General features: G+C 44.4%; 1 protein-coding gene across 1 annotated transcript; it reads left to right on the top strand.

Moving 5' to 3' along the window:
* Positions 1-32,266: 32,266 nt before the first annotated feature.
* Positions 32,267-41,614, top strand: LOC120908987 (keratin-associated protein 5-5-like). Its single transcript, XM_040320559.1, has 3 exons — positions 32,267-32,453; positions 35,468-35,527; positions 41,396-41,614. Exons 1-3 carry the CDS (start codon positions 32,348-32,350, stop codon positions 41,455-41,457), a joined length of 228 nt encoding a protein of 75 aa, XP_040176493.1. The 5' UTR covers positions 32,267-32,347; the 3' UTR covers positions 41,458-41,614.
* The last annotated feature ends 30,475 nt before the right edge of the window (positions 41,615-72,089 follow it).

Consider the following 72,089-nt stretch of genomic DNA (forward strand, 5'->3'; position numbering starts at 1 on the left):
CCCATATCATTGGGGTTGGGGGCATCCTTTCTATGGGCTGCAACACTTAGCGCAGTTGCCGAGACTTTTTCGATGTCCCGCACATGCGCATTGGCTTTCTTTCTATCTTCCGGTGGTTGCCTCCCCTTCTGTGTGCTAGCGGTCTCTGTCGGCATCTGACGTCATTGCGTCCTGTAACGGGGTGATGCCAGACACCGTGACGGCCAAGGAGCCACTAGTATTGGGCGGGACTCACAGGCTAAGTTTATGTTTTGTTTTTTTAGGCATGCCTCCTGACGTCAGGCTATTTATTTGCCTCACATGTCAGGCTAAACACACCCCACACCCCATACACACAACGGGATTGGCTGCCAATCTTTATTCCTTCCACCTCTCCAGGTACTTAATACTGACACGTGCAACTCATTATTGCTGCACAGCCCTAATGATCATTGCCATTGCATGAACCTGAGAGGAAAAAAAACAGCAAGAAACACCAGCGCAAAAAATTGGTGGAAATAATGAATTCTTAAAATTATCAGGAGGTGTAAAAATCCCAAAGAGAATTTGAGTCCAGAGCAGCAGGATATAATCGTACCCGGAAGTACCAAATATACACCAAACAAACACTAGAACCAGCACTCATGAGACACAATAACACATGTAGGCTCTTTAGCAACAGTAAAGAAATTAGTCAATTTAATTGGTCACAATATTGATATAATAAATCCAATCCATGGATGGATGAAGATAATAAAATAAAATAAATGAATATTATACTGATAATTGTCACAACTTGCAGTTCACAATTTGCAATATTGATATCCACGCATCCATGGAGCAAGGAGGGGTTAAAGTTTCTAGCGTGGCTCAAAAAATCCTGTAAGTTGGTTGTAGTGTAAAACAAAGTACCTTGAGGTGACCTCAGTACGCAGGCCAACATGTGGAGGACCCTCCAACATGAGGACGCAAAAACCGGGACTGTAGCTCAGCTTGGACAGGGAGGACACACAACCTCTGTCCCTCCGGATGGATGATGTCACACCCCTGCGACACTGGCTGGCTCTGAGGATTCGAGCAGTGCTGTGGACTGAATGTGCTGTTAGACACGTTCCTCCACTACGGATGTAAAATACGCTGCTGCTCTCTGGTGGAGATATATGGAAATGTCAACGCGTTTCGCGCTCTGTGTGCTTTTTCAAAGTCCTTTGAAAAAGTGCACAGATCGCGAAACACGTTGTCAAGAAGCCCCCTTTGAATACAAATTTTTCATCTTTTACCACGATCAGTTTGACGAGGATTTTTACAGCAGCCAAATTGTCCTGTTCATAAGCTGGTTAGTGTATTAAGGATTCATCTCATAGAGAGGACATTTCCATATATCTCCTCCAGAGAGCAGCAGTGCATTTTACATCCATAGTGAAGGAACGTGTCTAACAGCACATTCAGTCCACAGCACTGCTCGAATCCTCAGAGCCAGCCAGCGTCGCAGGGATGTGACCTCATCCATCTGGAGGGATGGAGGTTGTGTTTCCTCCCTGTCCCAGCTGAGCCACAGTTTTTGCGTCCTCATGTTGGAGGGCCCTCCACACATCGATCTGCATACGGAAGTCATCTCAAGGTACCGTGTTTTACACTACAACCAACTTACAGGCCACGCTAGAAACTTTAACCCCTCCTTGCTCCATGGATCGTGGATATCAATATTGCAAATTGTAAACTGCAAGTTGTGACAATTATCAGTATTATATTCATTTATTTTATTTTCTTATCTTCATCCATCCATGGATTGGATTTATTATATCAATATTGTGACCAATTAAATGGACTAATTTCTTCACTTTTGCTAAAGAGCCTAAATGTGTCATTGTGTCTCATGAGCGCTGGTTCTAATGAACCTGAGAGGAACAACCTGATAGGGTGAGAGATGAATATGCTTTATGCTTTTTACCTATATACTAACCAGTCACTTTATCATCTTCTGTTTTTTTACTATGTGGCCCTGCAATTATCTGGCCTAACTTTATGAGCTCCTCCTGAATCTCTCCACTTTTCTCTCCCCCTCCCCCCTCCCCTCTCCTGACTTCAATGTTGGGAGACTATTCCCAAATACATATTACATTAGATATATATTCATACATACCAAAGTGTACAACAAATGCCTTTTCTTTTGCCTGTTAGATTTGCGCCCTCTCTTTTCTGGTTCCTGTGAGCCCTGACTTGCCGCTCCACTTTAGGAGCAAAGTTTGAATCAGTCTTCAATAAAAATCCGCACCAGATCTGATCTACCCTTTTACAAAAGAGTTTGACAAGCAGTGGCGGTTGGTGAAGTTTTAGTATGGGGGGTGCCAGACCCGCCCCTCCTTTTTGACCCCTGCCACTTATAAGCCACACCCCTTATAGCCTCCACCCGCTCTGTCCCCTGTATTCCACTTGCTTCCACCCATAGTGTCAGGACTCACAGCAGAGTATACAGCCCAGACTCACAGCAGAGTATACAGCCCAGACTCACAGCAGAGTATACAGCCCAGACTTACAGCATAGTATACAGCCCAGAATCACAGCAGAGTATACAGCCCAGACTCACAGCAGAGTATACAGCCCAGACTTACAGCAGAGTATACAGCCCAGACTCACAGCAGAGTATACAGCCCAGACTTACAGCAGAGTATACAGCCCAGAATCACAGCAGAGTATACAGCCCAGACTCACAGCAGAGTATACAGCCCAGACTTACAGCAGAGTATACAGCCCAGAATCACAGCAGAGTATACAGCCCAGAATCACAGCAGAGTATACAGCCCAGAATCGAAGCAGAGTATACAGCCCAGAATCGTAGCAGAGTATACAGCCCAGAATCAAAGCAGAGTATAGCATATAGCATTTCTCACAAATCCTGGTATATAGCATTTCTCACAAAGCCTGGTATATAGCATTTCTCACAAAGCCTGGTATATAGTATTTCTCACAAGCCTGGTATATAGCATTTCTCACAAAGCCTGGTATATAGCATTTCTCACAATCCTGGTATATAGCATTTCTCACAAAGCTGGTATATAGCATTTCTCACAAAGCCTGGTATATAGCATTTCTCACAATCCTGGTATATAGCATTTCTCACAATCCTGGTATATAGCATTTCTCACAAAGCCTGGTATTTAGCATTTCTTACAAAGCCTGATATGTAGCATTTCTCACAAAGCCTGGTATATAGTATTTCTCACAAAGCCTGGTATATGGGATTTCTCACAAGCCTGGTATATAGCTTTTCTCACAAAGCCTGGTATATAGCTTTTCTCACAAAGCCTGCTATATAGCTTTTCTCACAAAGCCTGCTATATAGCTGTTCTCACAAAGCCTGGTATATAGCATTTCCCACAAAGCCTGGTATATAGCATCTCTCAAAAAAATGGTATATAGCATTTCTCACAAAGCCTGGTATATAGCATTTCTCACAAGCCTGGTATTTAATGCCGTGTACACACGATCATTTTTCAGCATGAAGAAAACGTTGTTTTTAGAAAACGTCATTTAAAATGATCGTGTGTGGGCTGCACATCGTTTTTCAGGTTCTGAAAAACGTAACAAAAAATAAATCGAACATGCTGCATTTTTTAACATCGTTTTAAATGATGAAGTTTTTCGGGTTGTAAAAAAGGATCGTGTGTGGGCTAAAACGACGTTTTAAACCCGCGCATGCTCAGAAGCAAGTTATGAGACAGAAGCGCGCGTTCTGGTAAAACTACCGTTCATAATGGAGTAAGCACATTCATCACGCTGTAACAGACAAAAAAGCGTGAATCATCTTTTACTAACACGGAATCAGCCAAAGCAGCCCAAAGGCGAATAATTTGCTAGATCATTTTTTTAAAACAATGGTGTGTGGGCAACGTCGTTTTAATGATAAAGTTGGGAAAACTTCATTTTTTAGACATGCTGAAAAACAACGTTTTCTTTCATGCTGAAAAATGATCGTGTGTACGCGGCATTACATTTCTCACAAGCCTGGTATATAGCATTTCTCACAAAGCCTGGTATATAGCATTTCTCACAAATCCTGGTATATACCATTTGTCACAAAGCCTAGTATATAACATTTCTCACAAGCCTGGTATATATCATTTCTCTCAAGCCTGGTATATAGCATTTCTTCTCACAAGCCTTGTATATAGCATTTCTCACAAACCCTGGTATATAACATTTCTCACAAGCCTGGTATATAGCATTTCTTCTCACAAGCCTGGTATATATAATTTCTCTTAAGCCTGGTATATAGCATTTCTTCTCACAAGCCTGGTATATAGCATTTCTCACAAACCCTGGTATATAACATTTCTCACAAGCAGGGCCGGTAATAGGGGTGGGCGGAGGGGGCGGATGCCCTGGGCGGGACCATTTACTGGAGGAAGGGGGGCGCAGTAGAAGTGCTGGTGTACTGGCCGCGCTTCATAGATAACAACAGCATGTGCCGAGTGCGCTCCTGCACCCGACACAAACCTGATTTCAGTCCCGCCCTGCCCCTCACTTCTCTATCGGGCAGAGTAATCACAAGAGAGAACCCATGTCATTTCCTGCAGTGAATTCTTCCCCCCTCCCTCTCCACGCTGACTCCAAAGTCAATGCGAGTAGCGCTTGCACAGTCAGTTCACCCATATGCTTCCAAACAAATTCAAAAGCAGACCGGGTCTCCTGCTTGCCATAATAACTGCAGCAGACCCGGCTCCTAGCAGTGCTCCCGTCCCTGTCTGTATGCTCAGAAAGCTATGCTGGTAAAACTCACAGCACAGCAAGGAGATGCAGGATGTCGTCATACCAGTGCTTGTTCCGCATAGACAGGGATCTGTGCAGTCACATGCCAGTTCTTATCCAATCATGCTACTCCAGCCCCTCCCCTTTCTCCTGCCGCCAGATTTGGACAACTTTAAGAAGTTTCAGAGGAGGAGGAAGTGGCTAAAATGACCCCTCTGCTCTTCTGTGTCACAGTGAGTTTTTTTCCTTTGCTTCAGGAATAGAAAGCAGCAGCATGGATAGTCAGTGATAGGGAAAGGGGCAGCAGCATGGTAGGTTGGTTGTTTAGTGCAGGCAGCAGAGATAGAGGGGAACAGGATCCGAGGAAGACATGCTCTTACAGTCTGTTCATGTTCATCCTGACACTGGGCTGTGAAAGATCTTTATCATCAGAGGGACACTTGCATTCCTTTAAACCAGCAGAAAGCATGTTTCTTACATCTTAGATCTCTACCTGGGAGAAAAGAATGCAAGGTCTGTGTGTTCTGTCTCTCTGCTACACCTTAGGGCTCATTCACACTTGTTGGGGCTGTTGCAGAGCATCCTCATTCAGTTGAAGGGGTTGTACACAGTGGGTGGAAGCACCTGCCAAAAGCAACACAGGGTGTAATTGCTGCCATGACACTAAACATGGCTGAAATATGTATACACCCCCAGCCACTGCCTCTATGCAGCTAACGGGAGAAGCGGGGGGGGGGGGTAAAAACTTGGCTCAACTGCAGGGTTTAACAGTCCCCCTCACCACTTGTGTTAAAATGCGTTCTAACATAACATTGCTGGTGTGGTTCCACAATAAGACATTCAAAATACCACATTACTCTCGACTTTTGTGTGTGTGTGTGTGTGTGTGTGTATGTGTATATATATATATCACACACACTTATTTAGTTTAATTTCCATGGTATGATTTACTGGTAAAAATGATTAGTGCCCCCCAAGTTTTGACTGTGGCATCTTATGTACCCCCCTTATATATTGTTCCTAGAGTCGCCACTGCGCCCAACAGGCGATTCCTTATCCCAGCCGGTGGGACTTCACCGAGAGGCGGGATCGGAAACCGACACTGACTCGTTCTTTACACCGGGGGGGGCGCAGTTTGCCATCTTCGCCCTGGGCACCGAATGACCTTGTCCCAGCACTGCTCACAAGCCTGGTATATAGCATTTCTCATTGGTCTTCCCTTCTGCTTGAGTCTGTTCACCTTTACAGAAAACTCAAACCTAAGTGGACCTTGGAGTTAGGGAGAAAAACAGTTGTTCTGGAGCAGACATTTAAAAAATTACTAAATAACAGGTTACTAAACTTGCTGAACAGGTAATACAGTGTATTTGGTTGACTGCCAATTAGCAATATGTTTCATATATGAAAGAAATGGGTCAACTAGCACTTCTATTTGGAAAAAAAAATTCTTTGTTAATGGGTTTCAATTCGGCCATATAGTTGATTCTGAAATAGCAGGAGAACGCCTTCCCCACTCTTTATCTCAATAACATAGAAATAATTTTTTTCTGTGGTTCACAGAGCTCATTGTTAAAGGTTTTTAGAGCAGCATTGTCAGCTTCCTATAAAAACTAAAGAGCTAACTAAACTTCTGTTGAGATAAACAGGTATCTTTTGCACTTTTGAAACCGATACAACAAAATTTGTTCAATGGTATATTTACGAAGACCAAAAGATTCTCTCTACAGTGGTCTTCTAAAATTGGCACATTAACATAAAGAAAAGGTGAAAAGAAGATATTTTCTGATTTAAAGATGAAAAAAAATCAACATACAGTAATAAAAAAAAAGATACATGTATATGGAACCTATGTAAGCTGCTGAAAAGCAGGGATGAGCCTGATGTTCGAATCAAACATCGCCCCGTTTTAAAACTTTTTTTTTTGCATTGATACATATCCCCTGGGACAGGACCCAGGTCCCCATGCAGTTTTTTTTAATTACTTTTATCTATATTGCCGGGATCCGACAATATATTACAAGCAGTTTTAAATTCGATTTTTTCCTTTAGACCCCTTTCACACTGAGGAGTTTTTCAGGCGATACAGTGCTAAAATAGCGCTGCTATACCGCCTGAAAAACTCCTGCAGCATTTTTGGAGCGGTGTGTATAACGCTCCTTCCCATTTAAAACAATAGGAAACAGTGGCAATACCACCCGCAATGCGCCTCTGCAGAGGCGCATTGCGGGCGGTATTAACCCTTTATCAGCCGCTAGCGGGGGTTAATACTGCACCGCTAGCGGCCGAATCCCCCCTGGCAAATCCAACGGTATAGCGCTGCAATTTTTAGCGGCACTATACCGCCACCGCGCCTCCCGCCCCAGTGTGAAAGGGGCCTTAGAAATGTCTAAGCACTAGTTTCAGTGCGAAACGCGTCAGAAGTCAGGTTTTATTTTATTTTGCTGTGACTTGCAGTGCTGTCCTTCTTTTAATAAAAGGCTACAATTTGTTCAGTGTGCGGCTGTCCAAAGACAATCTTTGTTCGTGCTTTGCTAAGTGCATTGCCTGCACCTGAGTTGTCTGCAACGGAGGATATTCATCTGGGTTCCCACCTGGAACGGCTATTCCCTTTTCCAGTGTTCGCTTGTTCATACAATTTTTTGTTTGCATGTTCTGGTGCAAGCAGGCACCAGGGGTGTTCGGCTCTCCACTACTGGAAAGCAATAAAATTTGTCAGATGCTCATAGGACCCAACTTGATAATGTCATCTCCCTGGAGGAGGTTCCAGCTGCAATTGGGGGTCTACAGGGTGGTAAGACCCCGGGTGCAGATGGTCTGCCTACAGAGTTCTACTCCCAACATGTGGATCTTCTTGCCCCTAGACTCACGGCCCTTTTCTCTGGACTCGCGGAGGTGAACAAATATAAAGAATGCAGTGCAGCGCAAAACCAATAAGAATGTGTAATCATTAAAATAAAAATAAATGTGATAAAGTCCAAAAGGTTGGAAATCCAATTTGCCAAATCTTAGGATTCTTCACCAGGTGATGATAAACAAACCAAACTTAAAGTGATCCCTCCACCAGTAAGGATGGGTACTCTCACCTCCACACATGGACCACTGTATTACCAGATGGTCAGATAAGCAGGTATGTCAACAAAGAAGACCAGGGAGCAGGGTGGTATTTCAAATCCTCATATGTCAGCCATGCACATGGACTGCCAGTGTTCTCCAGACCTGCTCTGGGTCTCAGCTGTGATAATTAGTGATGATCAGTTCTCAGCTCCCAGGAAGTCACACTCACTACAATCACAGACATAAGATGATAATTGCCAGATCAGAGCGTCTTGGTTTTAGCACCATCAGATAAATCTTTCCTCTTTCATAAACCAGCAGGAGGTGAATGTCTTGCCCGAATCTATGGAGGAGGCAATTATTGTCCTAATCCCCAAACCCGGCAAGGACCCCAGGAAATGTATGCCATACAGGCCCATTTTGTTACTTAACGTGGACTTAACGTGGTTATATCCACACTGATCCATGTTGATCAAACTGGATTTATGCCGGGCAAGGGCATGGATATAAATATCAGACGCCTTTTCCTCAACCTGTCCTTAACCCATGACAAGGTTGGTTCCCAGGTGATCGCCTCCCTGGATGCGGAGAAGGCGTTTGATTTGGTGGAATGGGAATATCTTTGGGGGGTTTTGCAACACTTTGGCTTCGGCCCTAACTTTCTGCGCTGGTTACAATTGCTTTACCGGGTGCCGAGTAGTAGGGTGCGCACCAATGATTGGGTTTCTGACTCTTTCCCATTACATAGGGGTACTCGCCAGGGTGTCCCTTATCCCCCAGTCTGTTTGCCCTGGCACTGGAACCCCTGGCAATTCTAGTTAGGGAGTCTCTGGAGGTTCGGGGGTTGCAGATTGGCTGCTTGGAGGAGAAAATATCCCTCTATGCAGAAGATGCCCTCCTTTACCTGAACGATGGCCCTTCGTTGACCGCTGCCCTTGAGCTTATTGACAAATTTGGTTCCTTGTCGGGTATCTGCATAAATTGGTCCAAATTGGTCCTTTTCTCTCTAGATAGTCAGCCCTCTGTTGTGGCCAGCTCCACGCCCTTACAATGGGTCATGAAGTTTAAATATCTTGGTGTTCAGGTGGCTAGGGACACTGCCCAGTATTATACCCTCAATATACTTCCCTTACTCCATCTTTTTAGAGAGAGATGCCAATCCTGGTCCGGGGCAATCCTGGTTCGGACTTCCTAATACGATTGCTGGGTCGTATCAGTTATTTAATTACCTTTTCCGGAACAGCCCGGTTTGGATACCGGCATCTTTCTTTCAGGAAGTGGACCGGTGTATCATCTCCTTCATCTGGAACGGGTCTGTTCCTTGACTTGCGAAATCCACACTTTATTCACCAATCCATTAGGGGGGCCTTTCTCTCTCAAATTTCTGGGTTTACTGCTGGGCAGCGATGCTGGTTATGGCCTATTGGTGGTTTGAGGGGAAGCATACTAATGCTGCAGTCTGTGTGGAAGTGGCCTGGCTGGGCTCTCTGCAGGCCTTGCAAAATTTAGCATATAGGGGGTGAGGGTATATGCTGATTTACCTGCACCAACAAAGGCAACACTACGTGTGTGGGTAGCGACCCAACAATGTTTTTTCCAGGAAGGGCGCTGGTCCCCGGTCCAGCCTCTCTGGGGAAACCCTAGTCTGCCCCACTTTAGGTCGATTCCGGATCCTCAGGTATGGGTGAGATTTGGTATTAGGACCCTGAGAGATATTATACCTGCAGGCAGGATGTATTTCCAATATGTCCAGCTTCATCATGCAGCTAGGGCTCAATTTTCTACACCTCCGCTTCTTCAATTGGACATCCTATCCTGTAGTAAACTGGTGAAGCCTCTCTCTGCTCTATATGGTACCCGGCTTGGCACAGACTCCCCTAAAATAGATAGGCTGTGGGATAGGTGGAAAATGGACATCCCTGCTCTGGATGAGGAGGATTGCGTGGACTGCCTAGAACAGGGTTCCAAATTGGTAATCTCTTCAGGGGATAAATTAATACAAATCAAATTTCTTCACAGGGTCTACTTTACCCCGGTCCGGATGTCTGAAAGTATCCTGATAGGGATCCACACTGTCCCCTGTGTCAGGCGCAGTTGGGTACCTATCTGCATATGTTTTGGGACTGTGCTGTCGACCTTCTGGGCTGGGATATTTGACTACTTGAATATCGGCCTTGAGTTGTCTGTTCCTATGACACCTGAATTAGCTTTACCAGGCATTCATGAGGATGAACATAGATCTCACCATAGTAAACTGTTGATTTCAAGCAATATAAACAGGCTACAGTTTTTACCACCGTGGGTTTTTGCCTTATTTGTAAAAGACCTGGGGTACCTTTGGACATCTCAAGGAGAGCAGTAATAAGTTGTGCATAGTGTTTCCTGGTGAACAGGGGGTGTAGCTGAAATGCATTAATAATAGGAGGAGCTTAAAGGGGCATGGTAAAATAAAACAAAAGCCTTCTTGTACCCATAAAATATGCTTTGATTGCTGTGCCACAAGTCAGAGTCTCACAGACATCTCAGTACACTTGTTTTTTTTTAAAAATGTAACTCTTAACTTACATATGCTTTTGTACACACTAAAAATAAACACTTTGTCTAAGCCTACCCCAACCGCTTCAGCCCTGGAAGATTTTACCCCCTTCCTGACCAAAGCATTTTTTACAATTTGGTACTGCAACACTTTAACTGACAATTGCGCAGTCCTGCAATGCTGTACCCAAACAACATTTTTCCCCCACAAATAGAGCTTACTTTTGGTGGTTTTTGATCACCTCTGCTGTTACAATTTTGAAAAAAAAAAACGCAATATCATTTACTTTTTGCTATAATAAATATCTCACATTTTTCCCCCAAAAACAACATTTCCTCATTTTATGCCGATATGTATTCTTCTACATATTTTTGGTAAAAAAATTGCAATAAACATATATTGATTGGTTTGCGCAAAGGTTATAGCGTCTACAAAATAGGGGATAGAATTATGTCATTTTTATAAAAAAAAATATTTTACTAGTGATTTTTATTAGGATTGCGACATTATGACAGGCTTAGTAATACTTACAGACAAACTTCAAAGAATGCTTCATGAATGTAAAAAAATCTCACAGTTTTTAAACCTTTTAAAAGTATATTGCTCATAGTTAATGTTGACATAAATGCACGCAGTTTGGGTGCATCACACAGAAATTGTCCAATTAGCACACATCGCATTGTCATAAAGTCCAGTGTTTTTGTATAAAAAGCACATTCTTGGACTGCAAAGAGACAGATCGTTTTCTACAGCCTCTTGCATCCACTACCCTCAACAACTCAAATAATAATCATGACTGGAGTAAAAGGAGGTCACGGACAAGGTCAGCAGACCCAGCAGTGTCAGACTCAGCAGTGCCAAACCCAAACTCAGCAATGTCAGACTCAAGCTCAGCAGTGTCAGCAAGGACAACAAGGAGGCCATGGTGATCACGGTCAATCAGGGCAGCACGGCAACCAGGGTAATCATGGTAGTCATGGAGATCATGGAGGTCAAGAAGGTCATGGAGGTCATGGTGGGCAAGGTCAAGGACACCAGGGACACCATGGTGGGCAAGGTCAAGGAAACCAGGGACACCATGGTGGGCAAGGTCAAGGAAACCAGGGACACCATGGTGGGCAAGGTCAAGGAGGACACTGAAATTGTAAGTACCATTTTTTGTAGCTTTAAATAAGAAACAGTGATTTCAGTGTATTTTTGAAGGAGCACATGGCTGTAAAAAAATATAATGGTATGGCTTTCATATTCGTATATAAAGCAACACGAAAACAAGTGGGTATTGTGGCATGTGAAGGTAGGTATAAGAGAGCATAGCTTTTTTTCCCCACTTGCAATATTCACAGAACTATTACAAATATAGCAGAGTAAGAATTTACTATCTAAACAAATGTACCGTGTTGTCTTTATGGTTCATGTAGGAAACAGAAGTCGACACAGGTAGATTTTTTTAAAAACTGATAAAGAAAATTAATTTAAGCCATAGGTATCTAAAAAAAAACAGTGGCCTTTAACACACAGATTAAGTTGTCTAAATCGACGAATATTTGGCAAGCTATAGAATTTTATCGCATTTGTTTTGGAGCACTATGTGAAATTATTACTTATACTCTTGGAGTATAGGGCAATTACAAGCTGCAGCCAGGAAGGGAGAGAAGGACCATTTCATTCACAGTAATGTGTCTGTGACCTTCAATAAGAATGCTAAATGGTTTAACTCTTTCATGACCAAAGGTCATTGATGTCTAGATGTCCAGTCCAAAATAATTAGTGACATCATGTGTCGGTTAACTTGACAATAATTTACTATTTGCATACCTAATGTATTTTGTTAAAGTTGAACTCTGGGCTGCTTATAAAGTTTACTGTGGAAGCAATGATAAAGATAAATATATTCCCCTGGATTAAATGAGCAATAAACTCTTAAACTGGCTATGCGCTGATTGAAATTCATCTGATTCAGCAGCGATCAGCCAAATTTTGATCAATATGTGGCCAAAACTGCTTACCATAAGTCGTTTGTTTCAATGATTTCTGTTGAAGGGACAACATGTTCCTTAATCAGTGTCTGCAGACAATCAGTGTATTCTAACATAGGCAGTTGTCATTGTCAAAATACAATGTCCCAGCAGGAATTCCTGTTTATCTGTCCATAGTACCGACTATTCCTGATTCTATGCTAAAGCTGGTCAAAAATGATACAATACGATTGTACAATTCCCACATCATACAATATAATTGTAGACTTGCCCGCACCTACTGTATGTAGTACTTATGCCAACTTAAAAAATGTATACTTACTGTGTATTCAACATATTAGAATAGTGCACTACATAGTCGCTGTCACATTGTAATAGGTGTTGCCAGCTTCATAGCATGGATCATGGTTACTCATCTTTCTCCTCTTGTAAATTCAGTAGTTAACTAGGAGTCTAAACATCAAATGGACTTTTAATAACAGTGTTTTTTGTTTTTTTAGAGAGAACGACTTTACAAATAGGCGTTCCAGTCAATAATTATATTTATACTACATTTGGTTACAGGCCAACGCATGTTTTTTAACTTGTGTGACATGTAACATATTGTTGTACATGTTTAGAAATTTGGTATCAATAAAGAATTACTGTATACACATATATTCAAATGTATACAGTTGGGGAGATTTACTAAAACTTGTGCACCCAGAATCTGGTGCAGCTGTGCATAGTAACCAATCAGCTTCTAACTAACAATAAAACCTGGAAGCTGATTGGTTACTATGCACAGAGGTACCAGATTTTGTGTGCACCATTTTTAGTAGATTAAACCCTGAGTTATTCTGTGAACAATTAAGAAGATGTGAAATTATATGTGCTAATTTGAGCTTATGACATAGAAAATATGAACTGACTGATTCCTCGACAAAGCATTTTAATCTACTCTATATGACTGAGTTTTCTGAATTGTTTGTTTTCTTGTTCTAGATTATGAACACATGGAAAAAAAATTTGTTGGACAACTTTAAAAAATGGAACGAAACAGAGCCTATGATCATCAGACAAATCACCTTACTTATCTAAGACACAAATAAATCTTAATTCATTACAGATTTGTTGGCGTTTTTCTTTACCTTAAATCTGAACTCTGAACAGATATAATAACTATTTGATCAATTCTACTGGTCAGTAAAAATGGTTACATAATTTTTTTCATACAATTAGAATGTAACTTGGTATCAGCCTCTTCTAAGTCTCTACACAATAGCACACAGATAGACAGACAGATAGGCCAGCTCTATGAACCAATTAGGGCTCTGTTTCTTAGAGCCAATACAGTATGTTTACAGAATAAGGACAGCTTCAGAAAGGATGTGACCTCATTAGCTGCTGCTGCTGCCACTTTTCAGAAAGCTCAGGCTAGGATCCTACAGTGACTGGTATGACTATACCTGTAAACAATAGGGATGAGCCTCGAGTTCGAGTCGAACTCATGTTCGACTCGAACATTGCCTGTTCGCCGAACAGCGAACAATTTGGGGTGTTCGCAGCAAGTTCGAAAAGCCGCAGAACACCCTGGAAAAGTCTATGGGATAAATCTAGAGTGCTAATTTTAAAGGCTTATATGCAAGTTATTGTCATAAAAAGTGTTTGGGGACCTGGGTCCTGCCCCAGGGGACATGTATCAATGCAAAAAAAGTTTAAAAAAAAAACAGCCATTTTTTCATATGATATATATATATATATATACCGTATTTATCGGCGTATATCGCGCACTATTTTCCCCTTAAACTAAGGGGAAAATCGAGGGTGCGCGATATACGCCGATAGCCGCTTCCCGCGCTCAGTTTAAAATCCAGCGCCGACATATACCGAGTGCAGTACACTCGGGTACATTCGGCTAGTCTCGGCTTCGCTCGTGCTCACGCATAAACGTCACAGAGCGTGAGCGAAGCCGAGCCTTGCCGAATGTACCCGAGTGTACTGCACTCGGTATATGTCGGCGGAGGCGTTCGAACTGAGCGCGGGAAGCGGGGACTCGACTTGAGGCACGCGCTGGAGAAGCCGGGAGGACACCATCGAGGCCGTATGTAATAAAATCATATAACATTTTTTTTTACTGGAATTTCGGGGGCAACTTTAGGGGTGCGCGGTATACGCGGGAGCGCGTTATACCGCGATAAATACGGTATATATATATATATATATATAAAATTGCATTTTAGTGTAAATATGAGATCTGATGTCTTTTTGACCCCAGATCTCATACTTAAGAGGTCCTGTTATGCTTTTTTTTATATTACAAGGGATATTTACATTCCTTGTAATAAGAATAAAAGTGATACATTTTTTTTTTAAAGAACAGTGTAAAAATAAAAAAATAAAAAGTAAAATAAATAATAAAAAAAACATTTTTAACGCGCCCCATCCCGACAAACTCGCGCACAGAAGTAAACACATACATATGTAGACGGTGTTCAAACCAAACATGTGAGGTATCACGCAGTTGTTAGAGCGAGAGCAATAATTCTAGCCCTATACCTCTTCTGTAACTCAAAACATGCAAAAAATGTTAAACATCACCTATGGAGATTTTCAAGGGTAAAAGTTTGTCGTCATTCCACGATCGGGCACAATTTTGAAGCTTGACATGTTTGGGTGTCAATTTACTCAGTGTAAAATCACCTTTCACAATCTAAAAAAAATTGGGCTAACTTTACTGTTGTGTTATTCTTTAATTAAAAAAAAAATGTTTCCCAAAAAAAAGTGCACTTGTAAGACCGCTGCACAAATACAGTATGACAGAAAGTATTGCAGCAGCCACCATTTTATTCTCTAGGGGTTTAAAGTATTTTTTTATCAAAAAAATGTTTTAAACCAGTAAACACCAAATCTCAAAACGAGGCTCTGTCCTTTAGTGACAGTGTCCCTTTTTGGTCTGGGGGATTCCTAGCTAGTATTAGCCTAGGGAACGCTAAACAGCTAATTGTGGCGACAGGATGGGCTTCCTACGACCTTTTAGATAGGTAGCGGTCCGGTAGCATTAATAGCCTTTAATCAGGTTAGGGAGCAAGAGATAGGCTAGATAGGCCTGATTTGTCTTGCAGGTGGCATGTTCCAGACTTCTTCGCCATCGCTGTGTTCAGATGCATCAGCGCCTGTCCTCTCAAGCCGGATTGTGTTACACCTTGCAAGCCAGATCATCAGGGGCCCCTGCAACTGAACTGTGCCACAAGGCCTAATTGGAGGTGTTGGTGTTAAAGGCCTTTAGTTATATATATGGATATAAATATATATAGACACCTATATACTCTGTTCTTCTCAGACATATGTACATTTTTCGTGTTATTGCTTTGGTTGTATGTAAAGCTATCACTTTGTCATAAAGTTACACTAATCACCTGCTGGTATGTCTGGATATATTTACTCTTAGAAATCTAATCTGAGTGTATTAGTACTACTGTTCTAGGTGGAGGCACTGCTAATTGTATACTTATAGTCCACTCTTCCTTTAGTGAAGGCTCTGGATCATTTGGTTACCTTCAGGTTAGGGCCATAGTGTGGAGAAGGCAACTTCATATGACCCCCCCCCCCTCCCCCCATATAACAGGGCTACAGAGGTAAAGCTGGAAATTTGAAAAAAAAAAGGTGAACTTATCCTTTAAAGTAAAACATACCTGGGTGATTCCCCGACGCTGACTGTGAAATGACACTTCGTTTTGATGTATACAACTGTAGCGCCTGGTTACTTTTCAGAACCGGTGCTAGTGTAAATTTAGAGGGGGGTCAGAGAGTTAAGTAACTCTGACCATGTTAATCTGTTCAAATTTGAAGCCTCCGTCTCAGCTTTGGCTGTGCTGTGGGTTCATGCTGTAATTTCTGGGGTGCTGATCACACCCCAGGCCGACGGGTGGCAGCAGACGAGTGAAGGATTTGGATGCTTTTTTCCAGCAGCCTATCAGGAGGAGGGTTTCCTCACTGTGCATGCTGGGGAAGGGTATTTATGAGGCAGACGCCATTGTAGTGGGTCTTCTTCACGTGTGGGGCCCACCTTTAGGGTAGCCATATCACGGCACCCCGGCAAAAATGGCCTTCCGGCCTGGGGTGTGCATGCTATGTGGTGTTCCTGGTTCCAGGACCACGTTGGTCTGGAACATTTGAGCTGTGGCTGGGGTCCAGTGATCGACTGGGTCCCCAATCTGAGGAGATCCTAAGCATTAGTCCCGTTAGAGGAAGCTGTTTGGTGGAGAGTCTGCCTGAGGAGTGCCAAGAGAGGCTGGTCTTGATCATCCCCCGGGGACCAAGGAAACTGGGTACTGAGAGGCTGGACATCGGTCGCCTATCAGTCGTTAACCTAACTAAAACTACCTGAAGGAGATCCAGGTGTTGAATCTGCTAAGGAGGATTCCGGACCACTATTGTCTCCATTGTTTCAACCATACGGAGTGTCTGTGGCAGTAAGTTCCAGGTGACATTCTGGCTGCCAGGCTTGTGAGAGAGGCCTGTCCAGGTGTGCTATACCCATCCCGGCTGGGGTGGTGAAACAGAAATTGTCATTGGAAGCAGGACTGTTTCCCTATTATATACACCTGAATCTGCCATTTCCATTTCTACTATTTCTCTACTCTTCACCAAGTTCTACTGTTTTTAGCTGGCTGGGTAATAAAAAGCACAGAAAAGAAACCTGTTGTGTGGACATTCCATTTACTGCAACTCTTCTCAAGTACCCTAGACGGTGGAGATACATGAGGTAACATGTCACCCAAAACAAATCAGCAGCTCCTTCGGGGGTCAGTGCACAAAACGGTTAGATATATAAAATTCTATGCTTTATTAAAAGGGGATATACAATACAAAATAAAATTAATGACATTGACTATATAAAAATAACAGAGAAATCTTAGAACAACAGTAACACACGACCTAGAAAAACCCTAAAGGTAAAAATTATTATAGTATGCTGAAACCGAGAACACAAAGTTACTTCCTATAACAGAGTATATGGGTGGTGTGTTACTGTTGTTCTAAGATTTCTCTGTTATTTTTGAATAGGCAATGTCATTAGTTTTGATTTGTATTGTATATCCCCTTTTAATAAAGCATAGAATTTTACATATCTAACCGTGTTGTGCCTACAAAATCCATCTGCCAAACGTACCCATTTAAAATCTACTATTTCAAGACGCGGCACTGTGTACTTTTTACCATATCCACAGTACCGCTCTGTGATGATGTGACCCCCAATCATTCTTTTAAAGACATTTACAAAGAAAAAGGAGTGTTTACATTTCCAGCAACATAAAACCTAGTATACGCAGTGAGATTATCGGATGATCGTCCCTTTTTTTTTGCTCGTTAGTCTCCATATCGAATGCAAATAGGTTGCAAAAGTTCGAAAATTCTCATACGACAGAAAAAAAAAATCAGAAGTGCTGTAATGTATATGTGTTGTATTTTCAGCCATAAACTGTACTAATTAACCACTTGCCGATCAGCCGCCATCGTTATACGGTGGCAGGTGGGCACAATCCCACGAACCGCTGTAGCTGTACGTCGGTCCCTGTACGTAGGCACGCGCGTCAATGTACCCGATACCCATTCACATGGAAGGACCAGAATCTAGGGGTCCCACTGTTAAAGGGGGCTTTCAGATTATGATAAGCCCCCCGCCCCCAGACCCCCACAACCACCCAGCAAGGGTTGTGGGGATGAGGCCCTTGTTCCCATCAACATGCCAGGTTGCCTGCTGCCTGCCAGGTTATGTGCTTTGATAAGGGTCTGGTATGGATTTTGGGGGGACCCCTATGCCATTTTTCTTGAATTTTAGCACAGGGTTCCCCTTAATATCCATACCAAACCTGAAGGGCCTGGTATGGATTTTGGGGGGACCTCCACACATTGTTTTTTACATTTTGGAGGGGGTTCCCCTTAATATTCAAACCAGACCCAAAGGGCTTGGTAATGGACTGGGGGAACCCATGCTGTTTGTTTCAATGATTTGTATCTATATTACTGAGACCCGGCAATTCATTACAGCCGTGAGCAGTTTTAAAAAAAAATCCTTTAAAAATGTAATTTTGCTGTGGTATTGTTCTAAACATGGGAAATATACACTATTTTACAAGCATACTAAGGACACCCCCCAGGCACGATATTTAAAGGAATATTTAATTTTTAATGTTTAACGTTAATCATTATTAAAATCACTGCTCCTGAAAAAAGGCAGTTTTTAAACTTGTTTTACATTAATACATGTCCCCTGGGGCAGGACCCAGGTCCCCATACCCTTTTTCTCAATGATTTTTATCTCTATTGTCAGGATCCAACAATTCATTACAGCCACGAGCAGTATTAAATGAGATTTTTTCCTTTAGAAATGTAATTTTGCTGTGGTATTGTTTAAACACAGGAAAGATGCGCTACTTTACATGCATACTAAGGACACTCCCAGGCACGATATTCAAAGGAATATTTATTTTATTGCTTCACTTTAAGCATTAAAAAAAAGGTGTAGAAAAAGCATGTGTGTGACATCAATTGTGCCATACATGTGAGGTATTGTTGTGAATGTCAGAGTGATAGCAATAATTTTAGGGCCATGGTTCACAGTTAATTCTAAACTGATGTCTTGTAAAGGCTTTTAAAGCATCACCTATAGAACATTTTGGGTACCATCGTTTTTTTTTGCGATTCCATAGGCATGAACAATTTTAAGACTTGATATATTTAGTATATTTTTACTCAACACTACCCCATCTTTTATATTTTCCTAAAAATTGGGTATAATATTGTATTTGTTTTAATTTTAGTGTATTCATTTCATGATTTCCTGAATGGACTTGGTTTGGAGCTAATTGCAGAACCACACTATAAGGGTTCTGGTCCAGACAGGTGCCATCTCACTCACTGGACCATGTCCAGAGGAAGATGGCAGGAGGAATCTGTTGTGGGGACCTTTGGTTACTGAACTTAAACTGATCCCTGTTGCTGTGTAGTGTAGTGGAAGCTGCACTGGGTACCAGAAGTAGTGCATGGGCCAAAGGTAACATGATGCCAGCACAAAGACTTGCCCCATGGTCTTCAGCTGTGTGTGGAGCCTTAGACTGTTCAACACTAGCTACTGCTTCTAGAGACAACTGTCCTGTAATTACTACCTATTAAGTGTTTTGAAGTATCCTGTGCCCAAGTTCCCTTCTCTTGTTAATATTCTTCAAATTATAAAATACCAAAACACATATCCCAGACTGTTTATTTGAGCCAGTGTGAATGGATTGTTGCTTGTGGGAATGGCAGTGTCAGGGCCAAAGCGCTGTACTTCCTCCTTTAACACACCAGCGTAGTAGATTGGCTTCCCGGCGGCTAACTGGGCACTTTAGGCGTGTGCGCATACGCATGTGACCTCTCGGGCCAATCACCAGCGTGACCGCCCTATTTAAACCAGCTCCTGTCAGTAGACAGGTTGCTGGTTTATCGTCAGCTACTTCCTGAACCTGTGTCTCTGGAAACCATTTCCTTTTGGAATTCCGTTCGACTCACCTCTCACCTGGAACCTGACCTTGGATTGCTTCACCACTCTATTGAACTCTTCTTACCCCGACCTCGGCTTGTGACCTGGACTCTGTTGTTGTTTCTCCTGCCCTTGAACCTCTTGGCTTGTGACCCAGATCTGCTGTCTTCTCTGCTCCCCGAACCTTGGCTTGCACCCCGGACTTTCCAGTTTGTTTCTTGGACTCTTTCAGTACCGGTTATCCGGCTTCAGTATCGTTTGTTCCTGTTTCTGTCTGCAGTCACCCAGAAGCACCTGTCATCTACAACCGTCACCGGTCAACGCTTCTCCACTGGCACCGGTACCGCCTCGTGCTTCCGCCACCTGTTCCAAAACTCAGTGGGCGGGCGCGCTTGGTCGTAAAGGTGAACCACCCTCGGCAGTTCGGTCTCGGTGAGTACTTGATTCCTGATAGTATAAACCAGCCGAAAACAAAAAATGTCCGAGACCGACAGGGTGCGTTCACCTTTCGAGACACTTAACCAGCAGGTGTCCGCGCTTACCGAGGCGGTGCAGAAACTTCAGGAGGGATATGTCCAAGTCGATGGCCGTCTACAACAGTTAACTGGGTCTCCTGGGGTAACACCCCCACCTGCTGCATCTGCTGTCGGGACTTCCTCATCACAGTCCATTCCCAGTTCAGCTGTCGGATTGATCCACCCGGAACCTCGGGTCCCTCCTCCGGAGCGTTTTTCTGGCGAACGCCGAAAATACCGGGCGTTCAAAAACGCGTGTACTTTATACTTAGACCTCCAGCCTAGAACTTTTTTCTCAGAGGCCGTGAAAGTTGGATTTGTTATTTCCCTCTTGTCTGAAGAACCCCAGGCTTGGGCGCACAGCCTAATGGAAAAATGAAGTCCGATCCTAGATTCACTGGACTCTTTCTTTGATCATATGGCTCAGTTATATGATGACCCGCAGCGTATGGCTTCTGCTGAGACCGTCCTCCATAATCTAACCCAGGGGAGGCGTCCGGTAGAGGATTATACCGCGGAATTCCACAAATGGTCAGCTGACACCGGCTGGAATGACGCAGCACTAAAATACCAATTCCGCCAGGGACTCTCAGAAACTCTCAAGGATGAGTTGGCAAGAACCGAGGCTCCCGCTTCGTTAGAGGCCTTGATCCAGTCCGCCACCCAGCTGGACCGACGTTTACGAGAACGACGCACTGAGCGCTTCCAGACTTCACGCCCTGCTTGGGTTCCACCCAGGGTAGTTCCAGCTGCATCCCCTCCTGTGGCTCCTCAACACGGCAGTCTTCCAGACCCGGAACCCATGCAACTCGGACTGGTTCGAACCCCTCTCACCAGTGAGGAAAGACTGCGTAGACGCCAGAATAACTTGTGTCTGTATTGCGGTGCCACCGGTCATTTTCTTCGCACCTGCCCCATAAGACCGAGTAAGTTCCCGATTCAACCCGTTTTCAACCTTCATGTCTCAAATAGTTCTCAAACTCATCTTGTACTCTTCGTCTCTTTACAGCTACTGGAAAAGACCATCCGCCTCCCGGCCATCCTTGATTCAGGTGCATGCAGTAATTTTCTGGACTCCAATTTAGCCCTTAAACTCCACATACCCCTTCGCAATAAGGATCAACGCCTGCAAATACATTTGGCCGATGGCTCTCTTCCTAAATCGGGACTAGTCTCACAGGAAACTGTGCCTCTTCTAGCCATTACCGATTCAGGTCATCAGGAATTTCTACGACTAGATCTCATTCCTTCACCGCTTTTTCCTATTATTTTAGGACTCCCCTGGTTGCAAACACATCAACCTTGCATCGATTGGCTGAAGAAAGAGGTCAACTTTACATCTTCCTTTTGTGCCCAAAACTGCTGCGCACCCACGGTAGCCACCTGTTCAACTGTGGTAACCTCACCTGAACTTCCACCTCACGTCCCCTCTGTTTACCATGAATTTAAAGACGTTTTTGATAAACAGCAGGCTGACTCTCTCCCTCCCCATCGGCCTTATGATTGCCCGATTGATCTCTTACCTGGCTCTGAAATACCTTTCGGCTATCTGAAACCGAGCTTGCGGCTCTTAAGGAATACATCGACGAAAACTTACAAAATAACTTTATCCGACCTTCTTCTTCTCCAGCGGGGGCAGGTATCTTTTTCGTTCAAAAGAAAGACGGCTCGTTACGACCCTGTATCGACTACAGAGAACTTAACCGGATCACCATCAAAAATAGGTACCCGTTGCCTCTCATACCAGAGCTTTTTCAGAGATTTCGAGATGCCCAGGTGTTTTCCAAATTGGATCTGAGGGGTGCCTACAATCTTGTTAGAATCCGAGTTGGGGATGAATGGAAGACCGCCTTCAGGTCACGGTTCGGTCATTTTGAATATCTCGTCATGCCATTCGGGCTCTGCAATGCCCCGGCCACCTTTCAACATCTGGTCAATGATATCTTTCGTGAGTATTTGGACGATTTTTTAGTTGTATACCTGGACGACATCCTCATTTTTTCCCCTTCTCTTGAGCTTCATAGGCACCACGTCAAGAAAGTTCTTACTATCCTCAGGAAACACAAATTATTTTTGAAAGCCGAAAAATGCGAATTTGAAAGAACGACGATACAGTTTCTAGGTTTTGTCATCTCCACCGGCGGGGTCGCCATGGATCCCCAGAAGATCAAAGCCATCTTAGACTGGCCGACACCAGTGGATAAGAAGGCAGTGCAGCGGTTTATTGGCTTCGCCAATTTCTACCGGCGATTTATTGTCGGGTTTTCTGCCATCGTGATTCCTATCACCAAACTTACCCACCAAGGCAGCCATTTTCACTGGTCGCAGGAGGCTCAGGAAGCTTTTGAGAAACTAAAAAAGATTTTTTCTTCAGCACCTGTCTTACGGCACCCTGATCCAAAGTTGCCCTTTACTTTGGAAGTGGATGCCTCTGAGACAGCCCTAGGAGCCATTCTTTCACAAAGGCAAGGGTTAAAGTCCCTACTCCATCCCGTGGCCTTTGCCTCCAGGAAACTAACAACTCCAGAGAAGAATTATGACGTAGGGGACAGAGAACTCCTCGCTATCAAATTTGCCCTCGAGGAGTGGAGGTACTTGTTAGAAGGAGCAATTCACCCGATTATAATTTTTACGGACCATAAAAATCTCGAGTACTTGCGCTCCGCAAAACGTTTGAGACCTAGACAAGCTCGATGGGCTCTTTTTTTTTTACGATTTAATTTCCATATTACTTATAGGCCTGGTTCGAAAAATGGAAAGGCGGACGCACTTTCCAGGATGTTCCCAGAGACTCCTTGCACAGCGGAACCAAGTACCATCCTGCCTTCCCGGAATTTTCTCTTGGTTTCTGAAACTGATCTGTTAAATTCCATCAAAATTGCATCCAGACAAATCTCGGACCCAGTATCATCGTCACTAAAGGAGCGCGATGGCTTATTTTGGCTTCAAGACAGGATCTACGTTCCCACCGAGATCAGGCAATCAGTTCTGAGCACCTTCCACGACCGTAAGTTAGCCGGTCATTTTGGGGCAAGGAAGACCTCTGAACTACTTTCCCGTTATTTTTGGTGGCCAAAATGGAAACAAGACTGTAAAACTTACATTTCTTCATGTGCAATCTGTCAACGCAACAAGGGTCCTAAAACCAAGACCTGGGGGTTACTTAAGCCTCTGCCAGTTCCAGAACGTCCGTGGGCTGATATTGCTCTAGATTTCATCGTAGATTTACCTCCATCGGAGGGCTTCACGACAATCCTGGTAGTCGTGGATCGCCTGTCTAAAATGGCACATTTACTACCCATGGTTGGAACCCCTTCTGCTGCCGAAACGGCGAAAATTTTCTTCAAAGAAATCGTTAGGCTTCACGGGGTCCCCAAAACCATTGTCTCAGACAGAGGGGTCCAATTTACCTCTAAATTTTGGAGAGAGCTTTTCAGATCCCTGGAAGTCAAAACATGTTTGTCATCAGCCTACCACCCGCAAAGCAACGGGCAAACGGAAAGGACGAACCAAACTCTTGAACAATACCTCAGATGTTTTTGTTCTGCCTCCCAAGATGATTGGTCATCTCTATTGCCCACCGCGGAGTTTGCCTACAATAATTCTGTTCACACTACCACCAACCAAACACCCTTTTGGGCTAATTGCGGTTTTCACCCGGCCTTCCTGCCAGACCCTCTCCCGGAGATACCTGTCCCAGCTGCCCAGGAACGTATAACCACCTTACAGTCTAACTTTCGGAAACTCAGGGATGTAATGCAGCAAGCCCAAGAGGATTATAAGAAATTCTATGATAAGGGAAGGAAGGACTGTCCCTCTTTTGAAATTGGGGAAGAGGTCTGGCTCTCCGCGGCTAATTTGAAGTTGCCAGTTCCTGCCCGGAAGCTAGGTCCGAGATTCATTGGCCCGTTTAGAATCAAACGCAAGATCAACGAAGTAGCTTTTGAACTTTCATTACCCAACTCCTATAGAATCCACCCGGTTTTTCATGCCTCCCTCCTAAAACCTACCATCCCCGACCCTTTTCAGGGAAGGGCAGCTCTTCCTGCACCACCAGTGGAGATTGATGGAGAAGAGGAGTTTGAGGTCGAGGCCATTTTGAGCTGTAGAAAAAAGGGGAGACAACTCCAATACCTGATCAAATGGAGGGGCTACCCTCCAGAAGACAACTCATGGGAACCTTCAAGAAATGTGCATGCCCCTCGGCTAATTCGTGTTTTTCACCAGGAGCATCCGGAGTTAATGGCCAGTTTAGGCGTCCGGAGTCCGCCCCTTGGGGGGGGGCACTGTCAGGGCCAAAGCGCTGTACTTCCTCCTTTAACACACCAGCGTAGTAGATTGGCTTCCCGGCGGCTAACTGGGCACTTTAGGCGTGTGCGCATACGCATGTGACCTCTCGGGCCAATCACCAGCGTGACCGCCCTATTTAAACCAGCTCCTGTCAGTAGACAGGTTGCTGGTTTATCGTCAGCTACTTCCTGAACCTGTGTCTCTGGAAACCATTTCCTTTTGGAATTCCGTTCGACTCACCTCTCACCTGGAACCTGACCTTGGATTGCTTCACCACTCTATTGAACTCTTCTTACCCCGACCTCGGCTTGTGACCTGGACTCTGTTGTTGTTTCTCCTGCCCTTGAACCTCTTGGCTTGTGACCCAGATCTGCTGTCTTCTCTGCTCCCCGAACCTTGGCTTGCACCCCGGACTTTCCAGTTTGTTTCTTGGACTCTTTCAGTAGCGGTTATCCGGCTTCAGTATCGTTTGTTCCTGTTTCCGTCTGCAGTCACCCAGAAGCACCTGTCATCTACAACCGTCACCGGTCAACGCTTCTCCACTGGCACCGGTACCGCCTCGTGCTTCCGCCACCTGTTCCAAAACTCAGTGGGCGGGCGCGCTTGGTCGTAAAGGTGAACCACCCTCGGCAGTTCGGTCTCGGTGAGTACTTGATTCCTGATAGGCAGCCACTGTACTTGCTGGAGAAGAACCAGTAAAACCCAGTAGACTCTACTGGGGTAGCTACACATAAAATCCACACTTTTAAATTCAGTAATGCCAGCAGCAGATACGGAGAAGGCACAAAGCATGACTAGGTTTTTCAATCCCTCTGGCCACCCATCAATTATTCCAAGCATTTTTCAAATCTTAGCATCTCTCATACTCCTAGCATCTACATACATTGTTTTCCTCTTCTTTAGAGCATACCTCACAAATTTGAGGTGGGAATGAGGGAAAACCATTGGCAAAAGTTTGTAAGCATAGGATGCACCCCCTGTCATGCCCTTTTAAAGAAGAATTATAAAAAAAGAAAAAAAAAGTGTTTTTTTTACCACTACTATTCCTTTATACTGGCTTTTGAAATTTACAAATACAGCAATTTAGAAATAGGATGAAAGGTTTAGCACTTTTTGAAAGATAAAAAGGACATTTTATATACAACTATATAGAACAGACCAAAATGGGAGATAAATGAGGAGAAAAGAGGGACATTTTTCAAAATCAGCGACAGTCTCTTGAAATCAGGAACAGTTGGGAACTATGGTAGAGGCCTGTGGAAAAAAAGGTTAGAGCCATTTCAAGACAGCACTGAAGCAGCCAACAGAAGCTGGTAACTGTAGTGAAGTCATACGTAGTGTAGTGATATCACCAATGTACACCATTGGACACCAATGTAGTGATATCATATCCAACACAGAACCATAAGATCCAAAGTGTAGTGATATAATATATAGTGTCCAGTAGATAATTGATATGTAGGTATTAGTATGATGATTGTAATTTATGTTCCGCAGCAATACCTCAGGTTCTCCAGAGAGTGCATTTATTTGACTTCCAATACAGAACAAAGTCCAAATTCCACAGATGATACAAATCCAACAGAGCAATTCAAAGTCCCATTTTTTTCATAGACCTGTGCCTTCATATTCAGAGAATATACAGAGAATATTCTGAGTGACAAGACTGACCTCCAGAATTATATTGCCTATCCACTGAATGGCTGAGCAATTTGATTGGCCGTCTTTGATCTACATCCTGTCTTTCAGAGTGACAGATAGTGACCCCAACCAAATGTTTCCCATTAATAAATACACCCTCAAGCCTAATTACCATCAATAAATACTTCCTTATGTATGTAAACAATGTACCCTTTGAGGTTAACGGGCCAGCTCACACACCTAGGTAGTCTTGCATAAGATTAACACATCAAAGGGTCTTCAGCTGCCCCTTTGATATGTTAGAATTCAGATGGCTTTGACAGTTCAACTGAATTCCTGGTCAATATGATAATGTAATACAATATCCTACATAAATTGGCCAACATATTACAACATATACCCCCACTTGAGTTGGTTCTAACTACTCATAAATCAAGCAACAAACATCATTATGGTTTGAGGTACTGGATGCTTTACAATGGCTCATATGAAATATGAAGTTGAGACTGGTTACATCTCTCTTCACCAGCCTCTAAAATATCCCCATGAAACAGTTATTAGATAATATAACTTTAGACCATGACTGTAAAAGGGTTCGGTAAACATCCATGGCCTGTATAGCTGTTAGGCCTCATTTCAAAGCTTGCTCTTTTTTTGAGTAAATCACATCACGATCTTGAATATTGTGCAAAAACGAGCTGAAGTCACAGTCTCCAGGCTCAAAGTTTTCATTTTTAAAGATGCTTTTACACAACCATCAGCAAATCCTGAAATTTTTCTTCCATCTTTATAGTAAGAATATCCATAAATGTACCAGCAGTCCCTTCCAAGGTAAATTGTTTTCCTCTTCTTTAGAGCATACCTCACAAATTTGAGGTGGGAATGAGGGAAAACCATTGGCAAAAGTTTGTAAGCATAGGATGCACCCCCTGTCATGCCCTTTTAAAGAAGAATTATAAAAAAAGAAAAAAAAAGTGTTTTTTTTACCACTACTATTCCTTTATACTGGCTTTTGAAATTTACAAATACAGCAATTTAGAAATATGATGAAAGGTTTAGCACTTTTTGAAAGATAAAAAGGGCATTTTATATACAACTATATAGAACAGACCAAAATGGGAGATAAATGAGGAGAAAAGAGAGACATTTTTCAAAATCAGCGACAGTCTCTTGAAATCAGGAACAGTTGGGAACTACGGTAGAGGCCTGTGGAAAAAAAACAGCAATTATCCTGCTATTCACCAGCAATTTCTCCTGCTAACCAGCAATTTCTCCTGCTATTCACATGCAAAACGAGTATCTCCAGCAATATACCTGAAAGACAAAAAACTCTTCAACAAAAACTCATTAAAAGGGCCTTAAACAAAGTACTATTTACAGTTTACAGTTTAAAGCTAAATCACCCCCACTGCTAGAGAAGTGTCATTTGCATTCAAAAACAGACCTGGAGAATGTACATTTGCATTTATGACACCCTGTACAACTGTTCCAACAATGTGTCATGTTCTATTCTGATCTTATCATACTCAATCTTCAGGTGGTCATATTTCTGTTTTAACTGAGAAAATGGTATCAAGGTCCTTTTCTTATTATGATTTTGGTCAGCTCTGTTTTTCATATTAATATCACCTATGTTTGACCCAGAGTTCCCTCTCTTGTTGTGATCATTAGATATTATCTTCTGATCTTTCTGTTCAGTGTTTGTCCTAAACAATGTGGCTACATCAATTCTGACAGCTTGCTCATTTGATTTTCTCCATAAATGATCTGCTCTCAATAATACGTCTTTTAAATCATGAGGATTCGGGGGAACTAATAAAATATTTTGTTTGATATCTTTATGCAAAGCATCTAGAAACATACTGATATGTATCGAGCCTCCCCGCTCAAATGCCAGATTATTACCAACCAATAATTCCATAATAGTAGATATCATGTGTGACAATTCATAGGGAGATCCACTTTGCATTTGTCGTATCTTCCCATGAATAGTAAAATCAGAACGTACTCCATACAAAACACATAATAATTCCAGTAATATGTCCCTTGTTATCAGAGGCTGAATACAGATCTTTTTAATTCTTAGCCAAAGACCATTTTCTATAGAATGTTGCAAAACTCTTTCTAAGTCTGATGGGTTGAGACTGTACATAACTCTGACCTGCTGCACGTCACAAAACCATTTTAAAAATCTGCTAAAATCATGGCAGGGAACCATTCCTATTTCTTTAAGAATTGCATCTAGTTCTTTTGGTTTTAAAGGCTTCATTACAAGCTGAACTTCACCTGTATTATTATTATTGTTATTGTAAACTGTGGTGGTCACAGTGGGTGCAACTGGCAATGAATTATCAGATTTAATATGAGGTTCTGTTTCATTTGATAAAAAGTTTGTGTTTGTATTTTGCTGCAGATTGCTGAATCCAAGATTTGATGCACATCTGCATTCCTGAAATCTGTTCTCCAATTCCATAATTCTTAATTTGAATCTCTCATTTTCATCTGATAATTCATCACAACGTTTAGATTTCTCAAGCAAAGCTCCACCAATAGTAACTGCATGCAATTTTAAATTTACTGTCTCAGTTTCTGATTGGTTTTGTAACCTCTGACAAACCTTATGGAAATTATCAACTGCATTCTGTAACTGCGCAATTTCCTCAACTTTATCATTCAAAGAACTTTCCATTGTTAAACAGCAATATAACAAGCCCTGCACAATACAACCTTTTCTTTTACTTTCTGAAATTTTGCTTTCAAAAACACTTTTCTCTAAAAATTCCTTCATCATGCTTACATTTTTCTGGAATTTCATAAGGACCGCCATGACGCTTAATACATTTTAATACCCATCTGTTAACTTTATCAGAACTGACACTAGCTTCACACTGAGTAAGCATTTTGACTATATTATTAATAATTTAAAAAAAAGGAAATATTTTACTCACCGCATTTGAGGCTCCACCTTGTTCCGGTCTTCTGGTACACAACAGTCTTTTCTTTCTTCAGTTTCCAGTCTCCAGAGAATAATTCTGGGGTTTCAAACTTGTTTAATCTTGTATATCAGACTCTCTTATGTCACAACCAGACATTAGAGTCACAGCACAGCTCTTGGGTCTCCATCAGACTTCTGTCCACCTCACAGGATTGTTTTCATCACTTCTGTTACTATGTCCTGAAAATGCTCTCCTGGTCTCTTGAACGGCACCAATGTAGTAAAGTCAAATCCACAGAGTATATAATTCAGGGTCCCATCTCTTCCTAGACCTGTGCCTTCATATTCAGAGAATATACAGAGAATATTGAGTGACAAGACTGACCTCAAGAATTATATTGCCTATCCACTGAATGGCTGAGCAATTTGATTGTCCGTCTTTGATCTACCTCCTGTCTTTCAGAGTGACAGATAATGACCCCAACCAAATGTTTCCCATGAATGAATACCCCCTCAAGTCAATAAATACTTCCTTATGTATGTAAACAATGTACCCTTTGGGGTTAACGGGCCAGCTCACACACCTAGGTAGTCTTGCATAAGATTAACACATCAAAGGGTCTTCAACTGTCCCTTTGATATGTTAGAATTCAGCTGGCTTCGACAGTTCAACTGAATTCCTGGTCAATATGATAATGTAATACAATATCCTTCATAAATCGGCCAACATATTACAACAGTAACATCACTGACTGATGAAAAAATCCTACAAATTCTATTAGAACTTCATGATTGGCAGGGAGCTTACTACAATCATAACAAAAATTAGCGGGCAGCGTTCTGACACAGCCTAATGGCGATGCTGCATTGCTTCTTTTTTTTTTTTTTTTTTTAAGAAAGGGAAATGTACTGGAATAGAAGGAAGTGAAAGGGTTATAAAACAATCTTACAATCTCAACCCCTCACCATAAATCTGCTGCTGTTTGTTATTTGGAAATCATAAATGATTCACTCATACATGGTCATTAGACCCCAAAGAAGTGCTTAAGTTAGAACTACATAGGCAACACTTTTAATTTTGGATAGAGTAAGGGAGGGTTATAACCCCTGGATGGTTTATTTTTGCCATCTTTGTCCCATTGGGGAGATTTAAGCGGGATACACACTATAAGAAATTCAGACACATATTCGTGCGATTTTTCTCATTGTTTCACAGCAAATCAAAACCGATGAAGGACAAATTGTACAAAAATTCTCATACGACAAAGGCTTTTTTTTTGTTGTTTATTGTTTCTAAACATCCGCAGTCTTTCTTTTCTGATTTTTCTTGTACAAAAATTGTATGAATACTGTACACATTTAAGCAAAAATTGTTCATTCTGTTCCTGTACGAGAAAAATGTTTTTTTTTTTTAGGAAGATGATTTCACAAGGTAGCTACTTACTTTGAATAAACATGAAAAAACTTTACAGTACTGTAAAGAGTACTATACAGGATGTCCACAGACTGAGGTCACTAATTGCCTTGTGACAGCAACCTATAAAAATGTTTTTATGTCATTTTAAAATGTAGTAATAAAGTGATTTTTTTTTATTTTGTCTGAGAATCTGGCTGGTATTTGACACTAATATATAAATTATACATAAAATATTCACTTTAAGGTAGCAACTGTCAAAAATCGTTATATCAGACTATATTTGCCTAGTTTTTACATTTGGGCTGTGATGGAATTTTGGTGCAATTTTCAAAGCGAATCAAATTTGACTTTGATGACACTTTGTTTTTACATATTCTATGCGGCATGGTAAATTGCACCAAAGTAGTACAGGAACCTCTTTCAAAATCGCACCATACTGAGTTGCACTGATGTGAACGGGCACCATTGATACAAATGTGATTTCCTTTGTCATACGATTCTGCTCTACTGAAGTTGCATCAGAAATTGCATTAGTCTGAGCCTTAGTAGCCTGCCTTTCCTAGCGTTTGTTGAATATAAAACACGTGACTCCTTTGAAATGGTGGCGAGATACAAAGGGGCAGATCCACGTACATCGGCGCATATATCCGCCGGGCGTAGCGTATCTAAGATACACTACCCCGCCGTAACTTTTTCTTTTTTTCGAATCCTCGAAGAATTTGCGCCGTAAGTTACGGCGGCGTAGTGTATCTTTGGTGGCGTAAGGGCGCGGAATTCAAATGGATGTGATGGGGGCGTGTTTTATGTAAATATGTTGTGACCAACGTAAACAACGTTTTTTTTGAACGGTGCATTAAACCGAAACAAGCCAATGCTTACGACGGTGACATCATTCTACGCAAATCCCTATTTGCAAACGACTTACGCAAAAAACATAAAAAATTCAAAATCCGACGCGGGAACGACGGCCATACTTAACATTAAGTACGCCTCATAATAGCAGGGGTAACTATACGCCGGAAAAAGCCGAACGTAAACGGCGTAAAAAAAATGCGCCGGCCGGATGTACGTTCGTGGATCGCCGTAACTAGCTAATTTGCATACTCAACGTGGAATTCAACGGAAATGCCACCTAGCGGCCGGCGTAAAGATGCATCTATGATCCGACGGCGTACTAAGACGTACGCCTGTTTGATCGATTCGAGATGCAGTCGTATCTTGTTTTGTAGATACAAAACAAAGATACGACGCAGGAAATTTAAAATTACGCGGCGTATCAATAGATACGCCGGCGTAATTCTTTTGTGTATCTGCCCCACAGTGTTTTGCTAATTGTTTACATTACAAATGTAACCAGTATTACAACCTATTTACTTTTTACTAGAAGCAATTACATTTTAATCAGACATAAAATACTGTCAGCATTACCCCTGTGCATGTGACATTATCAAAATATACACGTTATTTATCAGGATACCTATGTCACATAATCTATAAAACTTTCCACCCTTATTACAGCTTAGTACAAAAATACAACAAATGCTAATAATAAAGTGTATATTTTATTGCAGGAAGGTATATATTTATTTTTCTTGTAAAACTAACAATGATCATTTGGAATAAGAATTTGCCCCAATTCTAACTCCGCTATATAAAAAGACCAAACCCATGGAAACTCAACAGCTTCAAAAAGCAATCTAGGATTCTTTTTTTGGTCCTGAGGAATAGACGCAGCCAAACTTGCATCAGCAATGTCTGGAGTTAAAGGTGGATCCTGCAGCCAGAAGATCCAGTGTCAGGATCCCTGCAAAGACCCTTGCCAAAAGCCACCTGTTTGTTGCAATCCTTGCCAAGACCGTAAGTGACTGGCTAAATTATTTATTTATAGATGTGAATGTACAATGTATATGTAAAGCACTGTGTAAATTGGTGGCGCTATATAAGTACCTTAAATAATAATAATAATAATAATAATAATAATAATAATTAGAGTCTAGAGCAGTGTTTTTCAACCTTTTTCAGTCAATTACCCTTTTTAAAAATGATGGACTGTCTTGAGGCATCCTATTCTAAAATGTAAAAACGATTCTAATAGTTTTGCATAATGCAGCAACATTCACACATGTAGGACACCCAACATTAGAGGTGATTTATTCTTCCAAAGCAAATATACTTTTGCAAACTGGTACTGACTAGTATTTCAATGTTTCTCTTCTTCCTGATTTTTTCCCCATCACTTAGCTAATGTGACCCCATCGCTGATGAAGAGGGGCAGGGGACTGACAAACAAGGATGCTATGCAGGCGAATGACATCTTCCTTATTGAATGATGATGCCTTTGGTTGTTAGGATAATGGCAGATAGAATGTTGTAATGGAGCACAATGAAAACTTGTGGCTTTGTGTACCTAAAAGGCAGGCTTCACAAGCTGGCTTGGATATATTTCAGCATTAGCCAACCAATAACCCTTATAGTATTTAATATTAGTTATATTTCCCATCTGTATTTCTCACCTAACTAGGTACAGAACTAACATTTCAGTTTGCTGTGATAATACATAAATGGCAACATTAAATTATAATTTTGACTGTGTTAGATGTCAATTTCTAGCTTAGTCAGGTAATAGATTTTTACATTAATCTCCACTTGTTTCAAAGTCAGCTTTAGCTGTTGCCATACAGTCCTGATCAAAAGTTTAAAACCACTTGAAAAATGGCAAAAAATCATATTTTACATTGTTGGATCTTAACAAGGTTCCAAGTAGAGCTTCAACATGCAACAAGAAGAAATGAGAGTGAGACAAAACGTTTTTTGAGCATTCAATTTAATGAAAACAACAAAAAAAACTGAAACAGGCTGTTTTTCAGCTGATCAAAAGTTTAGGACCACACCTCCAAAAAAAAAACTAAACCCCCCCCCCCCCAAAACTGAAATCCAACTTCCAAACATGAACTCGGTAGAGTAGCTCCGCCGTTATTGTTGATCACTTTAAAAATTTGTTTCGGCATGCTTGATGCAAGCGTTTCCATGAGGTGAGTGGGAACATTTCTCCAAGTGGTGAAGACAGCCACACGAAAGGCCATCTACTGTCTGGAACTGTTGTCCATTTTTGTAAACTTTCCTTGCCACCAATCCTCAAAGGTTCTCAATTGGATTTAGATCAGGGGAACACGCAGGATGTGTCAAAAGTGTGATGTTATTCTCCTGGAAGAAGTCCTCAGTCCTGCGGGCATTGTGTACTGTAGCATTGTCCTGTTGAAAAACCCAGTCATTACCACACAGACAAGGGCCCTCAGTCATGAGGAATGCTCTTTGCAACATCTGGACATAGCCAGCGGCCGTTTGATGCCCCTGCACTTCCTGAAGCTCCATTGTTCCACTGAAGGAAAAAGCACCCCAGACCATAATGGCGCCCCCTCCACTGTGGCGCGTAGAAAACATCTCAGGTGGGATCTGTGTGTCATGCCAGTAACGTTGGAAACCATCAGGACCATCAAGGTTAAATTTTTTCTCATCAGAGAATAAAACTTTCTTACACCTTTGATGTTTGGTGCTCTCTTGCAAAGTCCAAACGAGCAGTTCTGTGGTGTTCAAGGAGATGAGGTTTTAGAAGATGTTTTTTGTTTTTGAAGCCCTTCAGTCTCAGATGCCATCTGATGGTTATGGGGCTGCAGTCAGCACCAGTAAGGGCCTTAATTTGGGTCGAGGATCGTCCAGTGTCTTGATGAGAGACCCTGCTTATGCAGTTTAGCAACCCGACCACGTTCAAAAAGGGAGAGTTTTTTTGCCTTTGCCATCACAACGTGTGACTACCTGACAGAAAATGACAATGAATCCACATCTTTGCACAGATTTGGCCTTTTAAAGGCAGCATGTGGTCCTAAACTTTTGATCAGCTGAAAAACAGCCTGTTTCAGTTTATTCGTTGTTTTCATTAAAATGAATGCTCAAAAAATGTTTTGTCTCACTCTCATTTCTTCGTTTTTCAAGTGGTCTTAAACTTTTGATCAGGACTGTATTAGGACTGAATGATTTAAAATAAAGTAAGATTTTGAAAAAGTTTATTCAATGGAAGAAGAAAACAAGGGGCCAGATTCACGTAGATCAGCGGATCTTTAGATCCGCTCGATCTACCTGATTTAAGATCCGCTCCCGCAAGTTTGCGAGGCAAGTGGGTTATTCACAAACCACTTACCTCCAAACTTGCGGCGGCGGATCGTAAAACCCCCGACGGAATTCAAATTCCGCGGCTAGGGGGAGTGTACTATTTAAATCAGGCGCGTTCCCGCGCCAATTTAAATGCACATGCGCCGTCCGCGAAATTTCCCGGCGTGCATTGCTTCCACTGACGTCGCTAGGACGTCAGTGGTTTCGACGCTTACGTAAACGACGTCCATCCGTATTCGAGAACGACTTACGCAAACGACGTTAAAAAATTCAAATTTGACACAGGAACGCCGGCTATACTTAACATTGGCTGCGCGTCATAGAAGCAGGGGTAAGTATACGCCGGGAAAGCCGCTACGGAAACGACGTAAGAACACTGCGTCGGGTCCGCGTACGTTCGTGAATTTGCGTATCTCGCTGATTTACATATTATTCAACGTAAATCAGCGGGAACGCCCCCAGCGCCATTTTCAAATTGAAAATAAGATCCGACAGTGTAACACTGTCGGATCTTAGCCATGTCAATGCGTAACTGATTCTATGAATCAGATGCATAGATAGGACCAGTGTAAATCAGAGATACGATGGTGTATCAGGAGATACACCATCGTATCTCTTTGTGAATCTGGCCCAAGAACTCCACTTTTTACTCTAATTTCCTTTTTTTCAACCTGACTTAATGATCTAATCTGTTGTTTCTTTAGCATGTAAACCTAGTCAACAACATCATCACCATGGCCAACATCACCACCATGTCCAAAAAGGTAAAGCGCATGATCAAATCCTAACAAAAGTCCTGTTTCATCTGTTACAACTACTAGAGTTTCTTTAGTGTATCAAGGTAAATTTGTTTAATGTTATGTTACTTTTTTAACAGCTTAACCACTTCTCTGAGGCCCCGTACACACGGTTGGTTTGGTCTGATGAGAATGAACCGAAGTTAATTTTCATCGGACCAAACCGACCGTGTGTATAGGCTATCGGTCTGGTTTCCTTCGGTCCAAAATCTCTAAACATGCTTCAAAACCGAACCGATGGACCGCTGCCCCATCGGACCAAACCGATGGTTAGTACAGAAAAGCATCGGTTCAAAACCCGCGCATGCTCAGAATCAAGTCGACGCATGCTTGGAAGCATTGAACTTCGTTTTATTCAGCACGTCGTGTGTTTGACGTCACTGCGTTCTGACCCGATCGGATTTTGGACTGATGGTGTGTACACATATCAGGCCGTACAGCCACTTCAGAGGTGAACCGATGAAAACGGTCCGACAGGCCAGTCTCATCGGTTTGGTCCGACCGTGTGTACGGGGCCTAAGGCTGTAGTATATACAAAATAAAGGAAAATGGATGTCTGTTCTGCCCTTTATTAACTTCACTGCAGAAATAAGGCATGAAAAGCCAAAATGCCTATGTAATGTCTCTGATCACACCATTATTAGACTGATCTGAGCTCAGACAAAAGGCACAGAGATCTGAGTAGCTTTGTCTTGTGATCACTGTGATGGCCAATCACAGTGATCACAATTGTAAACAAAGATTGTGTTTACATATGGGAGCCTGCACCTTCCTCCACTTCCATCGATCCTCCTAAGGCCCCTTTCACACAAGGCGGTCTCCGTCTCAGCGGAGTCCGCCAGCTCCCGCCAGCTCAGCGGGAGATCTCTCTGCAGATCTCCGCTGAGCCGGCAGATAACAAGTCCCTCTCTGCTCACTGAGCGGGTAGAGGGGCTTGTGCAGCGCTGCTGTCTCCTATGGAGAGATCTGATGAAAACAGACAGCATGTCCATTTTCATCAGATCTTCCCTGATACGATCCGCCATGGATGGATGGCGACATATCGCCATCCGTCTGATTTTAGCAGATCAGGTCGGATGTCCGCTGACATCTGATGCTCCATAGAGAAGTATGGAGCGGCCATTCAGATCCGCCGACAAATATGGCTGACGCACCTGAACAGCCTTAATCTCTTCTTTACTTTTTTCTAAATGATCCTGTGAGCAACTAACCACCAAAGAAATTGGGTACACGGGGCATATGGACTAAGAGGTATATACTGACCTACAAAGTTAGGGGGGAAAACCACCACTGACCACCAATGTTATGGGGGAAAACACCAACCAACAAATATGGGACACTTACTATTAATCACCAACATTTTAGGCAAAACCCATTGACCACCAACATTAAAAGGGTCACTTATCACTGAGCACCAACATAAGGGGCACTAACTTTTGAAACCTGCCAGCTGCTCTGTGCAATACATATTCCGGGTAAAAAAAAAAAAAAGGACAGAGGGGATGGGGATTATTCTGGTGCCAAACAACTCAAACAGAGATGATTAAAAGTTAGCAAAGTTTTATTACATCTTTATTATAAACATACAATACATACAAAGATTTGTATTAAAATCTAAATAAGAAAGGGAGAGCACATAATATTTACAAAATGTTTTTTTTTTAAGTTAACAAAGTTTTATTACATCTATATTATAAACATACAATACATACAAAGATGTGTATTAAAATCAAAATAAGAAAGGGAGAGCACATAATATTTACTACTGGCCAGAATAGTCTTGGCCCATTAAGATTGCGGGTCAGGTCTTCCCTACATGTTTCGCCAAAACATTGGCTTCTTCAGGGAAATGGAACGTGAACAATACAGTAAATATAGCGTTAAAAAAGAGTAAAGAAATACAACATATTAAGCACGAATAACAATAACAGTACAAAATGACATAGTATAGATAAGGTGTGAAGTGTTGGAGAAGCGATATTGCACAAGGGGTCTCCCCCCCCCAAAAAATAAATAGACACCCCATAGCCCCAAATGACAATTCTTCCCTACCTACCATGATGTCCCCAATCGGCCAGGTCAGTGCAAAGACTACTCCGAGACAGCAACCCAATACAACCGCAGTGTGGCTGCAGGGGGCAGAGAGGGGACCAGATTCATACTAAAGTGAAAGATCTGGTCTCTACACACTGACTGCCGCACTGTATACACTAAAGTCTTAAGCCAGCCATAGATGGGTCGAATATTGGCTGGTTCAGAGATTCAATCTGTTTATGGGCAGGCTGGTTGTACCCAAGTGAATCTATAGGTCGACTTGGGTACAATCAGCCAGTTATATTTTTTTCATGTGATTACTGCAGGTGGCTATAGCACAATGGCACTTCAGGAGGGAATCCCCCATCAACTGTCTAACTATGTTGACAGGGAATCAGGCATTTTGCTTTCCTGCAACTCACGGAAGGAGAAAAATTGAGTCATCTATGGCTTGCCTTAGATACAATTTATATCTTTGTGCTGTTGAAAAGTACACATTAGCAGAAAGTGCAACCTTAAAATATCACCTTAAAAAATGTGCTGCCCACCAAAACACATAATAATACACTACCAATGGTTACCTGCATTACAAATCACACTTTTTTTGGTGTGATTTTGTACTGTAGGCAGCCTATTCAAATGAATGAGCTCCCTTAACACAATGCACACTCATGCACTGAAAATTTTATTAGATTATTAAAGCACAACATATTCTAAAGCTAAACAATTTTGGGGCATTTAAAGGCCTCAAAAACCATGAAAAATCGTTATTTATTTTTTGAATTTTGGTCTCTTTTCCGTTATTTCATGAAAATTGGTTGTTAATACCACTTAAGAACCTTTAAAAATTTCACTTAAGAACCTTGCCTGTTTTTCAGACTCGATGTTTACAAGATTAAAACAGTTTTTTTTTGCTAGACATTACTTAGAACCCCCAAACATTATATATATTTTTTCTAACACCCTAGAGAATATCATTGCAATACTTTTTGTCACACCGTATTTGCGCAGCGGTCTTACAAGCTCACATTTTTTTGGAAAAAAAAACACTTTTTTAAATAAAAAAATAAGACAACAGTAAAGTTTTTTTTTTATATTGTGAAAGATAAATGTTATGCCGAGTAAAATGATACCCAACATGTTACGCTTCAAAATTGCGTCCGCTCGTGGAATGGCGTCAAACTTTTACCCTTAAAAATCTCCATAGGAAACGTTTAAATAATTCTATAGGTTGCATCTTTTGAGTTACAGAGGAGGTCTAGAGCTAGAATTATTGCTCTTGCTCTAACGATCGTGGCGATACCTCACTTGTGCGGTTTGAACACCGTTTTCATATGCAGGAGCTACTCAAGTATGCGTTCGCTTCTGCGCGAAACATTATATATATATTTTTTTCTAACACCCTAGAGAATAAAATGGCAGTCATTGCAATAATTTTTGTCACACCGTATTTGCGCAGCGGTCTTACAAGCGCACTTTTTTTGGAAAAAAATCACTTTTTTAAATTAAAAAATAAGACAACAATAAATTTGGCCCATTTTTTTTACATATTGTGAAAGATAATGTTACGCCGAGTAAAATGATACCCAACATGTCATGCTTAAAAATTGCGCCCGCTCGTGGCATGACGTCAAACTTTTACCCTTAAAAATCTCGATAGGCGACGTTTAAAAAATTCTACAGGTTGCATTTTTTGAGTTACAGAGTAGGTCTAGGGCTATAATTATTGCTCCCGCTCTAACGATCGTGGCGATACCTCACTTGTGTGGTTTTACCACCGTTTTCATATGCGGGCGCTACTCGCGTATGCGTTCGCTTCTGTGCGCGAGCTCGTCGGGACGGGGCGCTTTACATTTTTTTTGGGGGTTTTCTTATTTAGTTTTATTTAGTTAATAATATTTTACACTGAAATAAAAAAAAAAATTATCACTTTTATTCCTATTACAAGGAATGTAAACATCCCTTGTAATAGAAAAAAGCATGACAGGTCCTCTTAAATATAAGATCTGGGGTCAAAAAGACCTCAGATCTTATATTTAGACTTAAATGCAAAAAAACAAAAAACAAATTTAAACTGTCATTTTTTTCAAATGACAAAAAAAAAAATGTTGCTTTAAGACGCTGGGCGGGACTGACGTTTTGACGTCACTTCCGCCCAGCAGAGCTATGGGGACGGGTGAAGGAATTTTTTCCTTTCATTTGCAACCCCAGTCAGCTGCCGAACAGTCCCGATCGCCTCCGCTGCTACCGACGGCTCCGGTAAGCGGCGGAGGGCGCCGGAGAGCGTCGGGAGGAGCCCCTCTCCCGCCACCGATAACGGCAATCTCGCGGCAAATCCGCCGCGGAGACCGCCGTTATCGTGTACACCACCGCCCACTGAAAAGATGAATACCTTGGTTGTGGCAGCAGCTGCTGCCGTTACCGATATATCCATCTTTAAAAACAGGACGTCTTTTGGACATGGGGCGGTGGTCAAGAGGTTAAGAAGCATGGGCGGAAGTGACGTTTTGACGTGGCTTCCGCCCTGCTATGCTATGGAGACGGGTGGGGGCCATCTTGCCCTTACTCATATCCCAGCCAAGCAGGAGGAAGGACTCGATCGCCTCCGCCACTGCCGACGGCTATGCTAAGCGGCGGAGGGCGCGGGAGAGAGGCGGGGGGGCCCTCTCCCGCCGCCGATAACGGTGATCTCGCAGCGAATCCGCCGTGGAGACAATCGTTATCATTTACAGGACCGCTCACAAAAAAGATGTATATCTCGGTTGTGGCAGCAGCTGCTGCCATTACCGAGATATCCATCTTTAAAGTGTGCATGAGCGGGTCCTTAATTGGTTAAATACCACCAATAGAAAGCCCTGTCTGTGTTTTAAAAAATGATATAAACATTTAATTGGGTACAGCGTTGCATTACTAAGTAATTGTCAGTAAAACTATTACAGAACTAAAAAATGGCCTTGTAATGGATTACTATATACTGTATAGGCCAATACTCAGGTGATTAAATATTATTTATTTCAGATAAGTAGGTGTCACAAGACTCTCAAAATTGAAGGATACACACTTGCCTATTACTGCCATGACTGCAAGTGACTCTTTTTATCCTCTACTGGTCAAAAACATGGCAGAACTTTTACCCAAGCTGCCAGGTGGCATTACTGTTTCGTCAAACCAAAAATTACTTCAATTAAACTTCTACTGAGGTAGTATGGAGGATGGCATAGCTGACCCTTCTTTCTAATATGTTAGTTGCCTGGCTCTCATGCTAAAAAATAATGTTTAATGCTTTCTGTGTTTGTGTTTAATTGCAATATGCAGATGAGGAATTCTGACCTCACTTTAGAACATATGTCAAGAGAAAGTTACTCAGAAACTACTCAATCCAGACACAGCCATGGAAAAACTGACTGTCCTCACCCTGTATTTATCTAACCTCAAAGATTTCCTTTTAAAAGCAATTAATAAACTATTTATTGGATACTAAAAAATGCATCAGATTAGATGCAAAGGCATATATAAATATACTGTATATATACACAAACACATTTTCAAATACAAAGCAGTCTTGTTTAACACCTAGATGTGAAAAGCAGAGCGATCCATAGCAACCATTCTGAATTTACAATATTTAAGCCAGACAACTTCAATATGGATGCTCATTGATTGTCAGGGGTAGTGCAGTGTTTTATTGAAAAAAGCTGATCAAAATCTGAGAACTTCTGCTACCTGTCTAAATGAGTGCATATAAATGTTCAATTGTTTGATGTATAGTCTTCTAATGTATAGGTTTTCTCCTGTCTGCAGATCCATGCAATCCTTGTTGCCCAAAACCCTGCCGATGCAAAGGAATTTGCTGCTGTAAATAGTGAAGATATCACATCTAATCCTATGCTGCTTGAAGAGCTTTCCCAAGCTTGTTTGCCAAGCTTTATCTATCATAGCGTATGCATATGAATTTCTTCTCAAATCAAAGTTCTATTATATATTAAAATAACAAATAAAATATAAATTTTTGGCACCATGTTCTGTGTCTCTTATTGTACATGCCCCAGAATAGGCTTAATTGGGACCTATGGGATGGTTAATCGGATCCCCCTCTGAATACCCAACCCAAATTTCTCTATATAAAAATGTAGTAAATGTATCTACGCAGGAAAATGGCTATAAAAACCAAGCCCGATCTCTCTGACACCTGCTGGATATGCCAACTTGACCAGGGGACCTTCTTACACATGTGGTGGAACTACCCTCATATCCAAACCATCTGGTCTGAAGTACACCGTTTTATTATTAAAGTGACCGCCTATTCACTCAACGTCTCTCCATAGCAATTACTTTTGCATCACTCTTCCGTGCCAAGAGGTATTTATTTTAAATCTCTAGCCATGCATATGGTGATTGCGGCAAAGCAATGCATACAAGTCCACACAAGTAAGAATTACCAAATAAGCAGAAATGGAGCGCCTCATTAGCATCGTTCATGATACACCTACCAAATTTTCAACCAAATGGGATATCTAGACTAATTTCCAGACAACTGCAGAGTACAATGACCTAATCACCTCTATAACCTAGTTTAGATTCCACCACCCTAACTCTCCAATCCGAACTGCTTCTCAAATAGCTCTGTACACTACCTTTAGATATCTACCACTACAGATACTACGTGGTATCATTAATGCAAACTAAACTGCCACACCTATCAACCCCTTTATTTATCTGACTGTGGGGGAGAGAGAGATGGATCTCCATTCCCCCTTACTCCCTTTCTTCCCCTCCATCCACTCCACCCCACTTTATTGGCCCCAACTACCCCCCTTTCCTCTCCCTAACAGCCCCCATCTTATATTTCTTTCTCTTCTCATTTATCTCTTCTTATCATACAGAGACCCACCTCCTGGCCCTACTACAATTCCTAACAGATGCAAACTCAACTCACTCATCGGGCCATATCAAACAACCCAGAATGTATCCCTAACAAATAAAACATCTTGATACTAGTGCTTTCCTAACTCACTGAAAGAGTTACAAGCCCTATTAGGGTACACACTCAAGCGCTCTCTACTTTTACCATACTGTTATGACTTATCTTTATGTTTAAAATGTTTTTGGTTTTGCTTACATCGAACTATGGGCCTGATTTACCAAGCCTTTACTCCATGACTCATGGAGTAAAAGCAGGAGTAGCAGCCGTTTGGCCATTTACTAAAGAAATACGCTGCTAGTGCAGTGTATTTCCCTAGTTACTAATGTGCTCCGTGCGCCCAGGAGAGGGTGCATTGTGCACCAGTACAGACCTGGCGCACGGCACATTAAACTATAAATTGCGGGGGTTTGGGCGGGAGTTTATTAAGGGGGGAGGTGGGGGGATGCAGGGGAAGTGAAGTGACATGTGTTTTGAAGTGTTTGGCGGGCCGAATTGAAAGGGAAAGTGTTTTTTGAAAACAGATCCCCGTACGCTTGCACAGTGCGCCTGAACCTCGGGAGGTTCATTTGCATACTGGGCATGCGCAGAGAGAAAAGTCAGGGATTCCCGTGCGCCTTGTCAGTACGCCGTGAAAATCTTGGTAAATACCAAGCGGCGTACCCGTGAATGCGCTGCGTGACGCGGCGCACGGGAATCTCCGAGCTGTTTTCAGCCCTGAAGGGGAACTCGGCGCCAAATTTCAAACTTGAAATCGGCGCGGGTCCCCCTTCAGGGCTACATTAGGCTCTTAGGCTTGGTCCGGAACGTGAGGGGTTAAACCCGCGCCGATTCGGCGCGGGGGTCCCCCCCAGATCCAAACCAAGCCCTCATCCCAAGCATGCAGTCTGGCCCGGACAGGAATGGGGGAGGGGACGAGCGAGCGGCCCCCCCCCTCCTGAGCCGTACCAGACCGCATGCCCTCAACATGGGGGAGTGTGTGCTGTGGGGGAGGGGGGCACTGCCCCCCCACCCCACAGCACTCTTGCCCCCATGTCGATAGGGACAAGAGCCTCTTCCCGACAACCCTTGCCATTGGTTGTCGGGGTATGCGGGCGGGGCTAATCGGAATCTGTGAGCTCCCTTTAATAAGGGGGCCCCCAGATGCCGGCCCCCCACCCTATGTGAATGAGTATGGGGTACATCGTACCTCTACCCATTCACATGGGGGAAATGTAAAGTAAAAAAAAAACACCACACAGAATAAAATATTTTATTAATCTGCTCCGGAGCCCCCCCTTTCTTCTTTAGCTCTCTTAGAAGGGGGGGTTTCTTCTCTCCCGATCTTCCGCCGGGACCCTGGGCTTCGGTGATTTCTGCCGGGGGAGGGCGCCATCCCTCGGTCCTCTCCGGAGCCTTCCGCCGGATGCCCCCACCCCATTTAAGCTCTTTTTCATTAGGGAGGGGCATCCGGACTTCGGGGTCTTCTGCCGGGGGATGGCGCCTATCCCCCGGTCTTTCCGGTGCCTTCCGCCAGGGTTCCGGTCTTCCTGGTCTTCTGCCGGGGGTGCGCCAACTCCCCGGTCTTTTCTCTTCTGTCTTCTCTGCTCCCTCTTCTGCCTGGCTCCCCCGCGGAGCCAGGGCTTTCTTCCGTCTTCTTTCTTCTCTCTTCCTTCTTCTGCCTGTCTCCTCCGGGAGCACAGGGCTTGTCTCCGCTGTCTTCTCCCTTCTCTTCCATTCGATGTTGACACGACGAGGTCCGGCGCTGGAATGCCGTCTGAGCAGTGGGCATGGACTTATATAGGGCAATGCCACCATGTGACCTCAACCCATGTGACATCACATTCCCATCATGCCCAGGGAATGTGATGTCACATGGGTTGAGGTCACATGGTGGCATTACCCTATATAAGTCCATGCCCGCCGCTGACACGGCATGTCAGCGCGGAACCTCGTCGTGTCAACATCGAATGGAAGAGAAGGGAGAAGACAGCGGAGACAAGCCCTGTGCTCCCGGAGGAGACAGGCAGAAGAAGGAAGAGAGAAGAAAGAAGACGGAAGAAAGCCCTGGCTCCGCGGGGGAGCCAGGCAGAAGAGGGAGCAGAGAAGACAGAAGAGAAAAGACCGGGGAGTTGGCGCACCCCCGGCAGAAGACCAGGAAGACCGGAACCCTGGCGGAAGGCACCGGAAAGACCGGGGGATAGGCGCCATCCCCCGGCAGAAGACCCCGAAGTCCGGATGCCCCTCCCTAATGAAAAAGAGCTTAAATGGGGTGGGGGCATCCGGCGGAAGGCTCCGGAGAGGACCGAGGGATGGCGCCCTCCCCCGGCAGAAATCACCGAAGCCCAGGGTCCCGGCGGAAGATCGGGAGAGAAGAAACCCCCCCTTCTAAGAGAGCTAAAGAAGAAAGGGGGGGCTCCGGAGCAGATTAATAAAATATTTTATTCTGTGTGGTGTGTTTTTTTTACTTTACATTTCCCCCATGTGAATGGGTAGAGGTACGATGTACCCCATACTCATTCACATAGGGTGGGGGGCCGGAATCTGGGGACCCCTTTATTAAAGGGGTCTCTCAGATTCTGATAAGCTCTCCGCCCGCATACCCCGACAACCAACGGCCAGGGTTGTCGGGAAGAGGCTCTTGTCCCTATCGACATGGGGGCAAGAGTGCTTTGGGGTGGGGGGGCAGTGCCCCCCTCCCCCACAGCACACACTCCCCCATGTTGAGGGCATGTGGTCTGGTATGGCTCAGGAGGGAGGGGGGCGCTCGCTCGTCCCCACCCCCATTCCTGTCTGACCAGACTGCGTGCCTGGGATAAGGGCTTGGGGGGGGGGCACGCTATTTTTTTGGGCCCCGGTTTAACCCCTTATGTTCCAGACCAAGCCTAAGAGCCTGGTATGCACCTGGAGGGAACCCACCTTATTTTTTTTGGGGGGGTCTGGAGTTCCCCTTCATGAACAGCGATCTGTCATTTACACATGTCAGTCCCATCCCCCCCCCCTACAGTTAGAACACACCCAGGGAACATATTTAACCCCTCCCTCGCACCTAGTGTTAACCCCTTCCCTGCCAGTGGCATTTTTTGAGTAAGCAATGCATTTTTTACAGCACTGATTGCTAGAAAAATGCCAATGGTTCCAAAAAAGTGTTCGATGTGTCCGCCATAATGTCGCAGTACCGATAAAAATCGCTGATCGCCCCAATAACTAGTTAAAACAAAAAAAAAAATAATTTGTAGACGCTATACCTTTTGCAAAAACCAAACACTAAACGCTATTTGCGATTTTTTGGAACCAAAAAGATGTAGAATACGTATCGGCCTAAACTGAGGGGTTTTTTAGTTTTTTGAATATATATTTTTGGGGATATTTATTATAGCAAAAAGTAAAAATAATTTTTACATATGTGGGCGGGACTTACGCAAGTCCCGCCCACATATATAAACATCGTTCAAACCACACATGTGAGGTATTGACGCGTGCGTTAGAGCGAGAGCAATACTTTTACCACTAGACTTTCTTTGTAACTATAAACTGGTAACCTGGAAAAAAAAATAAAAGGTCGCCTATGGGGATATTCACGGAATTCATTTTGGCCCCATTGCAGGAGTGTTTCCAATAGTAAAGCGTGACATGTAAGGTATCTATTTACTCAGTGTAACATCATCTTTCACATTATCCCCAAAAATTGGGCTCACTTTTGTGTTTTGTTAATTTTTAACCACTTGAGCCCGGACCATATTTCTGGTCAATGACCGGGCAAGTTTTTGTGATTCGGCGCGGCGTCGCTTTAACTGACAATTGCGCAGTCGTGCGACGTGGCTCCCAAACAAAATTGGCAACCTTTTTTTTCACACAAATAGATTATTAAATGTGCGTGTTTACTTCTGTCTTTAACACCTCCCCTTCAGGCTGGAAAGCATCAGATCAGGGGAAACAAAAAAAAAAAGCTCTCATTCCATTGCAGCTTGGTTCCTACATGTGTGATGAACTGAGCATGCTCAAACACTTAGAAAAAAAATATCCTTTCTTTTTAAAAGGTGAAAAACACTCATTGGATGCTCATAGAGCGTGGTTTGGGTTAATTGCAGGTGTGCCCAATTACAAGCTCACCCAAACTAGAGACTGCAATTTGGTCATGTGATTTCAATTGCTTCATTACTAGCACTGTTATAAAAAGCTTGGATCGATCAGTCCTCAGCTGCCCTCAGAAGGGGCAGGCTGGCAGAAATGCTGTTGCTAAACACAAATGTGGTTTGTTGCATGGGTTTTGTTTTATTTTGCCAATGGTTTTGGTTTATTTTTAAATAATGTTCACTTTGATGTATTTGTCTATGTGGCCTTATTTTATGAAAAATGTGTAAAGCTATGGTTAATTAGTATTTTGAAATGTATTTTTGTTTGTTTGTCTTTTTTTGCTTTCCTTGTTTTGTTGACCAATAAAAATTACTTTAAAATTGTTAAGTTTGTCTTTTGTTACTTTTTCATGCTACATATGTTGACAGCTGCAGCTGAACTAGGTTTGGGCCTAACAAATTATGTGTGATTTTTGTCTAAGCTTCTTTCCTGGTGTGTAATCATGAAATGTTTGCCATGTTTATTCTCCCTGACTTTAAAGACAAAAACTGGTAAGTATTTTATTTATTCTGCAGTGGTCCTCAGCCCTCAAGTACCCCCGACAGGACATGTTTTGGGGATTTCTCTTATCAAGAATTGCTGTCCAGACTATTTTAAAGCACATGTGCAAGATGAAGGAAAACCTGCAAACATGGCCTGTGGGGGGGGGGGGGTTTGCTATTGGTGGACAGGCTTGACGTGCTGATTTACAGCACTGTGCTTAAATCTAGCGCAAGGCAATCCTATTCAAATTGTGGGTGTTTGAGGGAAGCCAAGTGAGTGTTAGAACCCCTGCTTTGTGTTTTTTTATTTTTGTGTTGAGCTTTGTGTCCCTTTTCTTAAAATTGGCTTCACTTCCTGTCACACAGCTGAACAGGAAGTGAGGTTAAAACCCTACCAGTGTCATTTCTTGGGGACACCGGTCAATCTAACTAGTGTCCCCATTAAGCAAATTGCACTCCAGCACTGCTGTGTACACCCCAAATCATGGGTCTTCAAACTACGGCCCTCCAGTTGTTCAGGAACTACAATTCCCATCATGCCTAGTCATGTCTGTGAATGTCAGTGCATTACAAGGCCTCATGGGATGTGTAGTTCTACAACAGCTGGAGGGCCGTAGTTTGAGGATCCCTGCCCCAAATGATTATTTAGTTTGGGGTTTAGTAAAGGCAAAGCCACTCTGCAGTACAAGCATAGTTGCTGAAAATCTGAGAGGAAGCACTGATGGTTTTAACATCCAATCCTGTAGAAGCAAAGTTGTTTTGTTTTCTTCCTTGCTTTGCACTTGTAGGAGTGGATTTGCCTTTAGTAAATGGACCCCAAAGTCCAAGATCCCTAATAATTTGGGGTGTACACAGCAAAATGCTAGAGTGCAATTTACATAATGGGAAACTATTTAGATTGATCTCTGTGTCCACAAGAAAATATATTAGTAAGGTTTTACCCTCACTTCCTGTTTGGCTATGTGACAGGAAGTGAATGAATTAGAAAGGGTGAAGACACCTCACAAATGTTGTCACTATCAGGGGTGCAGACATCCCCCAAAAAATGAGCAGATAATACTTATTTGCAAATTAATAATTTTTTAGTTAACATTGGGTGGGGTGCTCTAACACACACATTCCTACATATTAGCAACGCTCTATCCTGGCCTATTGGCATGGTTATATTTTCTTAGGGCTCTCAATAAAACTCTATGAAATTTGTGCTTAAACTAGAACCAGGGGCGGACTGACAACTCATGGGGCCCCCGGGCAATAGAAGATTATGGGGCCCCTCTGGCTTACAGATGACCACCACGCCAGGAGGTAGTGCAGAGGCGGGCAGCTAAAATCTTGGGATATTCACATTAAAAGCATGTCATTTTCGGACATATCAGGGACAGATCTAAAAAAAAAACAGATTTTTACATACTGTCCCTGGTTTTACTGAGCCTGGCAACCCGGATGGGGCCCCCTAGTGGCATGGGGCCCTCGGGCAGTGCCCAAGTGACTCAATGGTCAGTCCGCCCCTGACAAGAACTATAATCAACAAGTTTTATTTTCTTTCATTTTGGATAGAGTGAGGGAGGGTTATAGGCCCTGTCAGTTTATTTTGTATTATCTGTGTCCAATTGGGGAGATTTGCCTTCACTTCCTGCCCCATAGCCAAACAGGAAGTGAGAGAAAAACTATGCAAATTAACCACTTCCCGCCCAGCCTATGGCCGATTTACGTCCGGGAAGTGGTTACACAATCCTGACAGGACGTCCTGCAGGATTTCATGCCGCACGCGCCTGTGGGGGCACGCAGCGCGGCGATCGGTGATGCGGGGTGTCAGTCTGACACCCTGCATCTCCGATCTCGGTAAAGAGTCTCTCACGGAGACGGAGACTCTTTACCACGTGATCAGCCGTGTCCAATCACGGCTGATCACGATGTAAACAGGAAGAGCCATCGATGGCTCTTCCTCACTCGCGTCTTACAGACGCCAGTATAGGAGAGCCGATCGGCGGCTCTCCTGACAGGGGGCGTTCGCGCTGATTGTTTATCAGCGCAGCCCCCCCTCGGATCACCACACTGGACCACCAGGGATGCCCACCCTGGACCACCAGGGTGTGCAAAAACAAAAAAAATATAGAACAAAAAAACAAAAAGCATTAAAAAATAAGAAAAAAGATGCCAATCAGTGCCCACAAATGGGCACTGACTGGGAAAATCAGTGCCACCCCACAGTGCCCATCCATGCACAGTGCCCACCTATCAGTGCCCACCTGTGCCACCCATAAGTATCCATCAGTGCCACCCATAAGTGCCGCCCATAAGTATCCATCAGTGCCACCCATAAGTGCCGCCCATCTGTGCCGCCCATGAGTGCCCATCAGTGCCGCCTATGAGTGCCCATCAGTGCCGCATAGCAGCGCCGCCAATCAATGCCACCTCATCTGTGCCGTCAGTACTACCTCATCGATGTCCATCAGTGCCATCTCATCGGGGCCCATCAGTGCCGCCATATCAGTGCCCGTAATTGAAAGAGAAAAACTTATTTACAAAAAAATTAACCTAAAAAAAGAAAAAGGTTTTTTTGTTTCAAAATTTGCAGTCTTTTTTTAGTTGTTGCGCAAAAAAAAAACGCAGAGGTGATCAAATAACAACAAAAGAAAGCTCTATTTGTGGGGAAAAAAGGACGCCAATTTTGTTTGGGTACAGTGTTGTATGACCGCGCAATTGCCATTCAAAGTGCGACAGTGTTGAAAGCTGAAAATTGGCTTGGGCGGGAAGGTGCGTAAGTGCCTGGTATGGAAGTGGTTAAGGGAATCCAGTGCCCCCCCAGAACTAGTGTGTGGGTCCCCTGAAAATTACTGGGCGGGGTTATACAAAAACAGGGTGTGACCTTGACAGGAAGGGGTTGGTCATTTTTCTATTAGGAGGTGCAGATATGTAGTCAGGCCTAGGGCAGAACCAAACCTTAATATACTACTGCATATTAGGGCTTATTTAGACCGGAACCGATTTACAGCGTGTTTTTATATTGTGGGAGGAAACCCACGCAGGCACAGGGAGAACATGCAAACTCCATGCAGATGCTGTCACGGGCGGGATTCGAACCAACGACTCTTTTGCTGCTAGGTCAAAGTGCTATACACTACACCACTGTGGTGAACGAACATGATTGCAGCTGAAAGCATGAGATCTTTTTTTTTTTTTTTCAATACCATGCTTTCCAGCCTTATTGACCCCGCCTCTCTCCATAAAGAGGACCTGTCACACACTAGTCCTATTACAAGGGATGTTTACATTCCTTGTAATAGGAAGAAAACTGATCATTTTTTTTTTATTTTTTTATTTCAGTGTAAAACATTATAAAACTAAATAAAAATAAATAAGAAAACCCCAAAAAAAAAATTTAAAGCGCCCCGTCGCGACGAGCTCGCGCACAGAAGCAAACGCATACGCGAGTAGCGCCCGCATATGAAAACAGTATTCAAACCACACAAGTGAGGTATCGCCGCGATCGTTAGAGTGAGAGCAATAATTCTAGCCCTAGACCTACTCTGCAACTCAAAAAATGCAACCTGTAGAATTTTTTAAACGTCGCCTATCGAGTTTTTTAAAGGGTAAAAGTTTGACGCCATGCCACGAGCGGGCGCAATTTTTAAGCGTGACATGTTGGGTATCATTTTACTCGGCGTAACATTATCTTTCACAATATAGAAAAAAATTGGGCAAAATGTATTGTTGTCCTATTTTTTAATTCAAAAAAGTGATTTTTATCCAAAAAAAGTGCGCTTGTAAGACCGCTGCGCAAATACGGTGTGACAAAAAGTATTGCAATGACTGCCATTTTATTCCCTAGGATGTCTGCTAAAAAAAAATATATAATGTTTGGGGGTTCTGATTAATTTTCTAGCCAAAAAATTGTGATTTTCACATGAAGGAGAGAAGTGCCAGAATTAACCCGGTGGGCAAGTGGTTAAAGTACTCATGGCTATAAAGAATAGAGGCATTGCTCATTAAAAAAAAAAAAAAAAAAAGGGGGTCCCTCCAAATTAAATTACCAGGCCCTTCAGGTCTGGAATGGATATTAAGGGGAACCCCGCCGTAAAAACCCCCCAAAAAAAAGACGTGCGGTTCCCGGCAAATATCCATTCCAGACCCTTCAGGTCTGGTGTGGATTTTAAGGGGAACTCCACCCCAAATTGAAAAAAAAAATGGCGTGGAGTCCCCCTAAAAATCCACACCAGACCCTTATCCGAGCACGTTGACCTGGCCGGCCGCAGAAAAGAGGGGGGGACAGAGTGCGGCCCCCCCCCCTCTCCTGAACCGCACCAGGCCACATGCCCTCAACATGGGGAGGATGTCCCCATGTTGATGGGGACAAGGGTCTCATCCCCACAACCCTTGCCCGGTGGTTGTGGGGGTATGCGGGCGGGAGGTTTATCAGAATCTGGAAGACCCCTTTAACAAAGGGGACCCCCAGATCCTGACCCCCCCCCTGTGTGAAATGGTAATGGGGTACATTGTACCTCTACCATTTCACCCCAAAAAAAATGTCAAAGTGATAAAAATGACAGTAGCCGGTTTTTGACAAATCTTTTAATAAAGTCTTCTTTTCTTCTTTCCTTCGGGGTTCTTCCGCTGCTTCATTCTTCTCGTCCACATCTTGCCCGACGTCTTCTTCTATCTTCTCCGTCCGTCCTTCCGCCTTCTGGTCCCGCATCTTGCCCGTTGTCTTGTCCTGTCGCCTCCTCGTCCGCATCTTGGGTCTTCTGCGGTCTTCTTCTCGGTCCGCCGCCTTCTCGTCCCCTGCGTTTGAATTGTAATTGGCCGCCGTTTTCCCGCTCCTGGGACCCGCCCCCCTCTGACGCCACAAGTAAACTCCTTAGAAGGTCATGTGCGTCAGAGGGGGGCGGGGTCACATGAGTGTGACACGGCGGGAACTTCTTCTCCGGGCGGCGCGATTGAAATTGAATTCCCCCGCTGTGTGACGCTCTGCGACCCCGCCCCCCTCTGACGCACATGACCTTCTAAGGAGTTTACTTGTGGCGTCAGAGGGGGGCGGGTCCCAGGAGCGGGAAAACGGCGGCCAATTACAATTCAAACGCAGGGGACGAGAAGGCGGCGGACCGAGAAGAAGACCGCAGAAGACCCAAGATGCGGACGAGGAGGCGACAGGACAAGACAACGGGCAAGATGCGGGACCAGAAGGCGGAAGGACGGACGGAGAAGATAGAAGAAGACGTCGGGCAAGATGTGGACGAGAAGAATGAAGCAGCGGAAGAACCCCGAAGGAAAGAAGAAAAGAAGACTTTATTAAAAGATTTGTCAAAAACCGGCTACTGTCATTTTTATCACTTTGACATTTTTTTTGGGGTGAAATGGTAGAGGTACAATGTACCCCATTACCATTTCACACAGGGGGGGGGTCAGGATCTGGGGGTCCCCTTTGTTAAAGGGGTCTTCCAGATTCTGATAAACCTCCCGCCCGCATACCCCCACAACCACCGGGCAAGGGTTGTGGGGATGAGACCCTTGTCCCCATCAACATGGGGACATCCTCCCCATGTTGAGGGCATGTGGCCTGTAGTGTTGCTCACGAATATTCGCATTGCGAATATTCGGCTCGAATATGGCATATTCGAGAAATCGCGCTATATTTCGAATTTCGCGGTGAATATTCGCAATTCCGAATATTCGCATTTTTTCAATTTGATTTTTAAAACAGATCACATCCTATCGACGTCTAAAAGCATTGCTGGTATGATTAGAGACCCTGGGCCGAGTAGCTAAGCTGAGGCGATCCTTTTATGTTGCCGAATATATAAAAAAAAACATTGCGATTTTTCGCTATTGCGAATGCGAAAATGATTGCGAATTTTCGATAACTGTGGTAGGAGAACTCTGATTGTCTCTGATGCAAAAGGGGGGGGGCTTTGTGTATGTTTCTGTTATGAATATTTGTATGTTTGATATTATTTTTTTTTGTAAGAAGGAAAAAATTGCGCATACCTTAAAAAAAGGGGAGAATACAGCAGCAACTCAAAAATGTTATACAACATAATTTAATACAAGACAGAAAATGGAGTCGCTCTACAAGAATAAAAAATATGTCTAGTGACAAGACATGTGGGCAAATTTTAAAATAAGCAAGCGCAAATAACTTGTGAAATACACAGTGAAACAAATATATAAAGAAATATAGTCCCAATAATAGAAAAATAATCTTTCATAAAAATGTCTTTGATATGTGAAGTGAAAAAAAGTCCAAAGCATGCAGCATGAACGTGTTCAATCTTCAAGGTGTTTGATTGACAAACGGCTGTGACAGATGGATAGAGTAAAGAATCACCACCAATGCAAAACACTTTTTATTTTCTATTGTAAAATATCACGAATATTCTGAGCCAATCAGAGTGCTCCTTCTGCATTTGCCGAATATTCGCAATTATTTTGTATTGTAAAATATCAAGAATATTCTGAGCCAATCAGAGTGCTCCTTCTGCATTTGCCGAATATTCGCAATTATTTTGTATTGTAAAATATCAAGAATATTCTGAACCAATCAGAGTGCTCCTTCCGCATTTGCCGAATATTCGCAATTATTTTGTATTGTAAAATATCACGAATATTCTGAGCCAATCAGAGTGCTCCTACAGCATTTGTCGAAATTGCGCAATAAATATCGCATTCGCATGTTGCGATATTTCGATAAAATATCACGAATATTCTGAGCCAATCAGAGCGCTCCTCCAGCATTTCTCGAAATTGCGCAATAAATATCGCATTCGCATGTTGCGATATTTCGATAAAATATCACGAATATTCTGAGCCAATCAGAGTGCTCCTACCGCAGTTATCAAAAAATCGCAATTATTTTCGCATTCGCAATAGCGAAAAATCGCAATCATTTAATTTCGATAAAATATCACGAATATTCGAATTTAGCGAATATATCTCGAATATTCGAATATATATTCGAGATATATCGCGAAATCGAATATGGCATATTCTGCTCAACACTAGTGGCCTGGTGCGGTTCAGGAGAGGGGGGGGGCCGCACTCTGTCCCCCCCTCTTTTCTGCGGCCGGCCAGGTCAACGTGCTCGGATAAGGGTCTGGTGTGGATTTTTAGGGGGACTCCACGCCATTTTTTTTTTCAATTTGGGGTGGAGTTCCCCTTAAAATCCACACCAGACCTGAAGGGTCTGGAATGGATATTTGCCGGGAACCGCACGTCTTTTTTTTGGGGGGTTTTTACGGCGGGGTTCCCCTTAATATCCATTCCAGACCTGAAGGGCCTGGTAATTTAATTTGGGGGAACCCCTACACATTTTTTTGTTTGTTTTATGAATGAATCCCTTTAGAATTGTCAGAGCCGACAATTCATTATAGCCGCGTGTGAATTTTTAAATGACTTTTTTCCTTCAGAATGTCACTTTGTGCAGGGGGAGTTCTAAGTGCGGGAAAAATGCGCTATTTCACATGCTGACATTACACCCCCCCTAGGTACGAAATTTAAAGGAATATTTCACTTTTATTGTTTCACTTTAAGAATTATTAATTTCACTGCTCCCGAAAAAACGGCCGTTTTAAAAAATAAAAAAATCATTGATACATGTTCCCTGGGGCAGGACTGAGGTCCCCAAACACTTTTTAGGACAAAACTTGCAGATTAGCCTTTAAAATGAACACTTTTGATTTCTCCCATAGACTTCTATAGGGAGTTCGGCGCGGCTTTACATATTAGTTTCAATGCGCCGGCTGCTACGCTGGTTCATGCGCCTGATTAAGCCTCCACCCGGAGTACTAATTAATGCATGAACCAGCGCAGCGCACATAGCTTAGTAAATCAGGCCCTATGTCTTATACCATTTATTTGGTATTCTATGTTTCTGTAATACATTTTAATATGCTTGTTCTCTTATATTCTCAATAAAACATATGGAACAAATAAAAATGAATTAAGTAACTGTGGTAAGGGTGTTCATAATACATGTACAAGACACAGTCTCTCTCAGGAGACATCACTAGTGGGATAGCAGCACCACCTGCTGGACCTGCTTGGACAGAATAAAGGGAACTTTGGGACACATGATACATATGCTGGATCTACAATAATGTAACTCACTGGGGCAGATTCATCAAAGAGATACGACGGCGGATCTCCTGATCCGCCGTCGTACCTCTGAGTCCAGCCGGTCGAATCTATGAGGCTGATTCATAGAATCAGATTCCGCATAGATCTCCCTTAGATCCGACTGGTGTAAGTGACTTACATCAGTCGAATCTTAGGCTGCAATCTACGCCGGCCGCTAGGTGTCGTCGCTTTTTTTTACGCGTCGGATATGCAAATGAGGAGAACCGCCGATTCAAGTCCGTACGCCTGCCCGCCGCTTTTTTTTAACGTCGTTTGCGTTCGGCTTTTTCCGGCAGATAGCTACCCCTGCTATATGAGGGGTAGCTAATTTTAAGTATGGCCACGCCTAGATTCAAATTTTTACGTTGTTTGCGTAAGTCGATCGGGAATACGGATGGCCGCAATTGACGTAGCCGCCGCAAACAATGACGTCCTAGCGACGTCATTTGAAGCATGCGCACTGGGAAATTTCACCGGCGGCGCATGCGCAGTTAAATCGGCGCGGGAACGCGCCTGATTTAAATTGTACACTCCCCCTAGCCGCGGAATTTGCGGATCGTAAAACACGTAGATCGAGCGGATCTAAAGACCTGCTGATCTACATGAATCTGGCCCAATGTATTTAGTACAGGTTGGCATCATAGTAAGTTAGATTATTATATATACTGAAATAAATAATTGTTAATTTTTCTATTGATGGGCATCTATTTTTCTATTAACATATATGTATTCTATTTTTTGACGCTCTGTGTAATTTAGAAAATATTAGTCTGCAAGATGTGTATTAAATTCAAATTGCATAAATAATAAGGAACTTGATATTTCTATATTAATATCACAATGATAATTACAATTGAGTTGACATTCTAATTTAATTTTAAGCCAAAATTACTATTTGTAAATTTAATTTAGTACTGGCAAATTCTGCAGTATTGTGCAAATAGTATTCCAACCAAACCAATTCCAATCATTTAATTTTCAACCAGAGATGAACTTACACTTATTGCCTATTTGTTAATTTTGATGACCCGGATTCAGAAAGCACTTACGTCGACGTATATCGATATGCGCCGCGTAAGTGTAAATTAGCGCCTTCGAATCTGTGCGCCATACCCAGAACACAAGATACGCCTGAAAACAGGCTTCTTCCGACCAACGTAAATTTCCTACGCTGGCGTATCATAGGCGCATATTTACGCTGGACGCATCTGGCGCTCCCATTGATTTCCTATTCAAATATGCAAATGAGTGAGACACGGTGATTCAGAAACGTACGTTTGGCCGGTGCGCGTAAGTGCAACGTCCGGCGTAAAGTTACCCCTCATAAAGCAGGGGTAACTTTGCACCAGAGTTGCACAGGTCAACTGGAGAGCAGCTACAGCAGCACCGTTACGGACGAGCTGAGCAACCACACTTGCAGGACAACACATCTGTATGCCAACATGCCAGGGGCAGCCGTGGTCATAGCACTACTGCATCTACGGGCACGTAGGAGGGCACGGGAGAGGATATACCGCACGCGCATAGACGTCTTTGGCATGGGTGATTCGGAGGTGTATCGCATCTTCAGATTCAGCCCTGATGCCATCCTGGAAATAGTCACAACCCTGCATGATGACATCACCAGCAAGACACAACGCGTACATGCAGTGCAGCCACTGGTCAAGGTACTGGCAACACTGCATTTCCTTGCAAGTGGATCTTTTCAGCGTACAAGTGGAGTAGTGTCTGGGATGTCACAATCCACCATAAGCAGATGCATGCACCAGGTTGTCCCCGCAATCCTCAGACCCACCCATGAGCATCTGCGGCAGAAGGCAATGGCGGATTTCTTCAGAATTGCTGGATTCCCACGCACCGTGGGGGCCATTGATTGCACACATGTGGCACTACGCCCCCCCCCAAGCCACAAGCCACAGAGCACATATACCGCAATTGGAAGCATTGGCATTCCATCAACGTACAGGTGATACCGATGCCCAATGCATCATATAGCATGTCCGTGCCAAACACCCAGGGGCCAGCCACGACAGCTACATACAGTAGGTGTTTGTGATATTGTGCTTTTAGCACGACAGCGTCGCGCTGATACTCGGCGACATGGTGCCGAGATCTCGCCGACATCTCGCACTCACTGGAATAGTGACAGCACATCCCAGCAAGCGCGTCATAGAAGCGACGGGAGATCCGACTTGGATTCCCGCCAATTCTACACGTGTGCGGCGTTTGTTATGAATCCTGAGGGGGAAGTCTCCGCCGGATTTTAAATAAAAATCCGGCATGGGTCCCCCCCTCAGGAGCATACCGGGCCCTTAGGTCTGTTATGGGTTGTAAGGAGAGCCCCCCCTACGCCGAAAAAAACGGCGTAGGGGGTCCCCCTACAATCCATACCAGACCCGTATCCAAAGCACGCTACCCGGCCAGCCAGGAAGGGAGTGGGGACGAGCGAGCGCCCCCCCCCCCCCTCCTGAGCCGTACCAGGCTGCATGCCCTCAACATGGGGGGGTTGGGTGCTCTGGGGCAGGGGGGCGCACTGCGGCCCCCCCACCTCAGAGCACCCTGTCCCCATGTTGATGAGGACAGGGCCCCTTCCCGACAACCCTGGCCGTTGGTTGTCGGGGTATGCGGGCGGGAGGCTTATCGGAATCTGGGAGCCCCCTTTAATAAGGGGGCCCCCAGATACCGGCCCCCCACCCTAAGTGAATGAGTATGGGGTACATCGTACCCCTACCCATTCACCTGCAAGAAAAGTGGTAAAAACACAAATAAACCACACAGTGTATTAAAATATTTTATTTTTCTGCTCCGGAGGCCGCCCCCTGTCTTCTTTATTAGCTCTTTTACCAGGGGGGGCTTCTTCTTTGACGTCTTCGGGTGGGTGGGGGCCGCCGCCTGGTTCTCTTCCACCGCCGGGGGGGTGGCTTTTAAAAAAGCCCCCACCCCCCCGGCGGGTTTCCTCCGGCGTCTTCGGCGGGGCTCTTCTTCTTCCGCTATCCCGACGGGTCTTCTCCGCTATCCGGGGGGGTCTTCTCAACTCTCCGGGGTTCTCCTTCTGTCTTCGCCGCTCTCCGTTGTTGACTCGGCGCACCCCGGTAGGTATCACATGGGTAGGTACAGAGCATGATGGGACTGTGAGGCCTATATAGGTCCGATGCAAGGCGCGCATCCGTCATTTCAGCGAGGAGGACCGGCGTGTCAACATCGGGAGAAGAAGAGAAGTGAAGAACATGACGTCACAGCGCGGAAGAAGAACTCACAGCACGGAAGAAGACGTACAGCACGGAAGAAGGGACCGGACTGCGAGACGAAGAACCGGGGTGCGACGAGTCAACAGCGGAGAGCGGCGAACATAGAAGGAGACCCCCCCGGATAGCGGAGAAGACCCGTCGGGATAGCGGAAGAAGAAGAGCCCCGCCGAAGACGCCGGAGGAAACCCGCCGGGGGGGTGGGGGCTTTTTTAAAAGCCACCCCCCCCGGCGGTGGAAGAGAACCAGACGGCGGCCCCCACCCACCCGAAGACGTCAAAGAAGAAGCCCCCCTGGTAAAAGAGCTAATAAAGAAGACAGGGGGCGGCCTCCGGAGCAGAAAAATAAAATATTTTAATACACTGTGTGGTTTATTTGTGTTTTTACCACTTTTCTTGCAGGTGAATGGGTAGGGGTACGATGTACCCCATACTCATTCACTTAGGGTGGGGGGCCGGTATCTGGGGGCCCCCTTATTAAAGGGGGCTCCCAGATTCCGATAAGCCTCCCGCCCGCATACCCCGACAACCAACGGCCAGGGTTGTCGGGAAGGGGCCCTGTCCTCATCAACATGGGGACAGGGTGCTCTGAGGTGGGGGGGCCGCAGTGCGCCCCCCTGCCCCAGAGCACCCAACCCCCCCATGTTGAGGGCATGCAGCCTGGTACGGCTCAGGAGGGGGGGGGCGCTCGCTCGTCCCCACTCCCTTCCTGGGTGGCCGGGTAGCGTGCTTTGGATACGGGTCTGGTATGGATTGTAGGGGGACCCCCTACGCCGTTTTTTTCGGCGTAGGGGGGGGCTCTCCTTACAACCCATAACAGACCTAAGGGCCCGGTATGCTCCTGAGGGGGGGACCCATGCCGGATTTTTATTTAAAATCCGGCGGGGACTTCCCCCTCAGGATTCATAACAAACGCCGCACACGTGTAGAATTGGCGGGAATCCAAGTCGGATCTCCCGTCGCTTCTATGACGGCTCTGTCTCCATCGCGGCAAGCCAGCTCGGCGCTGGCTCCCGCGATGGGGCTCGTAGGTGCTCAATCTCGCCGAGAAAGAGAGCGAGATTGACACAAAATCGGGTTCACCTACTGTATACCGTCAAAGCACCTCCTGTCTTTTCCCTTCCAGGTGACTCGGCATATGCACTTGGACCCCATCTCATGACTCCATTCCGGAATCCCCAAACCAGAGGAGAGAGAAACTACAATGCTGCACACATACGTACCCGTGCTGTAGTGGAACGCACATTTGGCCTCCTGAAGTCCTGTTTCCGATGCCTGGATAAGTCCGGGGGGACCCTGTTGTATTCCCCAAACTTTGTGTGCCAGATCATCGGTGCATGTTGCGTGCTGCACAACTACGCCATGAGAAAGGGCCTGGAGATTGACATACGTGATGTCCTGACCCCCAAACCACACAGTCCCCCCCTAACCGAGGCTACCCTGTCTGCTGAGGGAAGAGCAGTCAAGAGATGCCTCGTGGTAGGCTTCTTTGCACGTTAAACACACACATTTATCATGTCACAAGGAGAATGCACGCATGCACACCACTGTGGTCCTTAGCTCACACACACCACATCCACATCACATTGGATTAGCCCAAGTCCACCATGCAGGACTTGGGAGCAGCAATGCCACGCCAAGGCCCCAATTATGTCGCTGTCCATTCATACCACATTCACACGGTCGTGGGGATAACTTCTCCCCAACGACCCAGGGTGACACCCCTTTGCCGGCAGGAATGTAACCCCCACATTCACACACCAGTCACACTGTAGCCTGCACTACTCCCTGTGTGCAGGAATTATAAAAAAAAAGACAACTCATAACCTGAGTTTAAATAAAATAAACACTCATTACCTGAGTATATAAATAAAACCCAAAACTAATTTGCCTGGGGGGAGCCTCAGGTGGGGGGGGTCGGCCTGTCTGGTGGAGGTACATCCCCCGGTCTCTCCCTGGCTGCCTGCCTGCCCTCCAATGCCAGGGCTATGCGGTGGAGGAAACTATTTGTCACCGCCTGCATCCGCAGCTGGCGGGTGGTGGTGTTGCGCAGGTGGCGCCTTGTCTGCCTCCCCTCCTCTTGTACGGCAGCTGCCAGGCTCCTCCCCTCCACCTGCATGGCAGCCGTATTGGCCTGGACTGCCTCTGCCAGGCTCCTCCCCTCCACCTGCATGGCAGCGGTATTGGCCTGGACTGCCTCTGCCAGGCTCCGGACCTCCGTCACAAGGCCTGATGTGGTGGACTGCAGTTCCCCCAGACAGGTCACAATTGCTGTGCCGTTTCCAACCACATCCTGCAGGCTGTCATTGATGGCGAAATTCTGATTAGCCTGCTGGGTGAGGGCCTGCTGCACAGCTAGGGTACAGGCAGCCTGGGTCTGGGCCGACGAGGCCAGGCTCTCTGCCACACGGTGCAGGTCACCCACCAAGGCACCCATATGGCTGGTTTGCCGGGCCTGGTCCCTCACTAAATTCTCCTCCAATGCCTCCGGAACACCCCTTGTTTTGCGTGTAGCCTTCCTTGGGGCAGGAGAGGCTTGGGGCCGGATGGATAGGGTGGCCCTTGAGGGCCTATCCCTGATGGGGGGGCCCTTGGGGGGCTATTCCTGATGGGGGAGGAGGTTTGGGAGGGTACTGGTATGGGGGTCTCCTCCACAATGAAGAATCCTTCCTCCATAGTGACCTGCTCCTCCTCTACTTCCTCTACAGGTGAGGTGGGGGCACTCTCCTCCAGGGAGCCGACGACGGCCCAGCTCCCTCCAGCACATCTGTGGAGGACACAAAACATTCACATGTTGGTGGACCCACACACTTGTCACATGTTCCCTTGCCCCCCCATACATTATACACACTGGAGAGAAGATAAAACACACTTACCTGTCCTCAAGGGCTGATCAACAGAATCATATCCCTCCAGGCCCTCAACCTGCTCCCTCTCCAGGCATCGGGCAATCACCTGCTCCTTAGAAGTGAGGGTGATGTTGGTGGCTGGTCCACCTCCTGTGCCACTGGCATGCCTCCGGATCTTTGCCAGCTTCTCTTTCACAAGACGCCGCAGATCATTGATCTTTTTCATGATATCCATGGGGGTCCTAGCCTCCACGCCAAGGGCATTCACCTGCGTCGTTATCTCCAGCAGGATCTGATCTTTCTGCACCTTGCTGGTAGTGCCACTCAGTGCCCCATAGAGGCACGCGCCGTACTTAGAGAGGCCCATCGATAATAAGTGCCTTCTCCTCAGGGCTGAAATTTAGCTTCCTCTGACCCTTAGCAGTCACTACTGGTGCAGACATGCGTCAAGAAACAAAAGTACTAGCACAAAAAAAATGCTTGTGTACTTTTGCACTTGACGGGCGCATCTCTGGGTGTATTTATGCACTGGGCGTAGGCGGTGGGCCGGCGTATCTTAGGGTTACGCCGGGCGTAGTTGTGAGCATGCGCAGATGGGTGCGGCCAATTCGTCCATCTCACAGCGCATGCGCTGTTTAAGTTACGTCCCGACGTAAACCACTGCGACACGCTCGGACCATCATTTGCATGGGATGACACCCACTTACACTTACGCTGCCCTACGCCATCGAAAATACGTTACGCTGGCGCATCTTGGTGAGTAATAGCTTTCTGAATACAGTACATGCCTCTCCGCGCTGCTCTGGCGTAGTGTAAAAAAGATATGCTATGCCGGCATAAATATGCGCCAATGTATCTGAATCCGGGCCGATGTGTTGCCATTTTAAGAAAATGATATAGCATTTCTAATTTAGGAGTTTTAAGAGCTAGTAAGAGGAGCAGAAAGTTTGGGTGATTAAAGCATAAGTTCACCTTTCTTAACATGTTACACCCTGTTACTGTAGAACTGGCTCCCACACCCCCTGTCCCCCATTGTGACAGTGAGCTGGGGATCTTCTCCACCCGCTCGCTGTCACAAATAAAATAAAAAAAACACAGCCTTATAGCCATACAAACCCTGCCCGCCCAGTCTTGTCATTCATTCTCAGAGTTCTGTGAATATGAAAACTACAGCCTTTATGGCTTTAGGCTTGTAGTTATCAATGAACTACCAGGGCGCTGCTAAATGCTCTGGTTGTTCATTTATTCTTCCTGTCAGTGTGAAATTGGCTGCCTGTATGATGTACAGGCAGACAGCTTACACCGACAGTCTGTAGGAGTTCTGCATGGCACCCCTGATCTGCTGATTGTGGGTGAAATGTTTTTCGGGCTCCTACAAAAAAATTAGTAATTGCACATTTTTTTACCTGAAAAAAAATGTGTATTTATTTAATTTTTTTTAATGTGAATGTGAACTTATCCTTTGATAAAGATGGTGACACATTAACAGTTTGTCTATACCTTTCAACTTTTTGAGATGGAAACAATTGATACCTATTAGCAAAAGTATGTAAGCAAAGGACACACACCCTGTCACACCCTCTTAAAGGAGAATTAAACAAAAGAAAAATAATTATAGTTAAACAAAAAAAAAATATTAGTTAAGCGTTAAGTGTGTTTTGTTTTTTTAACCACAAATGCAGCAATTTAGGAATTTGGATGAAAGCTTTAGCACTGGGAAACAACTATATAGATCAGACCAAATGAGGGTCAAATGAGGAAGAAAGAGGGACATTGTTCCAAATCATGCAATGGAAGGGCTCTCGCGCTATCGATGTTCTAAACCTAGGGGGCACTGCTGCAGTTACCTGAAATTGGTCCTAGCCAAAAGTGAAAGCAAATAAAATGAGTGATAATAACTGCGCTGTGTGGGTATGGAGGGATAGGGCAAACAACAAAAAACAATAAACAAAAAAGCAAAACAAAACAGTGATCAATAAGTCCCACCAATTGGGCGGGGTGAACTCTACAAGCAGTGTGCAATGTGAACTGTGAAGGTGAGTGATCTGGAAAAGGTTAACACTATGCAGCAAAATCCTTATGAAATAAAATAAACATGGAAGTGAATAAACACAGTTATCAAAATAAATGTCCAGGATTGGTACTAAGGACCAAAGGAAAGTGATCCCAACACATAATAAAGGGTAAAAATCCAGTGAAATCAAGTGCAAATAAAAGTCTTGCATCCAAAAAGCATATATTTAAAGGTGCAGTCCTTGATAGCTGTGAGTAATAAGCGATGAGAAACCAGGAAATCCAATATTTCAGAGAAGAGCAAGCTTCGGTGCGCACACCTCTAGTGGTATAGAATGCTCACCTCAAGGCCATAGCACGGATAGCCTGGATACCACTCAAGGTGTGCTCAAAGATCCAGCAGGATGAGGGCTAGATGTAGTCTCCACATTAAATGACCATATTGGAAGAAACAAGAAAAAGAGGAAGATATGGCGTAATACTGGAAGCAAGGGTCTAAAAAACGATCAATCACAAGCACATGCACTCACATGGAGGCTGTGAGCAGTGGGCCTATCTCCTACGAACGGCGAGTTCGTGCGACCCAGTCTGTGATCTTGATTGTATGCTGATCCTCTCTCTTTGGCCTCCACCTAAACGTCCACGGATACTGGCACTAAATGCTCAGCGGGTATAGATGGGCAAAGAGAGTCTGCGATCAAGCTGGTTAGCCAACTGAATTGTAGGTTCCAATGTATCAGGGAGCCCCAATCTTGCTAATTTGTCTTTAAGGGGCTCGGACAAGCCCAAGCGAAACTGATGGCGCAAGCCGGCGTCTTTCCATGCAGTGTCCATTTGCGGAATTCTGTTACGTAGTCCTCAACAGGGTATTTCCCCTGTTGTAGAGAGGTCAACACTGTTTCAGCCGTGGTGGTTCGTTGTGGGTCATCATAGAGCATTGCTAAGGCATCAAAGAAAGAAGACAGTGAGTGCAGTATAGGACTCTCCTTTTCCAATAGCTGATGAGCCCATTCCTGAGGTTCTTCTGTAAGTAAGGCTAGTACCTTATCTTTGTATCCTCTGAAGAGATGGTCCTAGGCTGTAAAGTAAAGTATAGCCGACAGGCGTTCCTAAAAGCCTGGAACTTGGGCAGCTTCATAGCCATAACAGGTGGTTCTGCAGGGCTCAGAACTGAGGCATTGGCCATTGCAGTCAGCCGACCTTCAAGTTTAAAGTACCCCTCTGGTATGGACGTCAGGGCCTGAGACACAGAGGCCACTTGTTGACACAGGGCCTCAAAGGTGGAAGCACTCCCCTCAGTCTCAGACATGGCTGGATTATTGTGTCAAGAGGGCCACGTACCTGAGCTGAGACTGAAGTAGTGGGGAGACCTCGGGTCCTTGAAGCCTCTGGAGATGGAAACAGAGACTTGGTGGATACGAGTGGCACAGGTGCCAGGGGTGCAGAGCACCATGCAAGCCTTAGTCGGAGATCCGAGCTGAGGTCAAGTCTGCTCTGGCAACGAAGTACAGAAGGGTTAAATAGAAGAAGAATGGTCAAGATCCAAGCAGGGGTCAATTCCAATCTGGCAGCTAAGTACAAAAGGGCCAAATAAGTAGAATGGTCACGTACAAATCCAAGGTCAATGACAAGCAGCAATCAAAAGTAGTCAAATAGGTCTCCAGGTCACAAAAAGTTCAGACAGATCACACACTAGCACAGGAACAAGGGGGACTAAAGATAATTCAGCAATTTGGCAGTGTCTGTGCTGGGATTATATAGGCAAGTTTGAGGTCACTTCCTGTGTGCCTCCTGGGCATTTTCCCGCCTTTTTCCCATCAGGTTGAGGTCACTTGAGGTCACTTCCTGTGCGGCTTCTGCGGCATTAGAGTTAGGGTGCGTGTTATATGCATGTGCGTGTTATACGCCGGTAAATACAGTAATGTATTTAATTGTGCCTCTTTAAGACCCTTTCCGCTGTTAGTGCAATCTGGTTACACAATGGAGCATGCTGCTTTACTGCTACAGAGTGTATGTTGTATGGGACGAAGGTGTTAAAAATATACATGTAGGTGGCTGGAGTGTCGTATGGATGTCCCTTGAAGGGGGCCAAACTTATGATCTTGCATTCAGTAAACGCCCCTCATTGTCAAGTTTTGTAGCATCTTACAGCACAGCAACTGTATATATATACTCCTTACTTTCCAAAGTTTATCTAAACTCTGCCCTATGTGAAGAGCCCCATGACACCTGGCAATAAACACATTCACAGAGAACTCTTTAATGATAGATATAATAATGTAATGTCTTGAGATCAAATTAAGAATGGGTACATAATCAATTTACACGATGTTGCAAAAATGGCAGCAGATGGCAGTAGATGGCAGCAAATGTGTTACAGCCGAATAGCTTTTCCATGAGAGTGAACTATGTCAGCTGGAGAAAAGCATCATAAGTAGATTAGTAGTAGTTGAAAACAGTCATGGCTATTTCTGATGAGCTTATTTAAAATTCTAACAAATGTAATAATACCAACTATCTAATTTTATTGGTTATATATTTTACACTTTTCTGGTGAGACTCTGAAGGGCTACTATATTCTATTAACTGCTTGCCGACCAGCCGTTATACGGCGGCAGGTTGGCTTGGCTGCGCGAGATCACGTAATATTACGTCATCTCGCAAAACAGGCTATAGGGGCGCGTGTGCACCCCGCTCGCTCCTGGTCCCGACGCGATCACCGCCGGGCACCCGCGATTGCTCATTACAGAGCGAGGACCGGGAGCTGTGTGTGTAAACACACAGCTCTCGGTCCTGTCAGGGGGAGAAATGCCTGATCGTTTGTTCATACAATGTATGAACACTGATCAGTCATTTCCCCAAGTCAGTCCCACCCCCCCTTCAGTTAGAACACACACAGGGAATATAATTAACCCCTTCCTCGCCCCCTAGTGTTAACCTTCCCTGCCAGTGGCATTTTTATAGTAATCAATGCATTTTTATAGCACTGATCGCTATAAAAATGCCAATGGTTCCAAAAATGTGTCAAAAGTGTCCGAAGTGTCCGCCACAAGGTCGCAGTACCAATAAAAATCGCTGATCGCTGCCATTACTAGTAAAAAAAAATATTAATAAAAATGTCATAAAACTATGCCCTATTTTGTAGGCGCTATAACTGTTGCACAATCAATAAACGCTTATTGCGACTTTTTTATGAAAAATATGTAGAAGAATACGTATCGGCCTAAACTGAGGAAAAAATTTTTTTATATATATTTTTGGGAATATTTATTACAGCAAAAAGTAAAAAATATTCATTTTTTTTTCAAAATTGTCGCTCTATTTTTGTTTATAACGCAAAAAATAAAAACCGCAGAGGTGATCAAATACCACCAAAAGAAAGCTCTATTTGTGGGGAAAAAAAAGACGCCAATTTTGTTTCGGAGCCACGTCGCAGGACCACGCAATTGTCAGTTAAAGCGATGCAGTGCCGAATCACAAAAAGTGTCCGATTATTGACCAGCAATATGGTCCGTGCTGAAGTGGTTAATATTAATAAAAAAAAGTCTGGAATAATCTAATACTAAATGCAGTCTATAAATTAAGAAACAGCTTGGTCCTGCCTATGTTACTGCAACAGACCCATACGTATTGTGCTTTTTACATATAAACTAATTACAAAAAGGGAGCGCATGGCTGGTAGGAGACCAAGATGGACGCTGGTCTCTGAGGCTTTCTACACCGGGCTGGGCATCAGCGACTATTCCCCGCTTCAAGAAGCGCCTACACCTACAGTACATGGCGGATTCCTGTAATCCCTGTTTACCGCCTTTCTCTTCCAGCCGCTGAGAGAGACGGTGCCTTCCGTGAGTTGCTCCTCTGCCACCCTGACTCAACAGCACTCAGCGGCTGTGTCTCCTGCTGAAGACAACAGCATGGAGCTGCAGCTTCAAACAAAAAACCCAGGCAACTCTTCCCCTCACACGCCGATCTCAGGCAGTCCTGCCAAAGCAAGAATGAGGCTTGACTGCCCTGTTGCCAATCCTCATGAGATAAGCTACTCTTCTCCTTCTCCTTCTGAGTTACAACCAGCTCCCTTGATGCCATTTCCATGTTTCCTACATTGTTGTGAAGGAAATTTATTTTTTTGCTGAAATAACTGTTTACAGGGTAAAGAGACATAATAGTTAACTGATTCCTTTTAAAAACGATTAAAAATAGATAAAAATCAATCATATAATGTACCTGCAGTTTGTAGTTTCGTTTTTGCATGTTGTTTCCTGCTTCTGTGATGTACAGAGCCACAGAGCCAATACAGGGCAGTGATGGTTTGTAAAACGAAACTGATTGGTGCTGAGGGGTTTTAGACACACAGTAATCACACCTCCTTGATTAGTGACCACATAGAGAAAGCACAGACAACCAGGAAGTGTGGAGATCAGAGAAGAATTACAGCAACTTGAGAGCAAAAACGAACAATGAGGACATGAAAACAGCACTGCATTAAGGTAAAGGAAGCTATTAAGATAAAAAAAAATTCCTTTACAAACCATTTAACCACTTGCCGACCGCGCACCGTCGAAATACGTCCACAAGGTGGCTCTGCTGGGCGAGAGCACGTAATATGATGTCCTCTCTCCCAGCCGCCACTAGGGGCGCGCGCGCGCCCCCCGCTCGCCCCCTGACTCCCATGCGTGTGCCTGGCGGGCGCGATCGCCGCCGGGCACACGCGATCGCTCGGTACAGAGCGGGGACCGGGAGCTGTGTGTGTAAACACACAGCTCCCGGTCCTGTCAGCAGGGGAAATGCTGATCTTCGGTTCATACACTGTATGAACCGAGGATCAGTGTTTCCCCTAGTGAGGCCACCCCCCCCCCACAGTAAGAACACACCCAGGCATACTTAACCCCTTCCCCGCCCCCTAGTGTTAACCCCTTCACTGCCAGTGGCATTTTTATAGTAATCCAATGCATTTTTATAGCACTGATCGCTATAAAAATGCCAATGGTCCCAAAAATGTGTCAAAAGTGTCCGAAGTGTCCGCCATAATGTCGCAGTACCGAAAAAAAAAATCGCTGATCGCCGCCATTACTAGTAAAAAAAATATAATAAAAATGACATAAAACTACCCCCTATTTTGTAAACGCTATAACTTTTGCGCAAACCAATCAATAAACGCTTATTGCGATTTTTTTTTACGAAAAATATGTAGAAGAAAACGTATCGGCCTAAACTGAGGAAAAAAATGTTTTTTATATATTTTTGGGGGATATTTATTATAGCAAAATGTAAAAAATATTAATTTTTTTCAAAATTGTCGCTCTATTTTTGTTTATAGCGCAAAAACTAAAAACCGCAGAGGTGATCAAATACCACCAAAAGAAAGCTCTATTTGTGGGAAAAAAAGGACGCCAATTTTGTTTGGTAGCCACGTCGCACGACCGCGCAATTGTCTGTTAAAACGACAGAGTCCCGAATCGCAAAAAGTACTCTGGTCTTTGGGCAGCAATATGGTCCGGGGGGTAAGTGGTTAAGGAAATGTTACTATCATTCCGCAGTTCTTTACCAGCTGACATGCTCCATCTTATGCAGCAGTTTAACAGGATGTTTCCACACTAGGGAACAGGGTAGAACACATAGGGCCAGATTCTCGTAGAATCGCGCAAAAAAGGGCGGGCGTAACGTGTCTCATTTACGTTACGCCGCCGCAAGTTTTTCAGGCAAGTGCTTTATTCACAAAGCACTTGCCTGTAAAGTTGCGGCAGCGTAAAACACCCGGCGGAATTCAAATTCGGCGGGTAGGGGGCGTGTTTCATTTAAATGAAGCGCGTCCCCGCGACGAACGAACTGCGCATGCGCCATCCCTAAAATTTCCCAACGTGCATTGCGCTAAATGACGTTGCAAGGATGTCATTGGTTTTGACGTGGATGTAAATTACGTCCAACACCATTCACGGACGACTTACGCAAACAACGTAATTTTTTTAATTTTCGATGCCGGAACGATGGCCATACTTAACATTGACTGCGCCTCATAGACCCAGGGGCAACTTTACGCTGGGAAAAGCCTAACGTAAACATCGTAACTTTACTGCGTCGGCCGCGCGTACGTTCGGGATTTCGCGTATCTAGCTAATTTGCAGTTACGATCCGACGATGTAAGAGACTTACGCCTGTCGGATCGAATGGATATCTATGGGTAACTGATTCTAAGAATCAGTCGCATAGATACGACGGCCCAGATTAGGACTTACGACGGCGTACATGGCGTTGCGCTGTCGTAAGCCCTTTGAGAATCTGGGCCAGGGTAGAACACATAGAGACAAGGATGGGGGACTATGCAAACAATATAAATGATGTAATTTATGTGGCGACGTTCAGATTTTGTAACAGAAGTGATGTTCCGTCATCGCCATCTTGCTGCACCCTGCACTCGTCCACAGTAAGGATACAGTAAGCAGGCGGCAGGCAGACATCTACACCCACCGGAGTCTAGCATTTCACACTTATTTTAACCAGTAAACTAAGCTTATATAGTGAAAATGAAGGGCTAGATTCAGGTAGATTGGCGCATCCTTATTCCGGCGTAGCGTATCTCTTTTGCGCTACGCCGACGTAATTTTGAGAGGTAAGTAATGTATTCATAAAGCATTTGCGCGTAACGTTGCGCCGGCGTAACATAAATTTGAAGGCGCAAGCCGGCGCAAGTGTAAGTGGGTGTGCCCTTATGCAAATGATGTGCTGAACTTGGAGCAGTGGATTGCGCCCGGCGTAACACAGACGGAGCATGCGCAGTCACGTGGACTCTTGGTAGCTTCCATGTGAGCAGGCTCACAACTACGCCGGCCCAACTTCCTGGGATGTGCCGGCACACCAGCTTACGGAGAGCACATAAATACGCCCAGACATGCGCCCGTCTGGCGCAAAATTACATCCTGCTTTTTTCCCCCCCTGAGCAAGGTAATTTTGTCTGCTCGTGAGATGGCATCTCCTCAAGTGGCCAAGGAGAAAAAGAGGAAGCATAACTTCAACCCAGCTGAGATGGAGGTTATGTTGGTGGCACTGACCAAGTATGATGCCAACCTGCATGGTGCCAAACGGAAAGATACCACCAAGGCACAGAGGAGGGATATTTTGGCCAAGATCGCCCTGGATGTTAATGCTATTGGGAATGAAAAACGCTCTTCTGATGACATTCAGAAAAAATTAAATGACATTCAGCGTTGGGTCCGGGACAAATTGGCCCTGATTGAAAAGCATGCCAGGGGCACGGGAGGAGGACCAGCCTGTGCATTGCGATTAACACTTTCCGAGGAGATTATTGCAAGGTGTCTGTCGCAGGAGCAGGTGGAGGGCGTTCAGGGATGGGACTCCACTGATCGGGACTTGAGGACAGGTAAGTGTGTTTTATCCTCCATTTGGTGTGTAGCATGTGAGGGGGTGGAAGGGAACATGTGACAAGTGTGTGGGTCCACCAACATGTGTTTTTTTTGTGTCATCCACAGATGTGCAGGATGAAGCTGTTGTTGTGCGACCCAAGGCATCCCCAGAACATCCTTTGGCTCAGTCGAACCCCCTTGGAAGCCTAGGCTTGTTGGTGGAGGGGAGTGCCCATAGGTCAGCTCTTGAGATTGTTGTGGAGGAGTCCATTGACCTCCACCAGGAGGACTCCATCTACCTAGAGGAGGTTTCCAGCATCCCTGGACTCTCCACCACCTCCCCGACCATCAGGTCTACCCCATCCAGGAGAACCCCATCCAGGGCAACCCCATCCAGGGCAACCCCATCCCGGTCTTCCCCGTCTGGACGGGCCCAAGCCTCTCCTCCCAGGAAGGCTCTTAGGAAGACGAGGGGTGTACCCGGAGCCCTCCGAGAAAGGCTGCAGGAGGAGCAGGGCCTGCAGACCCGCCATATCGGGGCTATGGTGGGTGACCTGCGACGTGTGGCGGACAGCCTGGCCTCCTCGTCCAAGTCCCAGGCTGCATGCGCAGCGTCATTACAGCAGACCCTCACCCTGCATGCTGATCAGGGCAGCAAAAATACCGAGAGCCTGCAGGATGTCAGCTCCAACTGTGTGGCGATGGTCACATGCATGGTGGAGCAGCAGGCCGCCACAGCAGTCCTCACAGCGGAGGTGAGCAGGTTGGCGGGGGCTGTATAGGCCAACACTGCTGCTGTGCATGCGGAGGGGAGGCAAACCCGGCGGCACCAGCATCATAATACAACCCGCCAGCTTAGGATGCTGGCACAGACCAACTCCGTGCTCACCCGCCTTGCCATCACTATGGAGGGCAGGCAGGCACCACCTGCCTGGAGTGACCGAGCAGGGGATGATGCTCCTCCCCCCTCCCCCTCCACCCCAGGCTCCCTTCCGCCAACTGAGGAGCGGGAGCCGTGGCACCCGTGGCACCAGCCTTGGCCCACGGCAGAGCAGATGAGTGTTTTTTTTTTGTGCGATTCTGCTCTGTTTTTTCTTTTCGTATTTATATGCTGCTCAAAGTATGAGCTTTTTTTATTATTTATATGCTGCTCAAAGTATGAGCTTTTTTTATTATTTATATGCTGCTCAAAGTATGAGCTTTTTTTATATATTTATATGCTGCTCAAAGTATGAGCTTTTTTTATTATTTATATGCTGCTTATATGAGCTTTTTTTTAAGTTGTAGTTCCTACACACGGTGAGGAGTGTAAACTACAGTGCGACTGGTGTGTGAATGTGGGGGGGGGTGTCACTCCTGCTGGAAAAGGGGTGTCACCCTCTGCCGTGTGAATGGTGTAT

This window comes from Rana temporaria, chromosome 8 (genome assembly GCF_905171775.1).
Source record: "Rana temporaria chromosome 8, aRanTem1.1, whole genome shotgun sequence".
Taxonomy (NCBI): domain Eukaryota; kingdom Metazoa; phylum Chordata; class Amphibia; order Anura; family Ranidae; genus Rana; species Rana temporaria.

Bases quoted from the DNA above. Each gene is read 5' to 3' on its own strand.
- LOC120908987 (XM_040320559.1), top strand. From the start codon at position 32,348: ATGTCTGGAGTTAAAGGTGGATCCTGCAGCCAGAAGATCCAGTGTCAG. The intron at 32,454-35,467 runs GTAAGTGACTGG...TTGTTTCTTTAG, and splicing joins TTGCAATCCTTGCCAAGACC to CATGTAAACCTAGTCAACAA. The intron at 35,528-41,395 runs GTAAAGCGCATG...TCCTGTCTGCAG, and splicing joins TCACCACCATGTCCAAAAAG to ATCCATGCAATCCTTGTTGC.